Source organism: Cygnus atratus, chromosome 32 (assembly GCF_013377495.2).
Source record: "Cygnus atratus isolate AKBS03 ecotype Queensland, Australia chromosome 32, CAtr_DNAZoo_HiC_assembly, whole genome shotgun sequence".
Classification (NCBI taxonomy): Eukaryota; Metazoa; Chordata; class Aves; order Anseriformes; family Anatidae; genus Cygnus; species Cygnus atratus.
In genome coordinates this window covers 112,965-184,156 of record NC_066393.1, presented here as the reverse complement: position 1 = coordinate 184,156, position 71,192 = coordinate 112,965, and positions in this window count along the sequence as shown.

The window sequence follows — 71,192 nt, the reverse complement described above, 5'->3', positions numbered from 1 at the left end:
CACCGTGGTCAGTGTCTTCCTTCGTTGGTTTGGAAACCTGCTTCTGACTGGAAAGGAATAGTAATGGTTCTGGGGTCTGTGTGTGCTGAGGAGGGACACCATGAGAGAAGCTCTTGGCTGGTGCTTTCCTGCATGAATTATTGAGCTTGAGTCTAGCCCTCAAAAAGCCCCATCCTCCCTGCCTCCATCACAGGGAAAGCAGCCACACACAGAGAACGGTGCCCCTGGCCAAGGAGCATCCCAGGGCCCCTCAGTGCTCCCAACTCCCTCCTGCAAACCCCCCAGCCAGGAGCCCTTGGTGCTCACCTTGGGCATCTCCCTCTGCAGGCACCTGCAAGAAGAACAGTGGCTGAGGTGCGCAGGCCAAGTTGCTGCCCAGCCCTGGCTCCCATCTGGGAGCTGGGGTATGAAGGCTGAAGCTCCTCAGCTCCCTCAGCAGCCTCCCCAGCTGGGCTGCCCACAGCCATCAACCCCACACACCGTCGGCCCCAGCTGCGCACCACCAGGCCCCCCCACCCCCACTCCCTCACCTTTCCTGATGGCAAACCAGCTGCCTGCAGCCAGGAGGACAAGGCCAATGGCCGCCACTGCCAGTGCCGTGCGTGTGGGGAGGGCGTGCGGGAGCCGGGCCTGGGGAGCTGTGGGAGAGAGGGTGTGAGGGCAGCGGGGTGTGATGTGGAGAGGCAGGGAGCAGGATGTGCCAGTGCTGCCAGCACACCTCCTTCCTGGTGAAGCTCCTGCATGGCCCCGTGCCCTGGGGATGGCAGCCCAACAGCCCAGATCCCCATGGTGGGGACCCTGGGGTGCAGGAGGGAATCACTCACCTGGGGATGATGGCCCTGCTGGGGAGTTGGCCACACTGCCTGGCAGGAGAAAGGGACAGGCTGAGAGTCTGCAGCATGCCCAGTTCCTGCGCAGACTGAGCCCCACCTGTAGCACGCGTACTGCAACAGCCCTGAGCACGTCTGTATGGGGCTTGGGACACACAGCCCCATGGGCACATCCCCCCACCGACAGCCAGCCCCATCCCCAGTGGAGGCGTAAAAGTGCCTGCGTCTGCTCTGCCAGCATGGGCCCTCATGGATCCAGTGTCTAAATGCTCTCATGAGGGATTAAGAACGGCATGGCCGAGGTGTACCTGTGGGTTATATACAGCAACCACCACTCTCATGTTTCCAGGAGAACCTTTCCCTGCTCTCGTTTCACATCTCACCTGTGATTTCCAAGTCCTGGGGGACACTGAGGGCAGAGTTCTTCACTTGGTTGCTCTGATCCTTGAGCTGGTACCCACACGTGTACTTGCCCGCACTTCCCAGTGAGACATTCAGGATCATGTTGTAGGTCAGCTGCCCCTGAATGGCCTTCAGGCTGGACGTTTCCACCTCATCCTTGCAGAAGACGATGCGTGTAACAGGAGAACGCCCATCAATGGCACACTGAACAAAAACCTTTTGTCTCCCCTGGGCACTGAAGGTGTTCAACATGAGGGCAGGAGCCGGGAGGTCACCTGGAGAGATGGGGCAGGGAGTCTCCTCTTTTAATTGGTAATGGCAGTGGGGCTCCAAAATGCTTTGTGTTGCACACAGGGAAGAGATCACAGAATCACAGAATCACAGAATCGAAGGGGTTGGAAGGGACCTCGAAAGATCATCGGGTCCAACCCCCCTGCCAAAGCAGGCTCCTTTGAGCAGGCTGCCCAGGTAGGCATCCAGACGTGCCTTGAATATCTCCAGAGAGGGAGACTCCACAACCTCCCTAGGCAGCCTGTTCCAGTGCTCTGTCACCCTCACCGTGAAGAAGTTCTTTCGCATGCTGGTGCGGAACTTCCTGTGCTCTATCTTGTGGCCATTGCCCCTTGTCCTATCCCCACAAACCACTGAAAAGAGGTTGGCCAAACCCCTCTGTCTCCCAAACCTCTGGTATTTATACACATTGATAAGATCCCCTCTCAGTCTTCTCTTCTCCAGGCTGAACAGATCCAGGTCTCTCAGCCTTTCCTTATAGGGAAGATGCTTCAGGCCCCATATCATCTTTGTGGCCCTCTGCTGGACTCTTTCCAGGAGTTCCCTGTCTTTTTTGTACCAGAGAGCCCAGAACTGGACACAGTACTCCAGGTGAGGCCTGACCAGGGCGGACTAGAGGGGGAGGATCACCTCCCTTGACCTGCTGGCCACGCTCCTTTTAATGCACGCCAGGATCCCATTGGCCATCTTGGCCACCAGGGCACACTGCCGGCTCATGGTCAACTTGTCGTCCACCAGGACCCACAGGTCCTTCTCTGCAGAGCTCCTCTCCAGCAGGTCGTCCCCCAGCCTGTACTGATACATGCAGTTGTTCCTTCCCAGGCGCAGGACTCTACACTTGCTCTTATTAAACTTCATTTGGTTTATTCCTGCCCATCTCTCCAGCCAGTCCAGGTCTCAATGAATGGCGGCACAACCTTCTGGCATGTCAGCCACTCCTCCCAGCTTCGTGTCATCGGCGTACTTGCTGAGGGCAGACAATATTCCCTCATCAAGGTCGTCGATGAAGATGTTGAACAAGACCGGACCCAGCACCAACCCCTGGGGAACGCCACTAGTCACAGGTCTCCAGCCGGACTCTGCGCCACCGATCTCCACCCTCTGAGCTCGGCCAGTCAGCCAGTTCTCAACCCACCTAACTGTCCACTCCTCTATCCCACACTTTCTCAGCTCTTCTATCAGGATGTCATGGGAGACAGTATCGAAAGCCTTGCTAAAGTCAAGGTAGATGACATCCACTGATCTGCCCACATCTACCCAGCTGGTGATGTCATCATAGAAGGCAAAGAGGTTGGTCGAGCACGACTTCCCCTTGGTAAATCCATGCTGACTACTCCTCATAACATTCTTCTCTTCCAATTGCTTGGAGATGACATCCAGAACGAGCTGTTCCAACACCTTTCCAGGGACAGAGGTGAGACTGACTGGCCTGTAGTTCCCCGGATCCTCCTTCTTGCCCTTCTTGAAGACCGGAGTGACATTGGCTATCCTCCAATCTTCAGGCACCTCTTCTGTTCTCCAGGACCTTTCAAAGATGATAGAGAGCAGTTCGGCGATCACCTCTGCCAACTCCCTTAGCACACGTGGATGCATCCCATCGGGACCCATGGATTTGTGTGCGTTGAGCCCACTCAGGTGCTCCCCAACTACCCTCAGGTCAACCACGGGGGAGCCCTCCATTTCCTAGCCCCTTTCTCCCCCCACCAGGGTCAAGAAGTCCCGGGGGGGGGGGGGGGGGGGAAGTCCTTGAAGCAAAGACTGAAGCAAAGAAAGCATTCAGTATCTCCGCCTTCTCGGCATCTCCTGTTATCAGGACACCCCCCTTGTTCAGCAAGGGACCTACGTTATCCCTAGTCTTCCTTTTACTGTTTACATACTTAAAAAAAAACCTTCTTATTATCTTTTATCTCTTTTGCTAGCCTCACCTCTAGGTGGGCTTTAGCCTTCCTCGTCGTGTCCCTGCAGGCCCTGACAACACTTTTATACTCTTCCCAAGAGGACAGGCCCTTTTTCCACATTTCATAGACCTTCCTCTTCTTTTGGATCTTATCAAAGAGCTCCTTGCTCATCCACGCAGGTTTCCTGCCCCCCTTCCCCAATTCCCTACTCTTAGGGATGCACCAATCCTGAGCTTGGAAGAACTGCTGTTTAAATGTAGCCCAGCTCTCACAAGCACTCTTGCCTTCTAGCAACCTAGCCCAGGAGATACTTCCAAGCAGATCCCAGAAGAGGTGAAAGTTGGCTCTTCGAAAGTCCAGGGTAGCAATCCTGCTTTTAGCCTTACTTCTTCAACCAAGTTCCATCTTGAACTCCACCATTTCGTGGTCGCTGCATCCCAAGCTGCCCCCAACCTTCACATCCCTAACAAGCCCATCCCTGTTGGTAAGGACAAGGTCCAGAAGCACCCCCCCACTCCTGGGAAGATACCTTCCCAGGAGTTCACACCCAGAGAAGAAACCCCCTCTCTTTTCCCATGGCCACCCTACACATAACTCCCTTTGTAATGCATCCCCACGTTCATCCTCACCTGGGGATCTGCAGAGGTCCTGGGTGGTGACGCCAGCACCTGCAACTTGGGGCACAGAGGGTTTTGCTCAGAGGGGGCAAGACCTGACACAACCATGTATCCCCTCCCAAAACCCCACAGTTTGGACTTTCCGATACAAACACGTTATTTAATCACTTGGTCCCCCATCCTTCGATCCCATTCCAAAACCATTTAAGCTAGCTGTTTTTTGTGTTCAAGATGGAGTCCCCAGGATCTCTCTGAAATATTCAGCATGAGGTAATAAGCAAAACCCCAGTAAAGTACATAAATAAACAGACTCCTTTCTCAGATCTGCATCATAGCTGGAGGAAGCAATCACCATCCTGCCTTGCCCAAAACTACTCTGCCCCACAGTGCCGCACGCCTGCCCTGCACAGGCCGTCCCCATTCTCCTCTGTGCCCACCACAGGCCTGTCCTGCCCCCAGCAGCAGCCCTCCAGCCCTCAGCCCCCACACCCAGCAATGCCTCAACTCACAGAGCGCCAGCAGCAGGACGGCAGGGCCAGAAGGAGACAGCCTTGTCCATGGCGCCTGCCCCAGCATCTTTTGGGGCGCTGCTTTTGGGGAGCACCGTCTGCTTCAGGTGTCTGCTTTGCTCTGAGCTGGGGATGGTGGGACAGAGGCTTGCAGTGCAGCTGGGACCTGTCCTGTGGGCTTTCTGTGGCCGCCTGAGCCTGGCCCACAGCCAGAGGTTCCCATCAGCAGAGCACTGCCTCAGCCCCTGCTACATCCGCTGCTTTTGTTGAGCCCCCACTGTTATTTCTGTCCTCTCAGACTCCGCAGCTCACTCTCTTTTTACCTGTATCTCAGGGACAGCATCCTCCCTGCAAACCCTCCTGCTCTTTGCCCCAACACTGCTCACTGCTTTGTCTTCTTCTGAACATGTCACTCTGCTTTTCCTCAGTGTCCACACAAATGGCTGTGCCAGGGAAACCCTGCACTAAGGCCAAAGTGACTTCAGAGCTCTGGATCAGCCCTCAAAGGTGCTCGCAGTGTTCTCCTTCATCCTGTTGGTGAATCAGCTTATAAAGAACACTCATGGAGTCTCAACTGGGGCCATATTTCTGCCAGTACAGCACTGTAGGAGCAATCTGCACCCAACTTTGACCCTCATGTGACCACACAACAACCAGGAAAGGCAGTGGCTTATTCCTGATGGCACCTGAGCTCCCCCACGCTGCTCTCAAAATCCCCTTCCTCAAAGGAACAGGGGAGAAACTCTGGTGGAAAGAAGATTTATGCACTGAGATAAGGGCAGGAAGATCACTCACCAGTTACCAGCACAGGAAAAAGAGACTCAGCATAAGGGAGATTAATGCAGTTCATTGCCTACTATTAACGGGCACTGCAGGGACTTTCATCCTACAGGAGGTAGGGCCTTTCTTTGGGCAGCACCAGGCCGCTTTCAAGGTGTTCTGCTGTTAATCGGCCAAGTGGCTACTGAAAAATATCCAGCCCAGTGCTCCCGTGCCCCTGTTACCAATGGTCTCAATACAGGCTTTAACACTCCATGGTATGATACGGCTCAATATTTCCAGAGGATGATGAGTGACGTGGGATGCACGAGACCCAAGGAATGCTGAATATCTTAGCCCTACACCCCATGATTTTGCTTTGCGAATGATTCCCCATCACTCTTCTTCTTCCACTTGGAGCATCGTGGGCTTCTGATCCTTGATAGCCCCGCTCCAGAAATCCAGAGGACGACCTCAGCTTTCTCCTGGTCTTTCCTGCCAGAGGCTCCTGGACAGGCCTTGTTCCCCACCTGCAGTGTGAAGCACCACTGGCACAACTGGGCCTGTACACACGGGTCCAAGGGCTCCCACCTTTTGGACACCCACTTCATCTCTTCCAAGGGGTTTTGTTGCTCAGGACCCCACTTCAAAGTGCTCTTCTTTCAGGTTACTCGATAGGGAGGGCTCAGAAGCTCACTACAACCTGCAATATGCCTTCTCCAGAATCCCACAAGGCCTAGGAAAACTTGTGTTTCTTTCCTGTTAGCTGGTGGGGACACAGTCGCTACCTCATTGACCTCACCCATTGGGATGTGGCATCCTGCCTTTTTACACCCAAGAACCACATTTCCTGGGAAGGTCCCTTGACCTTACTCTGGTCAAGGGCAAAACCAGCCTTCAGGAGAATTTGGGTGGTTTTCTTCCCTTTCTCAAAGACTTCCTCTGCTTTGCTGCCCCATATGAGGGTGCCATCAATGCACTGCAGGTGCTCAGGAGCTTCCCCTTGTTCCACAGCTATCTGCATTACTCCATGGTAAATGGCAGGGCTGTGTTTCCACCCCTGGCACCGTCCATCCCAGGTGTATTGGACGCCCCTCCAAGGGAAAGCAAACTATTGCCTGCACTCTGCAGCTGTATTAATTTACGTGGCAAGGGTTTGGTAGCGGGGTCTGCAGAGGTAGCCTCGGTGAGAAGTCCAGAAGCTGCCCCCTATTTGAAAAGGGCCAGTGTCAGGCTGCTCCAAAGGGACCTACTGCAGGCCAAAGACGAGCCCATTAGCGATGTTGTTTGTACCTCTGTGAGAGCATATTTAACAAAGGGAAAAATCTGCTGCACAACAACAGGTGGCAGAGGGAGGAGTGAGAACCAGCCCTGCAGCCCTCAAGGTCAATGCAGCAGGAGGGCAGGAGGTGCTCCAGGCACACAGCACAAGTTCCCCTGCGGCCTGTGCAGGGAGAGGCCCCTGGTGGAGCAGGCTGTCCCCCTGCACCCACGGGTCCCACATGGAACAGATCTCCACGCTGCAGCCCGTGGAGGAGCCCCCGGTGGAGCAGGTGGCTGTGGCCTGGAGGAGGCTGTGGCCCATGGAGATCCCCCGCAGGAGCAGGCCCCGGGCCAGAGCTGCAGCCCGTGGAGAGGAGCCCATGCAGGAGCAGGGGTCTGGGGGGAGCTGCTGCCCGTGGGGGACCTGTGATGGAGCAGATCTTGAAGAGCTGCTGCCTGTGGGAAGCCCACGCAGGATCAGGTTGGAAGGACGGCATCCCGGAGGAGGGACCCCCCATTGGAGCAGGGGCACAGACTGAGTGTGGAGGAGCGGAGGAGACAAAGCATTATGGACTGACCACAGCCCCCATTCCTCATTGCCCTGCACCACTTGGAGGAAGGAGGTGGAAGAAGGTGGGTCTCGGGAAGATATTTTTTGGTTGGTTTGTTTGTTTGTTTCTCTGTTATCTAGCTTGTTAATAATAGCTAATAAATTTCATTAATCTCCCTACGCTGAGTCTGTTTTGCCTGTGACAATTAACCTTGAGTGATCTCCCTGTTCTTATCACAAGCCTTCAACCATTGTCATTATATTTTCTCCCACTTTCCCTTTCAGGAGGGGGAGTGAGAGAGCGGTTGTGATGGAGCTCTCTGTCCTGCTTAGTAAAACCACCACAACTGCTCAGAAGAGAGAAGAAACACAAGTACCAAATGCCTTCATTGGCTAGATCTATACTAACAAAACCAGCCTTCAGGAACACCATATTCCAGAAGGCAGGGACAGGGGCTGCAGCAAGGAAGGTGTCCCCTTGGTGAAGGAGGATCAGACGGGGCAATGCTTCAGCCAAATAAGCAAAGAGAAGGCCGTGGACCCTGCCAGGACGCACCCCCGAGTGCTGAAGGAGCTGGCAGATGTCATTGCGAGGCCACTCTCCATCATCCTTGATGGGTCAAGGTGAGTGGGGCAAGGGCCTGAAGACTGGAGGGAAGCAAACATCAGTGCTCTTCCAGAATGGCAAGAAGGAGGACCTGGGGAAGTAGAGGCCAGTCAGATCACCTCCATCCCTGGAAGGTGATGGAGTAGCTCATCCAGGAAAGTGTTTCCGGGCACTCGGAGAATAAACCAATCATCAGGATTAGTCAGCAGGAATTCAGCAAGAGGAGGCCATGCTTGGCCAACCCAACAACCTTCTATGATGAATGACTGTCCAGGTAGACAAGGGCAGAGCATTCATCTTGCCTGCCTGGACTTCAGGAATACCTTTGAAAGTGTCTCCGCTAAGACTCTCATAGAGAAACTGTTGATATCTGAGCTGAAAGAGCAGAGGGTAGAGTGGACTGAGAACTGATGGAAGGGCTAAGCCCCAAGGGGGGTGATTAGTGCTGCAAAGTCTAGTTGAAGGACGCTAATTAGTGCTGTAAAACAAGGATCCAAATGCGGGCCAATTGCATTCAACATCTGCATTACTCTCAGGATGCTGGGGCAGAGGTTACCTTCAGCAAGTTTGCAGCTGACACCACAATGGGGATTCACTCACCAGGGAGGGTTGGAGGCTATATGGGAATGAGGGAGCAACTCCTTGCATCCAACTCTGTATATTCTCTTCCAGGAATAGTATCCTGGAGGCTTGTGCTGTGAAACATGAATGTGTGGGCTTGAAAGAAGCTGTGAAGTAAGTGCCTTGATGAGGGTTTGAGACCTGAGGGAATTTGCTGAATCCCACCTCCCCTCCAGCTCTGCATCCAAGCAGCTCTTGCTGAGTTTTCACCCCATGTTCCTTTCCCCTATTCCCTCCATGCAGTCATGCAGCCTCATGCCTCCCATCTGAGCAGCTCCTCTCCTGCCTGCAACCATCTTGTCCTGGAGTCCCTCACTACACACCAAGGCCCAGGGAGCTGCACGGAGGGGACACCTTGGCTCCTTCCAGGTCCCTGCAGGTGTTGGTGTGGGATGGCTAAAACCCCATTGTGCAAGGCTGGGGATGGGCTGTGGGTGTGGGGGCCAGCCATGCTGAGACCCCATCCCCACCTGCCCCACAGCTGGATGCCCCCGTGCACAATGTCCCTGCTCAGGGCTGTCTCTTGGGAATGGTGCACTGACAGCCAGAAGCCCCAGCACAGGGATGGGTGGGTGTGGGGTGCAGAAGGCCAGGCGTGGCCACCCTCTGGACCTCTGCATGGCCTCAGCCATCCTCACATCGGCACTTTTCCAGGCCACATCTGCCAGGGCAATGCCAGCAGGTAGGGTAGCTCATGGATGGCAGGGCACAGAGAACAGGAGCTCCCTTGCAAGACATGTGGCCCCGCACAGCAGTCATAGAGGAGCTCTCCCAGCTCTGCTCGCTGGCTTCCCTCTCAAATACAGAGCAGCAACATCAGCTGGTGCATTCTGAACCAATCCTTTATAACTCGCCTCCCACAGGACCAGTATCCACCAAAGTGCCTCCACACGGGGCACCGTAACCACCTGGGAATGTGCCCATTGCGGCTGGCACCATCTTGGGCACAGGGAGGTGCTGGAGTGATGCAGGAGCTGCAGAGCATGGCTGCCTGGGCGTGCAGCCATTACTCCATCCCCTCATGTTCTCCCGGTATGCACAGCTGGATCCCGTGATGGAGATGTGATTCTGTGAGCAGGAGGGGCAGCCATGTGGGTGCTGGGGTTGAACGCAGTCGGGAGGGTGTGCGATCCGATGGCAATCCTTGATGTGAGCAGAGAGCGGGGGCTGAGCCAAGGGAAGCAGAGCAGTGGCAGCACATCCCTTGGGCATGCTGCCCCAGCTGCCTTGAGCCCAACGGCAGCGGGAGCCTGGCCACAGTGGGGGACATGCTCTGAGCATGGGGGAGCAGGCTGGGGCCAGCATGGAGCCCAGGAGGACATCAGAGCACCATGGGGCCAGGGACGTCTCCAGGCTGCCTGGCCTTGCTGGCACCATGGCTCCATCTCTCCAGGAGGAGGGTGATGATGGGGGCAGACAGCAGCAGGAGCAGGCTGAGGGCAGAGCGCAGGATCCAGACCTCCAGGGGCATGGCTGGCCCTGCAAGAGACGAGGGTCACAGTGTGGCCAAGGCAAGCCGTGGAGGACAGCCGTGCTAGGAATGGCTGATGAGCAATGTCTCACCTCTGGAAGGGAGCTCGGCCTTGTGTGAGGGGCTGCTGCCTGTGGGAGACATGAACACGCTGGCAACAGCAGCCAGGGAACAAACGCCCTCTGCCTTCCCATCTCCACCACACAGAAACCTTCCTTCTGCCACCCATCCCCACGTTCACCCTCACCTTAGGATCCCTGGATGTCCTGGGTTGTCTTGCCAGCACCTTCACCATGGGGCACAGAGGGTTTTCCTTAGAGGAGGCAAGACCTGGTACACCCACACACCTCTACTCATTTCCCGGGCTTTAGTTCTGTGCTGCACAGGCACCTTTCCTCACGTTTGTCTCAAATCAACACCACTGTGGTCTCTTCCCTGGGCCCATCCCAAGGACCATTTTCCTGGTTTACTTTCCCAGGTAGAGGTCCCTGGATTCTTGGAGCAGTAGTAGCACAGCCCAGGGTCCATCGACATCCCCAGACCATGTTTTTTGTGCTTGGGTCCTGCAAATTCCCATGTCTGCAGCAGAGGTATTCAGCCCTGTGTCTATCCCCAGCCATTTTTTGTTGGTTTGTTTTTCCACATAGACATCCCAGGAACCATAAGCACTCCAATATCTCACCTTTCGCAGTATGGCTCCAGCCACAATTTTAGAGCCAGAAATATTGGCCCCTTGCTCACACGCACATTATGGCTTGGCTCATGACAATTAATCTACTTTCCCTGCCATATGCTCATCAAGGTACAGGGCAGACCTCGGAGCATCTTTGTCACAGCCCAGGGACCATCGACATCCCCAGCCCTTGCTATCTGTACCTCGGCCCTGCAGAGCCACATGCCTCAGCAGAGGTAGTGCTGCAGAGAGAAGGGGACCCCTTGAGAACTGCGCGGTGTGATGGGGAGAGGCAGGGAGCAGGATGTGCCCGTGCAGCCAGCACACCTCCTGCCTGATGAAGATCCTGCATGGCCCCATGCCCTGGGGATGGCAGCCTAGCAGCCCTGAGCCCCATGGTGAGGTCCCTGGGGTTGCAGGAGGGAATCACTCACCTGGGGACAATGGCCATGCTCTGGAGGTGGCCACACTGCCTGGCAGGAGAAAGGGACAGGATGAGCATCTGCAGCACACCCAGCTCCTGTCCAGACTGAGCCCCACCTGTAGCACGCATCCTGCAACAGCCCTGAACACATCTGTGTGGGGCAGGGGACACAGCCCCATGGGCATATCCCCCCATCTACAGCCAGCAGCATCCACAGGGGAGGCGTAAACGTGGCCACGGCTGCTGTGCCAACATGGGCCCCATGGATCCAGTGTCTAAATTATTTTGTGAGCGATTAAGAATGGCATGGCAGAGGTGTGCCTGTTCATTTAATATGGCACCACCACTCTCATCTTTCTGTGATTCTGGGAGCTAGAGGATCACACAATCACAGAATGGCCAAGGTTGGAAGGGACCTCTGAAGGTCATCTAGTCCAACCTTCTGCTGAGCAGAATCACCTAGAGCACGTTGCACAGGATGGCATCCAGGTGGGCTTGGAATATCTCCAGAGAAGGAGACTCCACAACCTCTCTGGGCAGCCTGTTCCAGTGCTCTGTAACCCTCCTATAAAGAAGTGCCCCTCATATTCAGATGGAACTTTCTGTGCTTCAGTTTGAGCCCGTTGCCTCTCGCCCTTTCCCTGGGCACAACCAAAAAGAGACCAGCTCCATCCTCTCAACACCCTCCCCTCAGACATTTATATACATTAATGAGGTTTCCTCTCAGTCTCCTCTTTTCCAGGCTAAACAGGCCCAGTTTTCTCAGCTCCAGTCCTCTAATCATCTTTGTAGCCCTCCTCTCGACTCTCTCCAGTAGTTCTATGTCCCTCTGGTAATGGGGAGCCCAGAACTGGACAAAAAATTCTTTGTGTTCCACACAGGGAAGTGATTCCTTCCCAGGAGCTCACACCCAGAGAACAAATTCCCTCTCCCTTCCCATCTCCACCCCACACACACCTCCCTTCAGTCACCCATCCCCACACTCATCCTCACCTGGGGAGCTGCAGATGTCCTGGGTGGTCATGCCAGCACCTGCACCTTGGGGCACAGAGGGTTTTGCTTAGAGGGAGTGAGACCTGGGGCACCCACATGCTCGTGCCCATGTCCCTGCTGCTGGGTCCTTGCCATGTGCTCACTGCTGTGTCCTTGCTGGGCAGGCACCTTGCCACCCCTGCATCTCAATCCAGCACCCCTGTGGTCTTCTCCCTTGGTTCAATACCATGCCCCTTTCAGTTGGTTTGCTGTTCCAGGTAGAGGTCTCCGAATTTCTAAGAACTCCACTATCTCCCTGTTCTCACTCTAGAGCTCCAGACCCACTGTAAGAGCCATAAATGTAGACTTCTTCACACATAGGTAACTGCCCAGCTCATGACAATCTCCCCATTTCCCCTGCCACAGGTTCATCTATGCACAGGGCAGATCATGCAGCATGCCCCATGCTCCATGTCTGCAGCAGAGGTGGTGCTGCAGGGACAGGGGGACCCCTTGAGAACAGCTCTCTCTCTAGGGGCTCCCTTGGAGGAGAGGGAACACTCCCGTGGGGGAACCACCCCAGATCAATGCCCTGCCTGCTGCAGCACACAGCTCCAGCCTCAGCACAGCCATGTGGTGGCATGTGCCTGCATCCCTTCAGACCCCTTCAGCCAGGGGCTGTGTCTCACCGCGGACATCCAGGATGCGGCCAACACTGAGGGCAGAGTTCCTCATCTGTTTCATCTCATTCCTCTGCTGGTACCCACATGTATATCTTCCTGCACTTCTTGACGTGATGTTCAGAACCGCAGAGTAGCTCAGCTGCCCTTGCTGGGCTTTCTGGCTGTACACCTCCAGCCCATCCTTGCAGAAGATGATTCGTCTTACGGGTGACACCACACGGAGAAAACACTGGAGCACATCTGTGGTACCTGGCTGAGCAGAAGTTGAGTTCATTTGGAGAGCAGGAGCCAGGAGATCCCCTGGAGGAGACACAGCAGTGAAGGGCTGCCACAGGGCAGAGCTCACAGTGGTTGGGCTTTCAAGTGCCCTGGGTCTGGGAGGGAAGGACTCACGAGTACCTGGGGAGCTGCAGATGTCCTGGGAGGTCATGCGGGCATCTGTGCCAAGGGGCAGAGAGGGATTTTCTGAGAGGGGCAGTGTCCGGACTCATTCAGATGCCCCTGCCCACATCCTCACTGCTAAGCAGGCACCATCACACCTGCATGTTCTCATGCTGTCTCTCTTCAATATCCCCTCGAACAATGCCAATCCCAATGCCAATCCCAGTCCCAATCCCAATCCCAATCCCATTTTCTGTGGATTTCTTGTTCCAGGAAAGTCCCAAAGCTCCGTAAAGAATCCAGAGGTCCTAGAGTCTCAGAGCAACACTCCAGACAATTTATGGTGCTGGAGAAGTTAACCCCTTGCTAAGATCTGTATCATAGCTGGAGGAAGCAATCACCATCCTGCCTTCCCCAAAGCAACTCTGCCCCACACTGCAGCACGCCTGCCCCACACATGCTGTCCCCGTCCTCCCCTGTGCCCATCACGGGCATCTCCTGCCCCCAGCAGCAGACCTCCAGCCCTCAGACCCCACGCCCAGCAAGGCCCCAACTCACAGAGCGCCAGCAGCAGGACGGCAGGACCAGAAGGAGACAGCCTTGTCCATGGCGCCTGCCCCAGCATCTTTTGGGGCGCTGCTTTTGGGGAGCACCGTCTGCTTCAGGTGTCTGCTTGCTCTGAGCTGGGGGCGGTGGGACAGAGGCTTGCAGTGCAGCTGGGACCTGTGCTGTGGGCTTTCTGTGGCTGCTTGAGCCTGCCCAGAACCAGAGGCTCTCATCAGTGGGGGCCTTGGCTAAGAACCTGCTACATCCGCTGCTTTTGTTGAGTCCCCACTGTTATTTCTGTCCTCTCACACACCACAGTTTTAACAAGTATCTCAAGGGCAGCATCCTTCCTGCAAAGCCCTCCTGCCCCTTGCCCCCACTTGGATTTGCCCTCTTCTGAACATGTCACTCTGCTTTTCTTCAATGTCCACAAAAATGGTTGTGCCAGGGGAATCCTGCACTAAGGTCAAAGTGACTTCAGACCTCTGGATCAGTTGCCAAGGCTGTGGGCAGATTTCTCCTTCATCCTGTCAGTGAATCAGCTTATAAAGAACTCTCAGGGAGTCTCAGCTGGGGCCATACTGCTGCCAGTACAGCACTGTGGGAGCAATCTGCACCCACTGGTCTTCAACTCTCTTGGGCATGACTGCCCATCACTTCTGCTTTCACCTGAGCTTCTAATCCTCGATAGCCAGGCTCTAAAAGTCCAGAGGACAAGGCCCGGACAGGCCTTGTTCCCCACCTGCAGTGTGAAGCACCAGTGACACAGCTGAGACTGTATGCACAGGCCCAAGGGCTCCCACCACAGCATTTTGGACACACACTTCATCTCTTCCAAGGGGTTTTGTTGCTCAAAGTTGCTCAAAGTGCTCTTCTTTCAGGTTACTCGATAGGGAGGGCTCAGAATCTGCACATATGCCTTCTCCAGAATCCCACAAGGCCTAGGAAAACTTGTGTTTCTTTCCTGTTAGCTGGTGGGGACGCAGTTGCTACCTCATTGACCTCACCCATTGGGATGTGGCATCCTGCCTTTTTACACCCAAGAACCACATTTCCTGGGAAGGTCCCTTGACCTTATTCTGGCCAACGGCCTTCAGGAGAATTTGGATGATTTTCTTCCCTTTCTCAAAGACTTCCTCTGCTTTGCTGCCCCACATGAGGGTGCCATCAATGCACTGCAGGTGCTCAGGAGCTTCCCCTTGTTCCACAGCCATCTGCATTACTCCATGGCAAATGGCAGGGCTGTGTTTCCACCCTTGGCACCGTCCATCCCAGGTGTATTGGACGCCCCTCCAAGGGAAAGCAAACTGTGGCCTGCACTCTGCAGCTGCATTGGGTTTACGTGGCAAGGGTTTGGTAGCGGGGTCTGCAGAGGTGGCCTCGGTGAGAAGTCCAGAAGCTGCCCCCTATTTGAAAAGGGCCAGTTTCAGACTGCTCCAAAGGCACCTGCTGCAGGCCAAAGACGAGCCCATAAGCGATGTTGTTTGTACCTCTGTGAGAGCAGATTTAAGAAAGGGAAAAATCTGCTGCACAACAACAGGTGGCAGAGGGAGGAGTGAGAACCAGCCCTGCAGCTCTCAAGGTCAGTGCAGCAGGAGGGCAGGAGGTGCCCCAGGCACACAGCACAAGTTCCCCTGCGGCCTGTGCAGGGAGAGGCCCCTGGTGGAGCAGGCTGTCCCCCTGCACCCACGGGTCCCACATGGAACAGATCTCCACGCTGCAGCCCGTGGCGGAGCCCCTGGTGGAGCAGGTGGCTGTGGCCTGGAGGAGGCTGTGGCCCATGGAGAGCCCCCACAGGAGCAGGCCCCGGGCCGGAGCTGCAGCCTGTCGGGGGGAGCCCACGCAGGAGCAGGTTGGAAGGATGGCATTCCGGAGGAGGTACCCCCCATTGGAGCAGGGGCAGGAAGTGACTGTGGAGGAGCGGCAGAGACGAAGCGTTATGGACTGACCGCTGCCCCCATTCGTCATTGCCCTGAACCACTGGGAGGGGGAGGTGGAAGAGGTTTGTCCTGGTTCCAGCTCGGATAGAGTTAATTTTCCTCCTTGTAGCTGGTATGGTGCTGTGTTTTGGATTTAGGATGAGAAGAAAGTTGATAACACACTGATGTTTTAATTGTTGCAGAGCAGTGCTTGCACTAAGCCAAGGACTTTTCAGTCTCTTGCTCTGCCCTGCCAGCGGGCAGGCTGGGGGCACAGGAGGATCTGGGAGGGGACAGACCCAGGACAGCTGACCCAAACTGGCCAAAGGGGTATTCCATACCATTGGGCATCATACTGAACAATTAATATTTGGGGGTTGGCCGGGGTGGGGAGACTGGCTGCTCGGGGATAGGCTGGACATCGGTCAGTGGGTGGTGAGCAATTGCATTGTGCATCACATATTTGTACACATTGTTAGAAGTAGTACTATTATTATTATCATTTTTCTTTCTTTTCTGTCCTAATAAACTGTCTTTATCTCAACCCACAGGCTTGCTTTTCTTTCTAATTCTCTCCCCCTCCCAGAGAGGGTGGGGGAGGGTGAGCGAATGGCCCTGTAGTGCTAAGATGCCAGCTGGGTTTAACCACAACACCTGGGTTGATATAACTAGAATATATTATGGAAAAAAGGAAAGAAACTACCCTACAACGAAAGGCCAAAAGGAATGGATGAAAAATACAATTGCTTACCACTAGCAAACCCATGCCCATCAAGTCCCAGAGCTATGGTAGTGCCCACAGAACAGTACCCCTACTTTTGTTGTACAACACAAAGCAGGTTGTACAGCACAAAGGTGCACTCAGAAAGGGCAGAAAAGACACCGATTTGGATGAAGGAGCCATTGCCTGCTTGCCAGACACCCCCAAGTCCCAGGTTGTGAGTGAGTCCCCTTCTGCACAGGACACAGGGCTGCAACACCAGGTCTCCCCATGGAGCCTCTGGCAGGCAGAGGGGCTCAGGCTGTGTAGCAGTGTAAAAGGAACAACAATATGGGGGCTGACTTACAGTTTGCAAGCACATGCAAGAAGAACGAGCTAAAAGGCTTTGGGAAAGGCAGATGATGTTTTCTGGTGCCATGGGAGCTGTCAGTCAAGGGGGTAAAGCTGGCTGGAATCAAGGTCCAGTAGGGCTTTACAGGGAGGATGCTGCCCCTGAAATAAAGACAGAGAAAGCCTGTGCTGCAGTGTCTGAGTATCTGTAAATGAAAGTCGGGGCTATGCACATGAAAAAGACGCAGCAGGGGCTGAGGCAGGGCCCTGCTGCTGAGAGCCTCTTAGTGTGGGCAAGGCTCAGGCAGCCACAGAAAGCCCACAGCACAGGTCCCAGCTGCACTGCAAGCCTCTGTCCCACCGTCCCCAGCTCAGAGCAAAGCAGACACCTGAAGCACACGGTGTTCCGCAAAAGCAGCGCCCCAAAAGATGCTGGGGCAGGCGCCATGGGCAAGGCTGTCTCCTTCTGGCCCTGCTGTCCTGCTGCTGGCGCTCTGTGAGTTGTGGCATTGCTGGGCGTGGGTCTGAGGGCTGGAGGTCTGCTGCTGGGGGCAGGAGATGCCCGTGATGGGCACAGGGGAGGACGGGGACAGCGTGTGCGGGGCAGGTGTGCAGCAGTGTGGGGCAGAGATGTTTTGGGGAAGACAGAATGGGGATTGCTTCCTCCAGGTCTGATACAGATCTGAGCAAAGGGCACACTTCTCCTGTTTGTTTGGAGCCTTTGTGTGAGACTTTCAGGATGCCTTTCAGGATGCCTTAGAGAGCATGGGGAATCCAACTGGAACATAAAACCCATCCAGAACTGGCTTGGAATGGTGCCAAGTGTGCAGATGACATAGATTCTGGATGGAGAACAATGAGTGGGAAGTCCCCTGTTCAGGCAGGACCAAGCAGTAGGGATATGGGCAGTGAGGTGGGGGTCAGCCAGGTCACTGCCCCTCTAAGCAAAGCCCTCTCTGCCCACGCTGCAGGTGCTGTCTTGACCACACAGGACATCTGCAGCTCCCCAGGATTGCAGGAGCATGGAGGTGGGTCCCGAAAAACAAATGTGTCCTGGGGAAGTAGATGGGAAGAGAGAAGGGGATTATTCCCTCACAATTTCCCCTGTGAGCCCCAGGAGAGCAGACACTTCCAGCCCTGGCATGCAGTTCATTTTGCCACCCGGCAATCCCTAACGCTTGCCTGGGGAATCCCTGTGCCTTCTCTCCAGATAACGACGAGGCTCCAGTCCTGTTTCTCAATACTTCCAGTGCCCAGGAGGGGGAAATAGTTTTGGTTCAATGTACCATTGATGAGCAGTTTCCTGCTAAGCGAATTGTCTTCTGCAAGAATGGGCTGGAGGAGTTCAGCCTGAAAGCCCAGCATGGCAGGCTCATCTACCCTCTGGTCCTGACCATCACCTCGAGAAGTGCCGGGACGTACACATGTGGGTACCAGCAAAGGAACGAGAGCAACTGGGTGAGGAGCTCTGCTCTCAGTGCTCCCTGGACTCTGTCTGTACCAGGTGAGACACGGTCCCAGGGTGGTGAGGGCAGAGGGGACGGGGACACCACTGAGGCTAGAGCTGTCCTGCAGCAGGCAGGACATGGCTCTGGGGTGGTGCCCCCTCAGGAGGGTTCCCTCCCCTCCAAGGGAGCCCCTATAGAGAGAGAGCTGCTCTCAAGGGCTGCCCCTGTCCCTGCAGCAGCGCCTCGGCTGAGACATGGGGCTGTGCAGGGCCCATGCACAGAGAGCAAGAGCTGGCGATGTTGATGGACCCTGGGTTGAGCCAGGGATGCTCCAAGGTCTGCCCTGTAAATTGATGAGCCTAATGCAGGGGAAGTGGAGTGATTGTCATGAGATAGGCTATAGACTGTACGTCAGCGATAGTGTGGGATGGTTCCAGAAGGGAGACCACAGTGGTGCTGGTTTGAGACACAGGGGCAGACAGGCGCCTGCTCAGCAAGAACAAACAGTAAGAAAATGGGCTCGGGTATGGTGGTGCACAAGGTCTTGGCCCCACTAAGAAAAACCCACTTTGCTCCAAGGTTCAAGTGCTGGTGAGACCACCCAGGACATCCACAGCTCCCCAGGTGAGGACGAGAATGCGGGTGTGCCGGCTGCATGGGCACATCCTGCTCCCTGCCTCTCCCCATCACACCCCGCTGCCCTCATACCCTCTCTCCCACAGCTCCCCATGCCCGGCTTCCGCACGCCCTCTCCACAGGCACGGCGCTGGCAGTGGCAGCTGTCATCCTCGTCCTCCTGGCTGCAGGCAGCTGGTTTGCCATCAGGAAAGGTGAGGGAGTGGGGGAAGGTGGGGAGAAAGGCTGAGGCCGTAGGGGTCCTGCTGCAGGGCTGGTGCAGTGGGAAAGGCGGTGGGGGGGCCCTGGGGGTGCGCAGCTGGGGCAGATGGTGCGTGGGGGCGATGGCTGTGGGCAGCCCAGCTGGGGAGGCTGCTGAGGGAGCTGGGGAGCTTCAGCCTTCATCCCCCAGCCCCGAGATGGGAGCCAGGGCTGGGCAGCAACTTGGCCTGTGCACCTCAGCCACTGTTCTTCTTGCAGGTGCCTGCAGAGGGAGATGCCCAAGGTGAGCACCAAGGGCTCCTGGCTGGGGGGTTTGCAGGAGGGAGTCGGGGGTGCTGTAGAGCCCTGGGGTGCTCTTCTTCTCAGCAAACACACACCCCAGAACCCGGGGGGTTATGGAAGTGTTGCTGAGGACCTTCAGCACCTTTTCTCTCTACTCTCTCTATGACTTTCCATGGTGCTGGCAGTGCTGAGGACTCTTCTGCTGACTCCAGCCATTTCTGTAAGTGCCAGTCCCTTCTTCACCCTTCTCCTGTACGCACTGTGTGAAGTGGTGATACCTTTGCCATGGCAAGCTGTGGCCGTGGGAGCAACTCTGGTAAGGGGTGGGGAAGCCCTACCTGCTGCGTGTGGCTGGACACTAACTCAGGTTCTCCCTCCAGATGCCAACGTGGATGAGATGGGCAGAGTGAAGGTGAGTTCAGCCCAAGCCCAGCCTTGCAGGCTGAGCGTGCACATGATGGCTGCAAGAGGGCAGGCTGTTGGAGAGCAAATGCAAGCCAAAAGTGCATCCGATGGCAGGAACCTGGGAGCTTCCCATGGCTGTTTGCTGGCTGAATCCCCCTCCTTCCATGCTCCCAGCATTTCCCCATGGTGGGCAGCGGGAGAGCAAGGCTACTCCTTGTTCTGGCTTGTGTGTTGCAGCTCTCTCAAGCCATCTGCTCTCAACACCCACTGGATGCCAAAAGCTGAGCAACTGAGATGTGATGCCGCTGGTTCTTTGAGAGAGGCAGAGAACACTGGGGAAAGCCCGGCCAAGCTGCCAGCTGTCAATAAAGCCACCCCAAACAGGAAGGAGCTGGTGTAGTTCTTCTCGGCAAGGTCTGTCTGGAAGGCGTTTCACATTCCTTCAGGTCGACACCACCACCCTTTTGTGTCTCGGTGTCTACTCTGTCCAATTCCCTATGTGGCTGCATGAGACGGAGGTGCCATCAAGAACACAAAGTCAGAGATGTTTATTTATCATCTAACCAAACCAAATCTTCAGTGCACACACCTATTGGCACACACATGCGAGCACATCCCTGCAGTGCTATCTGTCCCTGTAGGTCCAAATGTGCATCTCCGTGGGTGAATAGAAGAGCACCCTTGTATCTTTATCGTGTAGTTGAAGTATACACGTCTTCCACTGAGCACAGGGAGATGTTTTCACTCGGTAAAGAAACACTGATACACTCACAGTATCATTTCATGTACCTGACATACATTAGAGGTCTTAATGTATTGCAAGGAGAGAAATGAGTCCTACCACCTCTTGGGTAGACACACACAGCCATTTCCTGTGAAAGCAAACCCCAAAGAAGCCCATGGTACACCCTCCCAGTCCCACCTTACAGCTGCACGAGCCCTCTGCAAGAGAGAAAAGGGAGCCGTGGGCAAGGCTCCTCTGCCCTTGCCCTGTGGCAGCGCTATCGGGTCTGGGTGCGGGTCACCGTGGCATACATCGTGGTGTCGCTCATCTGTTGCACGGGAGGAGGCTTTAGGGGGAAAAGAAAGCCCTGTTACTTCAGCTGCTGACTGTGAGCCCTGCACAATGAGCAGGCACCAGGCTGCAGGAGTGCGGAAAGGAGCTGTACACAGCTGTGCCACGACTCACCCTGTCCCGTCGAACGTGGGTGATGGTGGAGTCTGTGGGGGAAAAAATACACTCCATGAGCCCTTGCTGCCTGTTGGAGGGGGACTGAAACTCACACTGACCTTGGGCAGCAGCTGCCTGGGGCCAGCACTCAATGCCTGGCCGCATTTCCCCTCCTTTCATCCTGACCTGGGACGTGCAGCAAGCAGTGGTGGAGCAGAGATGCTGAGGTTTTGGTGCATTTCCACCATTCTGTGGCATCTCCTCTCTTTGCACAGCCAGCACACCTTGTGAGCTACTCTGTGCAGGCATGGGAAAACAAGGTTGTGCTGCAACTCGAGCGAGGTACACGTCAGGTGGGGATATATCTATAGCCTGTCGCCCAACCACAACATCCTCCCTTGGCTGCTGCCTGTGGTTTCAGAGCGAGCTATAAGATATTTTGCCCAGCAGTACAAGGAAACAGAGCCACATCTTGCATTGTTGTTCTGTGCTTTGTGCAGCTCTTGAAGTACAAATCCCACTGAAGGGAAACTGAAGAAAGGACAAAAACAGAGGCTGGAGTGGGGGAATTACACCCTGGGAACGGAGCAGGTGTGGAAGGACTACCCCCAAGGAAATGGTCTTTGTCCCTGTGAGCACTGGGATGCTGCCATGTCCCTTGTGCAGGCAACAGCTGCGCTCTGCATGCAAGGAAGAAGCAGGACGTGAAGTGCTGGAGAGAAACCTGGCCTTGATGAATGGGCAGGGATTTTCTATGTCCCTGTAGGAAATGAAGTGGTGGGATTTTATGGACAGGTGCATGGGATGCCCATGGTCAGAGGGGTGTAAGGCTTCCTCCGAGGGAGGAGGTAGTACTCACACTGTACTTCGCCATTGTTGTTGTCTTCCATCTTGGGGCTGTCAACATGCTGCTGCCTGCAGAGGAATGGGAATGGTTCTGGGGTGTGCATGTGCTGAGGAGGGTACATGAGGCTTATGCGCTTTGGTGTTGCTTTCCTACATCTGGCATTGAACTGGAGTGCAGCCCAAGACAAGCCCCATCCTTCGTGCCTTCAGCACAGGGAATGCCCCTGGCCAAGGAGCACCCCAGGGCCCCACCATGCCCACGACTCCCTCCTGCAAACCCCCCAGCCAGGAGCCCTTGGTGCTCACCTTGGGCATCTCCCTCTGCAGGCACCTGCAAGAAGAACAGTGGCTGAGGTGCACAGGCCATGTTGCTGCCCAGCCCTGGCTCCCATCTCGGGGCTGGGGGATGAAGGCTGAAGCTCCCCAGCTCCCTCAGCAGCCTCCCCAGCTGGGCTGCCCACAGCCAGCACCCCCACGCACCGTCTGCCCCAGCTGCGCACCCCCAGGGCCCCCCCACCGCCTTTCCCACTGCACCAGCCCCACAGCAGGACCCCCACGGCCTCAGCCTTTCCCCCCACCTTCCCCCACTCCCTCACCTTTCCTGATGGCAAACCAGCTGCCTGCAGCCAGGAGGACAAGGCCGATGGCTGCCACTGCCAGTGCTGTGCCTGTGGGGAGGGCGTGCGGGAGCCGGGCATGGGGAGCTGTGGGAGAGAGGGTGTGAGGGCAGCGGGGTGTGATGTGGAGAGGCAGGGAGCAGGACGTGCCCGTGCAGCCAGCACACCCGCATTTTCATCCTTACCTGAGGAGCTGTGGATGTTGGTGGTGCTCTCACCTGCACTTGAACCTTGGGGCAAAGTGGGTTTTTCTTAGTAGGGCCAAGACCTTGCACAACACCTCGCCCGTGCCCATGTCCACACTCTTGGACCTTGCTGGGTAGGCACTCTCCCACGACTCTGTCTCAAACCAGCACCACTGTTGTCTCCCCTCTGTTTACCAGACCGCACTTTTACTCACATATAGGCTATAGCTCATCTCATGACAATCACATGAATTCCCTGGCCACAGGCACATCAATGTAAAGGGCAGACCTTGGAGCAACCCTATCTCAACCCAGGTTCGGTCGACATCCCCAGCCCTTGCTCTCTGTGCCTCTGCAGAGCACAGCCCCATGTCTGCAGCAGAGGTGGATAGCTTGAGAGCAGCTCTGTCTCTAGGGGCTCCCTTGGAGGAGAGAGAGCACTCCCGACGGGGAACCACTCCAGAGCCATGCCCTGCCTGCTGCAGCATAAAGATAAAGCCTCAGCACTGTCCACGTCCCTTCTGCCTTCACCACCCTGGGGCCGTGTCTCACCTGGCACAGACAGAGTCCAGGGAGCACTGAGAGCAGAGCTCCTCACCCAGTTGCTCTCGTTCCTCTGCTGGTACCCACACGTGTACGTCCCAGCACTTCTCAAGGTGATGTTCAGGACCAGAGCATAGATGACCCTCCCATGCTGGGCTTTCAGGCTGAACTCCTCCAGCCCATTCTTGCAGAAGACAACTCGCGTAGCAGGAAACTGAGCATCAATGGTACATTGAAAGAAAACAATTTCCCCCTCCTGGGCACTGGAAGCGCTGACGAACAGGACTGGAGCCTGGTAGTTACCTGGAGGGAAGGCACAGGGATTCCCCAGGCAAGCATTAATGATTGCCAGGTGGCATAACCAACTGCATGCCAAGGCTTCAAGAGTCTGATCTCCTGCAGTTTACTGCGGGAATTCTTAGGGAATAATCGCATTCTCTCTTCCCATCTCCTTCCCCAGGACACATTCATTTACGGGACCCACCTCCATGCTCCTGCAATCCTGGGGAGCTGCAGATGTCCTGGGTGGTCACGCCAGCACCTGCAGCATGGGGCAGAGAGGGCTTTGCTTAGAGGGGCAGTGATCTCCTGCCTTCCCCAAAACAACTCTGCCCCACTGTGCTACACAGCTGCCCCGCACACGCTGTCCCCATCATCCCCTGTGCCCAACACGGGCCTGTCCTGCCCCCAGCAGCAGCCCTCCAGCCCTCAGCCCACACACCCAGCAAGGCCCCAACTCACAGAGCACCAGCAGCAGGACGGCAGGGCCAGAAGGAGACAGCCTTGCCCATGGTGCCTGCCCCAGCATCTTTTGGGGCGCTGCTTTTGGGGAGCACCGTCTGCTTCAGGTGTCTGCTTTGCTCTGAGCTGGGGATGGTGGGACAGAGGCTTGCAGTGCAGCTGGGACCTGTGCTGTGGGCTTTCTGTGGCCGCCTGAGCCTGGCCCACACTAAGTGTCTCTCTCATCAGCAGAGCCTTGCCTCAGCCCCTGCTGTATCCGCTGTATTTTGAGAGCCCCCACTGTTATTTCTGTCCTCTCACACACCGCAACTCATGCTGTTTTTACGTGTATCTCAAGGGCACTATTCTTCCTACAGAGGCCTCCTGCCCCTTGTCCTCTTGCCAGATTTGACTCATAGTTTTGCAGCTCTCCATCAGCCTAGCAAACATCTGCAGCATCTCCAAATTCCTTTTCCATCCCTTCCACACCCATGTGGGCACAGCACTGCTGCATCCCCTGCCGATGCTCAGCCCCTGTACTCTTGTTGCTTGTGCAAGGCTGTGCATCCTGAGCCCCTCTGCCTGCCAGCGGCTCCATGGGGAGACCTGGTGCTGCAGCCTGTGTCCTGCTAAGACGGAGAGTCACTTAAACTCCATGTCTTGGGGGTGTCTGGCAAGCAGGCACTGACTCCTTTCCCCAAGTCTCTGCCTTTCCTACCCTTTCTGAGTGCACCTGGAAACACGCTCCTTGCTGTTTTAAAAAGAGCACTTTGTGCCACTGGATGGTCATGAGCCAGCTAGTGGTGAGCAATTACATTTTGCCTCTCCCCGTTTTGGCCTATTGTTGGTTTTTTTCCTCTTTTCCTTACCTGATGGTGGTTTTATTTTGCTGGGCTGCTGAACTCCACCACAACCACTCTCCAACTTCCTTCGTCAGAAAATGAAGATAAGGAAGTGTGTTGGAAAGAACAAAACAGGCTCACGGGTCGAGAGAAGGATAATTTAATTAAAGGGAAAATTAAGAGGGGAAAAACAAGCAAAGGCCATGCAGAAGAACGGAGAGAGAAAAAGAAATCATCCTCTACTTCCCATCAACGAGCAATGTTGGACCATGTGTGGGGAAGCAAGGCCTCGATATGCGTAGCAGTTGTTTGGGAGGACAGACTTATTCATAATGAGTGACCCCCCTCTCCTTCCCCTTTCCCACCTATTATTGCTGAGTGTGTGTGGTGGTTTTACTCGGATGGGCAGCCGAGCTCCACCACAACAGCTCTCTCACTCCCCCTCCTCAAAGAGGAACGGGGAGAAAATACAATGAAAAGGGCTCAAGGGTTGAGATAAGGACAAGGAGATCGCACAGTAATTATTGTGACGGGCAAAACAGACTCAGCGTAGGGAGATAGTAAGATTTATTGCCTATTACTAACAAGCTAGAGAAGTGAGAAACAAAGGAAAGAAACCAAAAGCACCTTCCCCCCCCATCCACCCTCTTCCACCTCCTCCCCCCGAGCGGCGCAGGGGAATGGGGGAATGGGGGTTATGGTCAGTCTATAGCGCTTCTTCTCTGCCGCTCCTTCTCGGTCACGCTCATCCCCTGTGCTGTGGGGTCCCTCCCAGGGGATGCAGTCCTTGCTGAACTGATCCAGCGTGAGCTGCCCACAGGAAGCAGCTTTTCACGAACTGCTCCAGATATGGGTCCGTACCATGGGGTCCATCCCTCAGGAGCGAACTGCTCCAACCTGGATCCCCCACGGGCAGCAGCTCCTGCCAGGTCACCTGCTCCTGCGTGGTCCACGGACTGCAGGTCCAACCCAGAATCTGCTCCTGCAGTGGTCTTCCACAGGCCACAGCCTCTGTCAGTGCAGGTCCACCTGCTCCACCGTGGTCTCCTCTATGGGCTGCAGCATGGAACCCCGCTCCACCGTGGTACTTCATGGGCTGCAGGGGGACAGCCTGCTTCACCGTGGTCCTCACCACAGACCGCAGGGGACTTCTGCTCCGGCACCTGGAGCACCTCTCTCCCTCCTTCTTCACTGACCTTGGCGCCTGCAAGGCTGTTCTTCACTCCTCTCACTCTCCCAGCTGCTGTGTGGCACAGCGTTTTTTTCCCCCATCTTAAATATGCTCTCACAGAGGCGCAAAACAACATCACTTATTGGCTCAGCTCTGCTCAGCAGCGGGGCCCTTACCAAACATGGGGCAGCTTCTAGATCCTTCTCACAGAAGCCACCCCTATGGCCCCCCGCTACCAAAACCTTGCCACGTAAACCCACTACAGTGTGACATCCCATGCTATGGAAAACCCCTTTGGTCGGTTTAGGGCAGCTGCCCTGGTGATGTTCCCTCCCCACCTCTTGCCCACCCTCAGACCTACTGGCTCTGGTGGTGGGGTTGGGGATAGTCTTGATGCTGTGCCATGGCTGTTCAGCGATAGACAAATCCTTGGTGTGGTACCAGTGCTGTTCTAGCTACAAGTGTAGAGCACAGCACTGCATGGGCCGCTGCAGGGAAAGTTACCTCCATCCCAGCCAGGCCCAGCACTCCTTAATATACTCTACTTATACCTACCCATGAATTTCCTAACTTTTACCCTCTTGATTCTCTTGCCCTGATCCCATTGGGGTTTGACTGGGCAAGCAGCTTTGTTCTGCTTGCCTGCCCACTGGATTTAAACCTCAATTGCTCTTTCTGGCACACTACTTGGGGCTGCAGACCACAGATTTGGCCAGTAAATTTACAGAAGACTCCTCTTTGTTCTGTTTAACAAGTACTTTTTGGGATGTTGATGTATTTGCACTAGATGATCTTTCAGGGTCCCATCCAATCCCTAACATTCTGTGATTCTGTGATTCTGTGCGTTCAGAACACTGTCAGAGAAGCCCGCCTCCCTTCCCTCGGTAGCCTCTTTCCAGGGTTCCACAGTGCCTCGGGGCCACCAACCAGACAGCTTTCCCCACTCATTTGCCAGTTGGGCTTATTTCGGCCTGCAGTGCAGACAACAGTTGGGATCCCCCTGTCCCTCCAGAAATACAGAGGTGTTCTGCCACCGATAACCTGATGGCAGTAGGGTCCTCTGTGTGCCAGTGTCTACCAGAGCCTCGCACTCCCATGGGTCTCATGTGCAAGGCCTTTGCATCGACACTGTCCAGTCAATGCCATTGACCATTTTCTCCACATGGCTGGTGGCAAGGCCCTTCCAGTCCTGCTCAGAGTGGCCATTACTTCATCCTAGCAAATGCAAACAGGAGAGCGGCCTAGCAATGTCTCCCTCCAGCTCCCTCAGCATCCTTGAGTGCATTCCGTTATGGGAGCATTGCCATGGCGGTCGACAAGCCCCATGGTTGGTGATAACATCAGACTCTTAATGATTAGGCCATGAGAAAGGTGAAGAAGCTACAAAAAACAAAGAAGGGAGATTCAGGAAACTCCTTGCTGTCTCAAACTACTTGTTCTCCAACCATTAAGACATGTAAGTTGCTAAGTGTTTGCCATTGCCGAGCAAAGATGTTAACCAATGAATAGTTAGTGGAAAAGTACTGCTGTAGAGCTAAAGGTATAAGAAGGGAGCCTGTCCTCAGTAAAGAAGTTGAAGTTATGTCCTCAATAAAGACATGAAGCTATGAACCTTAAAGAACCCTGGCCTCTGTGTGGTCATTACGTCACATTTCCTAGTTGCCTCCCTTCATCCTCTGACAACAGTCTTATATTCCTCCCAAGTGGCCGGACCTTGATCTGTAGACTCTCCTCTTCCACTTGAGTTTGCCCACCAGTTCCCTCTTTAACTGGTCTCCTGGCTCTCTTTCCTGACTTCCAACCTGTTGGAATGCTCGGATCTTGAGCTGGGAAGAAGCAGTCCTTGAACACTAACCAACTGTCTTGGGACCCTTTTCCTTCAGGTACCTTGTCCCATAGGATTTCCCCTAGCAATTGCATGAAAAGGCCAAAGTTGTCCCTACTGAAGTCCAGGGTTGCGATTCTGCTCGGTATTCTGTTCCTGCCCCATGAGATCCTGAACTGCACCATCTCCTGGTCGCTGCAACCAAGGCTGCCCTCAACTTTCAGCCTTGAGAAGAGAAGACTGAGAGGAGATCTTATCAATGTATATAAATACCTTAATTGTGGGAGAGAGTGGGATTTGGCCAACCTCTTTTCATTTGTTTGTGGGGATAGGACAAGGGGCAATGGTCAAAAAACGGAGCACAGAAAGTTCCACACCAACATGCGAAAGAACTTCACAGTGAGGGTGACAGAGCACTGGAACAGGCTGCCCAGGGAGGTTGTGGAGTCTCCTTCTCTGGACATATTCAAATCCCGTCTGGACACGTACCTGGGCAACCTGCTCTAGGGAAACTGTTTTGGCAGGGGGGTTGAACTCGATGATCTCTTGAGGTCCCTTTCAACCCCTACAATTCTGTGATTCTGTGATTCACCACTTCAACCAGCCCCTCCTTGTTAGTGAGGACAAGATTCAGCAGCGCACCTCTCCTAGTTGGCACGTCCACCATTTGCATCAGGAAGTTATCATCAGTGCACTGGAGGAACCTCCTGGACTGCAGATGGCTGGCTGAGAAGGCCTTCCAGCAAATGTCAGGGTAGTTGAAATCCCCCACAATAACCAGGGCGTGTGATCATGAGGCTGCTCTCAGCTGCCTGTAGAAGGTCTCATCAGCTTCCTCATTCTGGTCTGGTGGCCTGTAACAGACACCCACAACAGCATCCCCCATGTCAGCCTGCCCCTTAATTCTCACCCACAGACTCTCAACTCGCTCCTCATCTGCCCCTGGACAGTACTCAATACAATGGAGTTGCTCTCTCACGTGAAGAGTAACTGCGCCACCTCGCCTTGCTGACCTGTCTTCCTGAGCAGGACATAGCCATTCATGACCACATTCCAGCCATGTGAGCTGTCCCACCATGTCTCTGTAATTGCCACCAGATCACAGTCTCCTGACCAAACACGGATTTCTAAGTCCTCCTGCTTATTCCCCATGCTATGTGCATTGGTGTCCAGGCACTTCAGGGAGCGAGCTGAGCATGCCGATTTCACCCCATGGGGGTGGGAGGCCTCCCGGTGTTCATCGCTGCGAGGCCACTGCCCCACTTGTGCAAGCCTGGCTACAACCCCATCTCCCTTCAGATCTAGTTTAAAGCTCCCCAAATGAGCCCTGCTAATTGCTGTCCCAGAACCCTTTTGCCCCTGTGACATAAACTGTTCCCGCGTAGTACTCTCAGGCCTGGTGTCTTATAAACCCAGCCATTGGCAAAGAAGCCAAAGCCGGGCCTGTAGCACCAGTCACGGAGCCAAGCATTTATGGACCGGATCCTTCTATTCCATCCCACGTCACCACCCCAGAATGGAAGGAGGGAAGAGAAAGGGACTTGTTCTCCAGACTCTTTCACCAACCGTCCCAAGGCCTTGAAGCCTTCATTCCCCTCAGACTACAGGAAGCTACATCATCCACACCTGTCCTACAGAGCATCAGCAGGCAGTAGTCTGTGGAACGCACCAGGCTGGGGAGTGTCCTGGTGATATCCCTGATTCAGACTCCAGGTAGACTGCAGACTTCCCTTCAATGAGGGTCAGCTCTGCATATCAGGCCCTCTGATCCTCTCAGAAGGGAATCTCCTTCTACTATTTCCCTTCCTTCTTTCTTGTCGGAGGCAGTCTTGAGGCATGGTGTCGACTACTGATGTGACCTCATGGGCGAGCCTTCCCCCACATCCCTACCTACCTCCCCTTAAAGATCCAGGGCCTCAAACCTACCATGGAGGGGCACCTGGGGAAGCAGGGTAGGTAGGGAGGGGGGTTACCTGTGACGCCCAACTGGGACTTGCTTCCACCCCTCCTCGTCTTTTTGGAGCCCTCCCTCTGCCCGACAGCGACAGGGCAGGGGCTCCACCACCGTCTGGGGGGCATTCCCCAGGCGTCCTTCTCTCTGGGATACCAGGGAGTTACTCCACCAGGCAATCTCCTGCTCACATGCCCTGGTGCTCCTTAGTCTGCTCCTCAACCTGCTCGCGCTGCTCTCCTGGGCCACAAGAGGCGAAGCAAAGACCCGATGTCCCCCTGTAACTGGTGGTCAGGGCACTGCGGCTGCACAGGAGGGATTTGCAGGGACAATGCTGCCCCTGAGATACAGGTAAAAACAGAGCATGCTGCTGTGTGTGAGAGGACAGAAATAACAGTGGGGGCTCAACAAAAGCAGCGGATGTAACAGGGGCTGAGGCAGGGCCCTCACTTAGAGAGACGCTTAGTGTGGGCCAGGCTTAGGCAGCCACAGAAAGCCCACAGGACAGGTCCCAGCTGCACTGCAAGCCTCTGTCCAACCGTTCCCAGCTCAGAGCAAAGCAGACACCTGAAGCAGACGGTGCTCCCCAAAAGCAGCACCCCAAAGCACCCTGCAAAAGCAGCACCCTGGTGCTCTGTGAGTTGGGGCATTGCTGGGCGTTGCTGGGCGTTGGGGCATTGCTGGGAGTGGGGTCTGAGGGCTGGAGGGCTGCTGCTGGGGGCAGGAGATGCCCGTGGTGGGCACAGGAGAGGATGGGGACAGCGTGTGCGGGGCAGGCGTGCAGCAGTGTGAGGCAGAGTTGTTTCGGGGAAGGCATGATGAGGATTAGTATGCCCATATTGCAAGTCTTTTCAGATGTTGCTTGTTTTAGGGAGATCTTGGGGACTCCATCTTGAACAGAAAAAACAAGCAGCTGAAATGGTTTTGGAATGGTATGAAAGGAAGTGAAAACAAGTGATAGAAGGATGTAGTTGTGCAAGTTTGAACATCCAAGATGCAGGGTTTGGGGCAGGGATACGTGTTTCTGTCAGGTCTTGTCCCTTCTAAGCAAAATCCTCTGTGCCCCATGCTGCAGGTGCTGGCATCACCACCCAGGACCTCTGCAGATCTCCAGGTGAGGATGAGAGTGGGAATGGGTGACAGAAGGGAGGTCTGGTTGGGGGGGGGTGGGTGGAGATGGGAAGAGATGGGTTTTGTTCTCTGGGTGTGACATCCTGGGAAGGAATCTCTTCCCTGTGTGCAACACAAAGCATTTTGGAGCCCCACTGACTCTCCCGCTTCAAAGAGGGGAATCCCTGCCCTTTCTCTCCAGGTGACCTCCCAGCTCCCGCCCTCCTGTTGAACACCTTCAGTGCCCAGGAGGGACAAAGGGTTTTTGTTCAGTGTGCCATTGATGGGCGTTCTCCTGTTACGCGAATCGTCTTCTGCAAGGATGGGGTGGAAACGTCCAGCCTGAAGGCCATTCAGGGGCAGCTGACCTACAACATGATCCTGAATGTCTCACTGGGAAGTGCGGGCAAGTACACATGTGGGTACCAGCTCAAGGATCAGAGCAACCAAGTGAAGAACTCTGCCCTCAGTGTCCCCCAGGACTTGGCAGTCACAGGTGAGCCCTGAAACCAGAGCAGGGGAACATCCTCCATATCCACCTAACCGTGGTGGAGGAAGGGGAATGCTTAGTGTCCTCACAGACAGTCCCCAGCCAGCTCGGGTGCTCTGCTCTCAGTGCTTCTTGGACCTTGTCTGTGCCAGGTGAGACACGGTCCCAGGGCTGTGTGGGCAGAAGGGACAGTGACACTGCTGAGGCTGGAGCTGTATGCTGCAGCAGGCAGGGCATGGCTCTGATGTGATTCCTCCACAGGAGTGTTCCCTCTCCTCCAAGGGGGGCCCTAGGGAGAGAGAGCTGGTCTCAAGGGTCACCCTGCTGTGCAGCAGCACCTCTGCAGCAGACATGGGACTATGCACTAAATATATATTGTAAAGCAGATCAGGGCACCTGCCCTGAAATGGTTAGAATGTTCTGGAATACTGTGGTTTCAGCTTCAGATTGTGCAATTGATAAAATCTCCCTACCGTTGATCAGAACCTCGTGCTCACTAACAGTCAGTGGTACTGAAATAAGTGTTTGGGAGTGCCAGTTCAAATCTAGAGCCACATCTCAGCCATGCTATTCTTAATACATCACGAGACACTGGATCCATGCGGGCCCATGTTGGCTGAACAGCTGCAGACACTTGCACGCCTCCCCTGGGGATGGTGCTGGCTATCAGTGGAGGGATGTGCCCATGGGGCTGTGTGCCCCCTGCCCCACACAGACGTGTTCAGGGCTGTTGTAGAACATGAGATCAATATGCGGCTCAGTCTGGGCAGTACCAGGCATGCTGCAGACACTCAGCCTGCCCCTTTCTCCTGCCAGGCAGTGTGGCCAGCTCCCCGGCATGGCCATCACCCCCAGGTGAGTGATTCCCTCCTACACCTCCAGGGACCACAGCACTGGGAGTGGGAATGCCGGGTTGCTCTCCCCAGGACACAGGGCCATGCAGGAGCTTCATCAGGCAGGAGGTGTGCCGGCTGCAGGGGCACATCCTGCTCCCTGCCTCTCCCCATCACACCCCGCTGCCCTCACACCCTCTCTCCCACAGCTCCCCAGGCCCAGCTCCCGCACGCCCTCCCCACAGGCACAGCACTGGCAGTGGCAGCTGGCAGCCTCGTCCTCCTGACTGCAGGCAGCTGGTTTGCCATCAGGAAAGGTGAGGGAGTGGGGGAAGGCAGGGGGAAAGGCTGAGGCCGTGGGGGTCCTGCTGCGGGGCTGGTGCAGTGGGAAAGGCGGTGGGGGGGGGCCCTGGGGGAGCGTAGCTGGGGCAGATGGTGCGTGGGGGTGCTGGCTGTGGGCAGCCCAGCTGGGGAGGCTGCTGAGGGAGCTGGGGAGCTTCAGCCTTCGTCCCCCAGCCCCGAGATGGGAGCCAGGGCTGGGCAGCAACATGGCCTGCGCACCTCAGCCACTGTTCTTCTTGCAGGTGCCTGCAGAGGGAGATGCCCAAGGTGAGCACCAAGGGCTCCTGGCTGGGGGGTTTGCAGGAGGGAGTCGTGGGCATGGCGGGGCCCTGGGGTGCTCCTTGGCCAGGGGCAGTGTTGTCTTTGTGTATGGCTGTATTCCCTATGCTGGAGGCAGGGAAGACGGGTCTTCTCATGAGCTCAACTCCAGCTCAACAACTCATGTAGGAAAGCACCATGCAAAAGCATCTCTAACCCTTCTCCAGAAGCGCACACCCCAGAAGCATTCCTATTCCTCTGCAGGCAGCAGCACGTTGACAGCCCCAAGATGGAAGACAACAACAACGGCGAAGTGCAGTGTGAGTACTACCTCCTCCCTCAGGGGAACCATACACCCCTCTGACCATGGGCATCCCATGCACCTGTCCATAAAATCCCATCACTTCATTTCCCACTGGGACATAGAAAATCCCTGCCCGTTCATCAAGGCCAGGTTTCTCTCCAGTCACTTCACAGTCCAGCTTCTTCCTTGCATGCAGAGCGTGGCTGCTGACTGCACAAGGGACATGGCAGCATCCCAGTGCTCCCAGGGACAAAGCCTATTTCCTTGGGGGTAGTCCTTTCCCAGCCTCTCTGGCCTCAAATTGCAATTCCCCTGCTCCGTACTCTGCTTTTCTCTCTTCTTATATTTTCTGTCACAGTGATATCTTCTTAAAAGACCACTCCAAAGCAAAGCACAGCAATGAAGGCTGTGGCTGTGTACTTGCACTGCTGGGCAAAATATCTTATAGCTCGCTCTGAAACCACAGGCAGCAGCCAAGGGAGGATGTTGTGGCTGGGCGACAGGCTATAGATCTATCCCCACCTGACGTGTACCTCGCTCGAGTTGCAGCACGACCTTCGCTTCCCACGCCTGCACAGAGCAGCTCACAAGGTGTGCTGGCTGTGCAAAGAGAGGAGATGCCACAGAATGGTGGAAATACACCAAAACTCAGCATCTCTTCTCCACCGCTGCTTGCTGAGCATCCCAGATCAGGGTGATGGGAGGGGAAATGTGGCTGGGCATTGAGTGCTGACCCTAGGCAGCTTATGACCAAGGTCAGTCTGGGTCTCGGTCCCCCTCCAAAAGGCAGCAATGGCTCATGGTGTATTCCCCCCCCCCCCCCCCAGACTCCACCATTGCCCACGTTTGACAGGACAGGGCGAGAAGTTGCACAGCTGTGCACAGCTCCTTTCTGCACTCCTGCAGCCTGGTGCCTGCTCGTTGTGCAGGGCTCACAGTCAGCAGCTGAAGTAACAGGGCTTTCTTTTCCCCCTAAAGCCTCCTCCCGTGCAGCAGATGAGCGACGCCACGACATATGCCACTGTGACCAACACCCAGACCCGATAGCGCTGCCACAGGGCAAGGGCACAGGAGCCTTGCCCACAGCTGCCTTTGCTCTCTTGCAGAGGGCTCCTACAGCTGTAAGCTGGGGCTGGGAGGTGCACTTTGGTCTTCTTTGGGGTTTGCTGTCACAGGGAAATGCTGTGTGTGTCTAGTCAAGAGGACCGATATCTCTCTTTGCAATACATTAAGACCTCTAATATATATCAGGTATATGAAATTAGAATGTGAGTGAAAACTTCTTCCTGTGCTCAGTGGAAGATGTGTATACATAAACTGCATGATAAAGTCACGGGGATGCTCTTCTATGCACCCACACAGATGCACATTCAGACCTACAGGGACAGATAGCACTGCAGAGATGTGCTCGCATGTGTGTGCCAATAGCTGTGTGCACTGAAGATTTGGTTTGGTTACATGATAAATAAACATCTCTGACTTTGTGTTCCTGATGGCACCTCCGTCTCATGCAGACACATCAGGAATGGGACGGAGCAGACAGACAGACACCGAGACACAAAGGGGTGGTGGTGTCGATCTGAAGGGATGTGAAACACCTTCCAGACAGACCTTGCCGAGAAGAACTACACCATCTCGTTTCTGTTTGGGGTGGCTTTATTGACAGCTGGCAGCTTGGCCAGGCTTTCCCCAGTGTTCTCTGCCTCTCTCAGAGAATCAGCTGCATCGCCTCTCAGTTGCTCAGCTTTTGGCATCCAGTGGGTGTTGAGAGCAGACCTGCAAAACAAGCCAGAACAAGGAGTAGCCTTGCTCTCCCGCTGCCCACCATGGGGAAATGCTGGGAGCATGGAAGGAGGGGGATTCATCCAGAGCACAGCCACAAGAAGCTCCCAGGTTCCTGCCATCGGATGCACTTTTGGCTTGCATTTGCTCTCCAACAGCCTGCCCTCTTGCAGCCATCATGTGCACACTCAGCCTGCAAGGCTGGGCTTGGGCTGAACTCACCTTCACTCTGCCCATCTCACCCACGTTGGCATCTGGAGGGAGAACCTGAGTTAGTGTCCAGCCACACGCAGCAGGTAGGGCTTCCCCATCCCCCAGCACAACTGCCTCACAGCCTTGGCTTGCCATGGCAAAGGCATTCACCACTTCTCCTAGAGGAGAAGGGTGAAGAAGGGACTGGCACTTACAGTAATGGTTGGGGTCAGCAGAAGGGTCCTCAGCCCTGCCAGCACCATGGAGAGGCATAGAGAGAGTAGAGAGAAAAGGTCGCTGAAGTTCCTTAGCAGCCACTTCCACAAACCCCCTACTTCCGGGGCTGTGTGTGTGCTGAGAAGAAGAGCACCCCAGGGCTCTGCTGTGCCCCATGACTCCCTCCTGCAAAACCCCCCAGCCAGGAGCCCTTGGTGCTCACCTTGGGCATCTCCCTCTGCAGGCACCTGCAAGAAGAACAGTGGCTGAGGTGCACAGGCCAAGTTGCTGCCCAGCCCTGGCTCCCATCTCGGGGCTGGGGGACGAAGGCTGAAGCTCCCCAGCTCCCTCAGCAGCCTCCCCAGCTGGGCTGCCCACAGCCAGCACCCCCACGCACCATCTGCCCCAGCTACGCTCCCCCAGGCCCCCCCCACCACCTTTCCCACTGCACCAGCCCCGCAGCAGGACCCCCATGGCCTCAGCCTTTCCCCCTGCCTTCCCCCACTCCCTCACCTTTCCTGATGGCAAACCAGCTGCCTGCAGCCAGGAGGACGAGGCCGACAGGCCGCCACTGCCAGTGCTGTGCCTGTGGGGAGGGCGTGCAGGAGCCGGGCCTGGGGAGCTGTGGGAGAGAGGGTGTGAGGGCAGCGGGGTGTGATGGGGAGAGGCAGAGAGCAGGATGTGCCCCTGCAGCCGGCACACCTCCTGCCTGATGAAGCTCCTGCATAGCCCTGTGTCCTGGGGAGAGCAGCCCGGCATTCCCACTCCCAAGTGCTGTGGTCCCTGGAGGTGTAGGAGGGAATCACTCACCTGGGGGTGATGGCCATGCCTGGGGAGCTAGCCACACTGCCTGGCAGGAGAAAGGGACAGGCTGAGTGTCTGCAGCATGCCTGGTACTGCCCAGACTGAGCCGCATATTGATCTCATGTTCTGCAACAGCCCTGAACACGTCTGTGTGGGGCAGGGGACACACAGCCCCATGGGCACATCCCCCCACCGATAGCCAGCACCATCCAACTGCCCTATGCTGCTGTACCAACATGGGCCCCCATGGATGCAGCGTGTAAATGCAAGTGCCTCTGTCTCTTCTGTTCCCACCACCATGGGGCTGTGTCTTACCGGGGACATCCAGGAGGCGGGCAGCACTGAGGGCAGAGCTCCTCACTCGGTTCCTGCCATCGTTGACCTGGTACCCACACGTGTATGTCCCCTCGCTCCTCCAGGTGACATCTAAAATAATGGTGTAGCTCAGCTGCCATGGTTGCCATTTCAGGCTGCGCACCTCCATCCTGTCCTTGCAGAATACAATTTGGGAAGGCACAGGAAGGGCCATCAATGGTGCAGCGAAGTGAAACCAGTTCTCCCTCCTGAGCTCTGGAGGTGTTCAGGAAGAGGGCTGGAGCTGGGAGGTCACCTGGAAGAGACGGCGTAGGGATTCCCTGGGCAGCGTTAGTGACAGCAGAGATGCAAAGTGACCTGTATCCCTAATGGTGCAAAGTCTCCCGTCAAGGGATTAACACGTGGAGAACAAACCCCCTCTGCCTTCCCATATCAATCACCACATCCACACACACCTCCCCTCTGCCACCCATCCCCACGCTCCCCCTCACCTGGGGAGCTGCACATGTCCTGGGTGGTCAAGACAGCGCCTACAGCATGGGGCACAGAGAATTTTGCCTTAGAGGAGCAGTGACCTGGCTCACCCACGTTTCCCTACCCACAGCCCCAGTGCTTCAGCTTTGACACCTGGAAGACTACTTCCTCCGTATTCTTGGTCTCCCTTCCTTCATAAAATACTAAGAACATTTCAGCTCAGTGCTTTTCATACTCAAAGTAGTGTTCTCAGGCTCCCTACACCATCTGGCATTGGGCAGGACTCTCTATAGGGTCCCAGTCACATTGAAGAACTTTGATAAACACATTCTATGCTCAGATTTGCATAATAGCTGGAGGAAGCAATCCCAATCCTGCCTTGCCCAAAACAACTCTGCCCCACACTACTGCACGCCTGCCCTGCGCACGCTGTTCCCATCCTCCCCTGTGCCCAACACGAGCCTGTCCTGCCCCCAGCAGCAGCCCTCCAGCCCTCAGACCCCACGCACAGAAATGCCCCAACTCACAGAGTGCCAGCAGCAGGACGGCAGGGCCAGAAGGAGACAGCCTTGCCCATGGTGCCTGCCCCAGCATCTTTTGGGGCGCTGCTTTTGGGGAGCACCGTCTGCTTCAGGTGTCTGCTTTAGCTCTGAGCTGGGGATGGTGGGACAGAGGCTTGCAGTGCAGCTGGGACCTGTGCTGTGGGCTTTCTGTGGCCGCCTGAGCCTGGCCCACAGACAGACACTCTGACCAGCCAGGCCATGCCTCATCACATGCTGCGATCTTTTTCATGTGCAGAGCACCCACTTTAAGTTACAGATACTAAGACACTTCACCACACATTATTTTTACTTGTATCTTAGGGGCAGCATTCCTCCCTGCAAAGCCCTACTGGACTTTGACTCCAGCCAGCTTTAGCCCCTTGACTGACAGCTCCCATGGCACCAGAAAACATCATCAGCCTTTCTGAAAACTTTTTAGCTCATTCTCCTTGCACGAGCTTGCTAATTGTAAATCAGCCTCTGTACTGTTGTTCCTTTTACACAGCTACACAGCCTGAGCCCCTCTGCCTGCCAGCGGCTCCATTGGGGAGACCTGGTGCTGCAGCCCTGTGTCCTGTGCAGAAGAGGATCAGTCACAATGCCAGGACTTGGGGGTGTCTGGCAAGGAGGCAATGGCTCCTTCATCCAAATCAATGCCTTTTCTGCCCTTTCTGAGTGCACCTGGAAACTGCCTTTATGCTGTACAACAGAAGTACGGGTGCAGTTCTGTGGGGGCTGCAATAACTGTGGGACTTGATGGGCATGGGTCAGGTAGGGGTGAGCAATTTTGTTTTCATCACCTTTTTTTTTTTTTTCCATTTTGCTTAATATACCGTATTTATGTCAATCCATGAATTTCCTAAATTTTGCCACCTTGATTCAATTGCTGTGATCCCACCTGGGGTTTGGAGACACTGGCTCCTTTCCTCACTTTATGCCTTTTATGACCTTTCCTAGTGCATCTGCAACGACACTTCGTGCTATACAAAAAAGAGGGCCTGGGGCAGGAAGGACAGTTCTGCTGGGGTTGCCATTGCTCTGGGACTGGATGGGCATGGTTCAGATATTGGTGACCAGCTTGCGTTTTCATCACCCTCCCCCCCCCTTTTTTTTTTTTTCCCCTTTTGCTTGCTATACTGTAGTTATTTCAATCCGTGAATTTCCTAACTTTTGCCCTCTTGATTCTTTTGCCATGATCCCACTGGGGTTTGGCTGAGTAAGTGGCTCTGTGCTGCTCCCCTGCCCACTGGATTTAAAGCACAACTGCCCTATTTGGCATCCCACATGGGGCGGCGAGGGTTGAGATAACAGCAGATTGGTCCAGTAAATTTATTTAAGACTACTCTGTTCTATTTCTATAGCAGGTACTTTTGGGGATGATGGTGCATTTGCTTTCGATGTAGTTTTATGTGATCTGTCCCATGCTCCTTCTTTTTCTCTAGATCAGATACAAGAGCTTGTGAAAGGCTGACTGGCTCTCTGGGTTTGTTGTGCTGTGCAGCACTTGGTTTCCTTCTAAGGTTAAATCTAAATTTCCCCTCTTTAAATTTAAACCCATTCCCTTTTCCCTGTCATTGTCTGCCAAGCAAAAACTTGATCTCCATCTTTTTTCTAAGCCCGTGTTAGGCAACTGAAAAGCTGTAATGAGGTCAGTTTATTGGCCTTATGTTTTAGGGTAATTTGTTTCCTTTTTTCCTTAATATACTCTAGTTATATCAACCGAAAAATTTCCTAACTTTTGCCATCTTCATTCTCTTGCCCATATCCCACAGGGGTTTGGTTGAGTGCTGCTGGGGGCTGCTTGCCTGCTGACTGGATTTAATCAACTGCCCTTTTTGGAACCCTACTTGTGGCTTCAAGGGTTGAGATCATGACAGGTCTGACTTGAAGGCTGTAGAGAAGTCTCATCTTTATTCAGCTTGTTTCCCATCCTGCTCAGGATGGTGATACATTTCCTTTTGGCGTTTTTTTATGTGATGTGTCCCATGCTCCTTCTTTTGCGGTAGATCAGTTGCAAGAGCGTGTGAAAGGCTGTTTGGCTTTCTGAGTTTGCTGTGCTATGCAGCCCTTGGTGATATCTTGCCTTAGACAATCTTGATAAAAGCAGTGGCCGTGAGTCTACTCTGGCAGATGGGCTCTGTGTTCCTCTCCTTCTTGCTTTTTGGGAACTTTCTGTTAGAGACAGTTAACATCTACAAATATACCTTGTCTCCTCCAAGGGGCAAGTGGAGGAGGAAACAAGGAGTGGCACCTTCCCCTTCTTCTCCTGCAGACCTGTTCCAATAGCTCTTGACTAGTCTGAACCTCCTTGGGGAACTAATGTACTCCTGGTACTATGTCTCCAGCACGTGTTCTGGGCTTTTCCAAAGGCTAAATGTCTATTTCTGAGTCTAAGTAAGGGACATGTGCCCAGGCGGTGTGGTTATGGATAGCAAGGTGAGTGGGAGAACAATGCTCACTTGCAGTGCTTTGGGACTTCACCCCTGAACAAGAGTGTGATACTGATGATCCGAGTGAATGTTGGAAAAAAGGATGTCGTTACCGTGGCAATCAAAAAGTGACCCATAATCACAGAATCACAGAATGTTAGGGATTGGATGGGACCTTGAAGGATCATCTAGTCCAATCCCCCTGCAGGAGCAGGAACACCTAGATAGGTCACACAGGAATGCGTCCAGGTGGGTTTTGAATGTCTCCAGAGAAGGAGACTCCACAACCCCCCTGGGCATCCTGTTCCAGTGTTCTGTCACCCTCACCATGAAAAAGTTTCTTCTCATATTTAGGTAGAACATCCTATGTTCCAGCTTGCACCCGTTGCCTCTTGTCCTATAATTACATGTCACCGAGAAGAGCCTGGCTCCATTCTCCTGACACTCACCCTTTACATATTTCTAAACATTGATAAGGTCACCCCTCAGTGTGCTCTTCTCCAAGCTAAAGAGACCCAGCTCCCTCAGTCTTTCCTCATAAGGGAGATGCTCCACTCCCTTCATCACCTTCGTGGCTCAGCGCTGGACTCTCTCAAGCAGTTCCCTGTCCTTTTGAACTGTGGGGCCCAGAACTGGATGCAATATTCCAGATGCGGTCCCACCAGGGCAGAGTAGAGCGGGAGGAGAACCTCTCTCGACCTACTAGCCACATCCCTTCTGATACACCCCAGGAGGCCATTGGCCTTCTTGGCCACAAAGGCACGGTTCTGGCTCATGGTCATCCCGCTGTCCACCAGGAACCCCAGGTCCCCTTCCCCTGTGCTGCTCTCCAACTGCTCAGTCCCCAACTTGTACCGGTGTCTGGGGTTGTTCTTGCCCAGATGCAGGACTTTACACTTGCCCTTGTTTCATTTCATTACGTTTCTCCCCACCCAATTCTTCATCCTGTCTAGGTCTCGCTGGATGGCAGCACAGCCTTCTGGCATGTCAGCCACTCCTCCCAGTTTAGTGTCATCAGCAAACTTGCTGACAGCGCGCTCCATTCCCTCATCCAAGTCATTGATGAATATATTGACTAGTACTGGTCCCAGTACCGACCCTTGAGGGACTCCACCAGATACAGGCCTCCAACTCGAGTCCATCCCACTGACCACAACTCTCTGGCTTCTTCCCTTCAGCCAGATGACAGTCCACCTCCCTACCCGATCGTCCAGACCACACTTCTTCAGTTTAGCTGCGACGATGCTGTGGGAGACAGTGTCAAAGGCTTTACTGAAATCAAGATAGACCACATCCAGTGCTTTACCATCATCTATCCACCTGGCTATATCCTCATAAAAGTCTCTCAGTTTGGTCAGGCACGACTTCCCCTTGGTGAAGCTGTGTTGACTGCCCCTAATGACCCTTTTGTCCTTGATATGACTAGAGACAACACCAAGGATAAGTTGTTCCATCACCTTTGCAGGGATGGAGGTGAAGCTGAACGGTCTATAGTTACATGGGTCATCCTTCTTTCCCTTTTTTGAAGACTGGAGTGACATTTGCTTTCCTCCAGTCCTCAGGCACCAGGTCCTGATGCCCATGACTTCCCAAAGATGATGGAGAGTGGCCTAGCAATGACTTCCGCCAGCTCCCACAGCACCCACGGGAGCATCCTATCATGACCCACGGATTTATGTATGTCTGGAGTTATTTTTCTTCTAAACAAAACCACATCTGCAGTGCACACACCTATTGGCACACACATGCAAGCACATCCCTGCAGTGCTAGCTGTCCCTATATGTCCGAAATGTGCATCTGTGTGGGTGCATGGAAGAGAAGCCCTGTGACTTTATCATGCAGTTTAGGTATACATATTTTCCACTGAGCACAGGGAGACAGTTTCACATGAGGAAAAACCACTGACACACTCACAATATTACTTCGTATACCTGATATTTTTTAGAGGTATTAATTTATTGCAAACAGAGATATGAGTCCTTCACCCTCTTGGCTAGACACACACAGCATTTCCCTGTGACAGCAAACCCCAAAGAAGACCAAAGTGCACCCCCCAGCCCCAGCTTACAACTGCAAGAGCCCTCTGCAAGAGAGCAAAGGCAGCTGTGGGCAAGGCTCCTGTGCCCTTGCCCTGTGGCAGCGCTATCGGGTCTGGGTGCTTGGTCACAGTGGCATACGTCGTGGTGTCGCTCATCTGCTGCACGGGAGGAGGCTTTAGGGGGAAAAGAAAGCCCTGTTACTTCAGCTGCTGACTGTGAGCCCTGCACAACGAGCAGGCACCAGGCTGCAGGAGTGCAGAAAGGAGCTGTGCACAGCTGTGCCACGACTCACCCTGTCCCGTCGAACGTGGGCGATGGTGGAGTCTGTGGGGGCAAAAATACACCATGAGCCCTTGCTGCCTTTTGGAGCGGGGTGAACCCCCATGAGCTTTGGGCATCAGCTGCCTGGGGTCAGCACTCAATGCCCGACCACATTTCCCCTCCCATCACCCTGATCTGGGATGCTCAGCAAGCAGCGGTGGAGAAGAGATGCTGAGTTTTGGTGCATTTCCACCATTCTGTGGCATCTCCTCTCTTTGCACAGCCAGCACACCTTGTGAGCTGCTCTGTGCAGGTGTGGGAAAAGAAGGTCGTGCTGCAACTCGAGCAAAGTGCACGTCAGGTGGGGATAGATCTATAGCTGGTCGCCCAACCACAACATCCTCCCTTGGCTGCTGCCTGTGGTTTCAGAGCGAGCTATAAGGATATTTTGCCCAGCAGTGCAAGTACACAGCCACAGCCTTCATTGCTGTGCTTTGCTTTGGAGTGGTCTTTTAAGAAGATATCACTGTGACAGAAAATATAAGAAGAGAGAAAAGCAGAGTACGGAGCAGGGGAATTGCAATTTGAGGCCAGAGAGGCTGGGAAAGGACTACCCCCAAGAATGGGCTTTGTCCCTGGGAGCACTGGGATGCTGCTATGTACCTTGTGCAGTCGCACGCACTCTGCATGCAAGGAAGAAGTGGGACGTGAAGTGCTGGAGAGAAATGTGGCCTTGATGAATGGGCAGGGATTTTATATGTCCCTGTAGGAAATGAAGTGGTGGGATTCCAAATGAGATTGTACGGGCAGGGATGCCCATGGTCAGAGTGGTGTATGGCTTCCCCTGAGGGAGGAGGTAGTACTCACATGTGACTTCGCCCTGGTCTGTGTTTTCCATCTGTGGGTGGTCAACGTGCTGCTGCCTGCAGAGGAATGGAATGGTTCTGGGGTGTGCTTTTGTGGTGAGGGGGCCACATGAGAAACGCACTTGGGTGGTGCTTTCCTACATCATGTGGTGAGCTGGAGTGCAGCAAATAGCAAGCCCCATCATCCCTGCTTCCAGCACAGGGAATGCAACCACACACACAGAGACAACACTGCCCCTGGCCAAGGAGCACCCCCCAGGGCCCCACCATGCCCATGACTCCCTCCTGCAAACCCCCCAGCCAGGAGCCCTTGGTGCTCACCTTGGGCATCTCCCTCTGCAGGCACCTGCAAGAAGAACAGTGGCTGAGGTGCGCAGGCCAAGTTGCTGCCCAGCCCTGGCTCCCATCTCGGGGCTGGGGGACGAAGGCTGAAGCTCCCCAGCTCCCTCAGCAGCCTCCCCAGCTGGGCTGCCCACAGCCAGCACCCCTAAGCACCATCTGCCCCAGCTACGCTCCCCCAGGGCCCCCACCACCAGCCTTTCCCACTGCACCAGCCCTGCAGCAGGACCCCCACGGCCTCAGCCTTTCCCCCCTGCCTTCCCCCACTCCCTCACCTTTCCTGATGGCAAACCAGCTGCCTGCAGCCAGGAGGACGAGGCCGACAGCCGCCACTGCCAGTGCTGTGCCTGTGGGGAGGGCGTGCAGGGAGCCGGGCCTGGGGAGCTGTGGGAGAGAGGGTGTGAGGGCAGCGGGGTGTGATGGGGAGAGGCAGGGAGCAGGACGTGCCCGTGCAGCTGGCACACCTCCTGCCTGTCCCCATGCCCTGGGGATGGCAGGTTGGCAGGCCCACTCCCCGTGCTAGGGTTCTAGGATAGCAGGAGGGACTCACTCACCTGGGGGCGATGGGCTTGCTGGGGAGCTGGCCACATTGCCTGGAAGGACAAAAGGACAGGATTAGTGTTTACAGTGCACCCAGCTCCTTCCCAGACTGGGCCTCAGCCCCATGGGCACATCCCCCCACCGACATCCCCAGGGGAGGCGTAATAGTGGCCACGGCTGCTTTGCCAACATGGACCACCATGGATCTGGTGTCTAAATTCTTTCGTGAGTGGTTAAGTATAGCTTGGCCAAGGTGTGCCTGTCAATTAAATTTGGCACCACCACTCTCATCTTTCTGTGGTTCTGGGAGCTAGAGGATCACACAATCACAGAATGGCCAAGGTTGGAAGGGACCTCTGAAGGTCATCTAGTCCAACCTTCTGCTGAGCAGAATCACCTAGAGCACGTTGCACAGGATGGCATCCAGGTGGGTTTGGAATATCTCCAGAGAAGGAGACTCCACAAAGTCTCTGGGCAGCCTGTTCCAGTATTCTGTCACCCTCCTGTAAAGAAGTGCCCCTCATATTCAGATGGAACTTTCTGTGCTTCAGTTTGAGCCTGTTGCCTCTCGCCCTTTCCCTGGGCACAACCAAAAAGAGACCAGCTCCATCCTCTCAACACCCTTCCTCAGATATTTATATACATTAATGAGGTTTCCTCTCAGTCTCCTCTTCTCCAGGCTAAACAGGCTCAGTTCTCTCAGCTCCAGTCCTCTGGATCATCTTCTAGCCCTCCTCTGGACTCACTCCAGTAGTTCTATGTCCCTCTGGTAATGGGGAGCCCAGAACTGGACAAAAAATTCTTTGTGTTCCACACAGGGAAGTGATTCCTTCCCAGGAGCTCACACCCAGAGAACAAATTCCCTCTCCCTTCCCATCTCCACCCCACACACACCTCCCTTCAGTCACCCATCCCCACACTCATCCTCACCTGAGGAGCTATCCTGGGTGGTCATGCCAGCACCCGCACCTTGGGGCACAGAGGGTTTTGCTTAGAGGGAGTGAGACCTGGGGCACCCACATGCTCGTGCCCATGTCCCTGCTGCTGGGTCCTTGCCATGTGCTCACTGCTGGGTCCTTGCTGGGCAGGCACCTTGCCACCCCTGCATCTCAATCCAGCACCCCTGTGGTCTTCTCCCTTGGTTCAATACCATGCCCCTTTCAGTTGGTTTGCTGTTCCAGGTAGAGGTCTCCGAATTCCTAAGAACTCCACTATCTCCCTGTTCTCACTCTAGAGCTCCAGACCCACTGTAAGAGCCATAAATGTAGACTTCTTCACACATAGGTAACTGCCCAGCTCATGACAATCTCCCCATTTCCCCTGCCACAGGCTCATCTATGCACAGGGCAGATCATGCAGCATGCCCCATGCTCCATGTCTGCAGCAGAGGTGGTGCTGCAGGGACAGGGGGACCCCTTGAGAACAGCTCTCTCTCTAGGGGCTCCCTTGGAGGAGAGGGAACACTCCCGTGGGGGAACCACCCCAGATCAATGCCCTGCCTGCTGCAGCACACAGCTCCAGCCTCAGCACAGCCATGTGGTGGCATGTGCCTGCATCCCTTCAGACCCCTTCAGCCAGGGGCTGTGTCTCACCGCGGACATCCAGGATGCGGCCAACACTGAGGGCAGAGTTCCTCATCTGTTTCATCTCATTCCTCTGCTGGTACCCACATGTATATCTTCCTGCACTTCTTGATGTGATGTTCAGAACCGCAGAGTAGCTCAGCTGCCCTTGCTGGGCTTTCTGGCTGTACACCTCCAACCCATCCTTGCAGAAGATGATTCGTCTTACGGGTGACACCACACGGAGAAAACACTGGAGCACAACTGTGGTACCTGGCTGAGCAGAAGTTGTGTTCATTTGGAGAGCAGGAGCCAGGAGATCCCCTGGAGGAGACACAGCAGTGAAGGGCTGCCACAGGGCAGAGCTCACAGTGGTTGGGCTTCAAAGTGCCCTGGTCTGGGAGGGAAGGACTCACGAGTACCTGGGGAGCTGCAGATATCCTGGGAGGTCATGCGGGCATCTGCGCCAAGGGGCAGAGAGGGATTTTCTGAGAGGGGCGGTGTCCGGACTCATTCAGATGCCCTTGCCCACATCCTCACTGCTAAGCAGGCATCATCACACCTGCACGTTCTCATGCTGTCTCTCTTCAATATCCCCTCGAACAATGCCAATCCCAATCCCAATCCCAGTCCCAATCCCAATCCCAATCCCATTTTCTGTGGATTTCTTGTTCCAGGAAAGTCCCAAAGCTCCGTAAAGAATCCAGAGGTCCTAGAGTCTCAGAGCAACACTCCAGACAATTTATGGTGCTGGAGAAGTTAGCATCTTGCTAAGATCTGTATCATAGCTGGAGGAAGCAATCACCATCCTGCATTCCCCAAAGCAACTCTGCCCCACACAGCGGCATGCCTGCCCTGCACACTCTGTCCCCATCATCCCCTGTGCCCAACACGGGCCTGTCCTGCCCCCAGCAGCAGCCCGCCAGCCCTCAGACCCCACACCCAGCAAGGCCCCAACTCACAGAGCACCAGCAGCAGGACGGCAGGGCCAGGAGACAGCCTTGCCCATGGCGCCTGCCCCAGCATCTTTTGGGGCGCTGCTTTTGGGGAGCACCGTCTGCTTCAGGTGTCTGCTTTGCTCTGAGCTGGGGACGGTGGGACAGAGGCTTGCAGTGCAGCTGGGACCTGTGCTGTGGGCTTTCTGTGGCCGCCTGAGCCTGGCTCACAGCCAGAGGCTCTCATCAGTGGGGGCCTTGCCTAAGAACCTGCTACATCCGCTGCTTTTGTTGAGCCCCCACTGTTATTTCTGTCCTCTCACACACCACAGAACACGCTGTTTTTACGTGTATGTCAAGGGCAGCATCGTCCCTGCAAAGCCCTCCTACTCTATGTAGTAAAGGTTGGACCCTTCGGAGCCGGTGCAGCCGCAGCACGCTATCACCAGTTACAGGGGGACTTCGGGCCCTTGCTTCACCACGGGTGGCCCAGGAGAGCAGCATGAGCAGGCAGCTCCCACCAGCTCTAACATGAGAAACTAAGGAGGAGTGGGCCTAGAAAATAACTCTGCCTACAAAAAGGTGGAAGGTCTGCTTGCCATGGTGACTAAGCTCAAAGAGGAGGTGGAAGGACTAAGGAACACGAGGGCATGTGAGCAGGAGATTGCCTGGTGGAGTAACTCCCTGGTGTGCCAGAGAGAAGGGTGCCTGGGGAATGCCCCCCAGACGGTGGTGGAGCCCCTGCCCTGTTGTTGTTGGGCAGAGGGAGGGCTCCAAAAAGACGAGGAGGGGTGGAATGAGTCCCAGTTGGGCGCAATGGGCAACCCCCCTCCCTACCTATCCCACTTCCCCACGTGCCCCTCCATGGTAAGTTTGAGGCCCTGGATCTTTAAGGGGAGATGGATAGGGATGTGGGGGAAGGCTCGCCCATGAGGTCACATCAGCAGTCGACACCATGCCTCAAGACTGCCTCCGACAAGAAAGAAGGAAGGGCAATAGTAGAAGGAGATAGGAAAGTAGGAGTAGAAGGAAGGAAGGAAGGAAGGAAGGAAGGAAGGAAGGAAGGAAGGAAGGAGGAACGAACGAACGGGGGGTAATTGGAGTAGGAGATTCCCTTCTGAGAGGATCAGAGGGCCTGATATGCAGAGCTGACCCTCACTGAAGGGAAGTCTGCAGTCTACCTGGAGTCTGAATCAGGGATATCACCAGGACACTCCCCAGCCTGGTGCGCTCCACAGACTACTGCCTGCTGATGATCTGTAGGACAGGTGTGGATGATGTAGCTTCCTGTAGTCTGAGGGGAATGAAGGCTTCAAGGCCTTGGGACGGTTGGTGAAAGAGTCTGGAGAACAAGTCCCTTTCTCTTCCCTCCTTCCATTCTGGGGTGGTGACGTGGGATGGAATAGAAGGATCCGGTCCATAAATGCTTGGCTCCGTGACTGGTGCTACAGGCCCGGCTTTGGCTTCTTTGCCAATGGCTGGGTTTATAAGACACCAGGCCTGAGAGTACTACACGGGAACAGTTTATCTCACAGGGGCAAAAGGGTTCCGGGACAGCAATTAGCAGGGCTCATTTGGAGAGCTTTAAACTAGATCTGAAGGGGGATGGGGTTGTAGCCGCGCTTGCACAAGTGGGGCGGTGGCCCTCGCAGCGATGAAGACCGGGAGGCCTCCCACCCCCATGGGGTCAAATCAGCGTGCTCAGCTCGCTCCCTGAAGTGCCTGGACACCAATGCACGTAGCATGAGGAATAAGCAGAAGGACTTAGAAATCCATGTTCAGTCAGGAACATGGAGCAGATCTCCATGGGTCAGGGTCCCACATGGAGCAGATCTCCACGCTGCAGCCCCCCCGTGGAGGAGCCCCCAGTGGAGCAGGTGGCTGTGGCCTGGAGGAGGCTGCGGCCCATGGAGAGCCCCCACAGGAGCAGGCCCTGTGCCAGAGCTGCAGCCTGTGGAGAGGAGCCCACGCAGGAGCAGGGGGTCTGCGGGGAGCTGCCGCCTGTGCGAGACCCGTGTTGGAGCAGTTCTTGAAGAGCTGCTGCCTGTGGGAAGCCCACCCAGGGTCAGGTTGGAAGGACGGCATCCTGGGGGAGGTACCCCCCATTGGAGCAGGGGCAGAGAGTGACTGTGTACGAGTGGAGGAGACGAAGCATTACGGACTGACTGCAGCCCCCATTCCTCATTCCCCTGCACCACTTGGAGGGAGGAGGTGGAAGAAGGTGGATGTCGGGAAGGTATTTTTTATTTGCTTTTTTTTCTTTTCTTTGTTTCTCACTGCTCTAGCTTGCTAATAATAAGAGGTAATGAATGTTATTAATCTCCCTATGGTGAGTTTGTTTTGCCTGGTACAATAAACCTGGAGTGATCTCCCTGTTCTTATCTGGACCCTTGAGCCCTTTTCATTGTATTTCCACCCCCTGTCCATTTCAGGAGGGGGAGTGAGAGACCAGTTATAGTGGAGCTTCCTGTCCAGGTGAGTGAAACCAGAAGGCAGGGACGGGGGCTGCAGCAAGGAAGGTGTCCCCTTGATGAAGGAGGGTCAGGAGGGGCAATGCTTCAGCCAAATAAGTAAAGAGAAGGCCATGGGCCCTGCTAGGAGGCACCCCCGAGTGCTGAAGGAGCTGGCAGATGTCATTGCGAGGCCACTCTCCATCATCCTTGAGGGGTCAAGGCGAGTGGGAGAAGGGCCTGAAGACTGGAGGGAAGCAAACATCACTGCTTCTTCCAGAATGGCAAGGAGGACCTGGGGAAGTAGAGGCCAGTCAGATCACCTCCATCCCTGGGAGGTGAGGGAACAGTTCATCCGGTAAAACATTTCCAGGCACTTGGAGGACAGGCAAATCATCAGGAGTAGCCAGCAGGAATTCAGCAAGAGGAGGCTATGCTTGGCCAACCCAACAACCTTCTATGATGAAATGACTGTCCTGGTAGATGAGGGGAGAGCATGGATTTTGGAATGGAAGGCCTCTGACACTGTCTACCCTAACATCCTCATAGAAAAGTTACTGATATCTGGCCTGAATGAGCAGACACTGGGGTGGACTGAAAACTGACGGAATGGCAGAACCTGAAGCAAGGTGATCAGTGCTGCAAAGACTGGTTGAAGGCTGCTAACTAGTGGTGTACTCCAGGGATCCAAATTACGTCCAATTCCATTCCACATCTGCATTACTCTCAGGATGCTGGGGCAGAGGTTACCTTCGGCAAATTTGCAGCTGACACCAAAATGGGGATTCACTCACCAAGGAGGGTTGGTGGGTGTATTGGAATGAGAGAGTAGGTTCTTGCACCCAGCTCTGTATATTCCCTTCCAGGAAATGTATTGTGGAAGCTTGTGCTGTGAAACATGCATGCATGGGCCTGAAGGAAGCTGAGGGACAAGTGCTTTGATGAGGGCATGGAAGGTGAGGGACTGTCCTTGTGGGAAGGAGCCTGAAACCCACCTCCCCTCCAGCTCTGCATCCAAGCAGCTCTTGCTGAGTTTTCACCCCATGTTCTTTTCCCCTATTCCCTCCATGCAGTCATGCAGCCTCATGCCTCCCAGCTGAGCAGCTCCTCTTCTGTCTGCACCCATCTTGCCCTGGAGTCCCCCACTGCACTCCAAGGCCCCAGATGTCAGCACTGGGAGCTGCGTAGTGGGGACACCTTGGCTCCTCTCAGGTCCCTGCAGGTATTGGTGTGGGATGGCTAAAACCCCATTGTGCAAGGCTGGGGATGGGCTGTGGGTGTGGGGGCCAGCCATGCTGAGACCCCATCCCCACCTGCCCCACAGATGGATGCCTCCGTGCACAATGTCCCTGCTCAGGGCTGTCTCCTGGGGATGGCGCATTGACAACCAGAAGCCCCAGCACAGGGATGGGTGGGTGTGGGGTGCAGAGGGCCAAGCGTTGCTGCCCTCTGGACCTCTGCATGGCCTCAGCCATCCTCACATCGGCACTTTTCCAGGCCACATCTGCCAGGGCAATGCCAGCAGGTAGGGGAACTCTTGGGTGGCAGGGCACAGGGAACAGCAGCTCCCTTGCAAGACATGTGGCCCCACACAGCAGTCATACAGGAGCTCTCCCAGCTCTGCTCGCTGGCTTCCCTCTCAAATACAGAGCAGCAACATCAGCTGGTGCATTCTGAACCAATCCTTTATAACTCGCCTCCCACAGGACCAGTACCCACCAAGGTGCTTCCACACAGGGCACTGTAACCACCTGGGGATGTGCTCATTGTGGCCAGCACCACCTTGGGCATAGGGAGGTGCTGGAGTGATGCAGGAGCTGCAGAGCATGGCTGCCTGGGGGTGCAGCTGTGACTCCATCCCCTCGTGTTCTCCCAGTATGCAGAGGTGGATCCCGCGATGGAGATATGATTCTGTGAGCAGGGGGTGAAGCCACGTGGGTGCTGGGGTTGAACGCAGTCGGGAGGGTGTGCGATCCGATGGCAATCCTTGGTGTGAGCAGAGAGCAGGGGCTGAGCCAAGGGAAGCAGAGCAGTAGCAGCACATCCCTTGGGCATGCTGCCCCAGCTGCCTTGAGCCCAACGGCAGCGGGAGCCTGGCCACAGTGGGGGTCATGCTCTGAGCATGGGGGAGCAGGCTGGGGCCAGCATGGAGCCCAGGAGGACATCAGAGCACCATGGGGCCAGGGACATCTCCAGGCTGCCTGGCCTTGCTGGCACCGTGGCTCCGTCTCTCCAGGAGGAGGGTGATGATGGGGGCAGACAGCAGCAGGAGCAGGCTGAGAGCAGAGCGCAGGATCCAGACCTCCAGGGGCATGGCTGGCCCTGCAAGAGACGAGGGTCACAGTGTGGCCAAGGCAAGCCGTGGAGGACGGCCGTGCTGTGAAGGGCTGATAAGCAACGCCTCACCTCTGGAAGGGAGCTCAGCCTTGTGAGAGGGGCTGCTGCCTGTGGGAGACATGAACACGCTGGGAACAGCAGCCAGGGAACAAACGCCCTCTGCCTTCCCATCTCCACCACACAGAAACCTTGCTTCTGCCACCCATCCCCATGTTCACCCTTACCTCGGTAGCTGCGGATGTCCTGGGTTGTCTTGCCAGCACCTTCACCATGGGGCACAGAGGGTTTTCCTTAGAGGAGGCAAAACCTGGTGCACCCACCCACCTCTGCCCATGTCCCCACTGCTAGGTCCATGCTGGGCAGGCACCTTCCCTCCCCTGTGTCTCAAATCAGCACCACTGTGGTCTCTTCCCTGGGGCCATCCCAAGCACCATTTTCCTGGTTTACTTTCCCAGGTAGAGGCCCCTGGATTCCTAAGCACTCCAACATCTTCCTGTTCTCATCCTATGTTTCCAGCCCCCATTTTTGAGCCATAAATACGGGCTCCTTCTTCACACATATGTAACTGCCCAGCTCATGACAAGCCTTTCCTGTGGCAAAGTCTCATTAACACACAGGGCAGGCCTTGGAGCAGTATTTGCACAGGCCAGGGTCCATTGACATTCCCAGCCCTTGCTCTCTGTGCATGGGCCCTGAATAGCCCCATGTCTGCAGCAGAGATGATGCTGCATGGACAGGGGGACTCCTTGAGAGCAGCTGTCTCTCTAGAGGCTCCCTTGGAGGGGAGGGAACACTCCCGTGGGGGAACCACTCCAGAGCCATGCCCTGCCTGCTGCAGCATAAAGATAAGGCCTCAGCACTGTCCACGTCCCTTCTCCCCGCACCACCCTGGGGCCGTGTCTCACCTAGCACAGACAGGGTCCAGGGAGCACTGAGAGCGGAGTTCCTCACCCAGTTGCTCTCATTTCTCTGCTGGTACCCACACGTGTATGTCCCGGCACTTCTCGAGGTGATGTTCAGGAGCAGAGCGTAGATGACCCTGCCATGCTGGGCTTTCAGGCTGAACTCCTCCAACCCATTCTTGCAGAAGACAACTCGTGTAGCAGGAAACTGAGCATCAATTGCACACTGAACCAAAACTATTTCCCCCTCCTGGGCACTGGAAGCATTGAGGAACAGGACTGGAGCCTGGTAGTTACCTGGAGGGAAGGCACAGGGATTCCCCAGGCAAGCATTAATGATTGCCGGGTGGCAAAGCCAACTGCATGCCAAGGCTAGAAATGCCTGTTCTCCTGGGGTTTACAGGGGAAATTGTGAGGGAATAATCCCCTTCTCTCTTTCCATCTCCTTCCCCAGGACATGTTCATTTTCCGGACTCACCTCCATGCTCCTGCAATCCTGGGGACTTGCAGATGTCCTGGGTGGTCACGCCAGCACCTGCAGCATGGGGCAGAGAGGGCTTTGCTTAGAGGGGCAGTGACCCGGCTCACCCCCACCTCCCTGCCCACATCCCCACTGCTCGGTCCTTCCTGAACAGGGGACTTCCCACCCGCACATGTCCCGTTGGGATTTGCTTCATCTGCAAACTTGGCACCATCCCAAGCCTGGTCTGGATGTGTTTTATATTCCAGTTGGAGTCCCCAGGATCTCTAAGGAATCCAGCATCCTGAAAGTCTCACACTAAGGTTCCAAACAAACTTTTAGTATTGGAGAATTGTGGGCCTTCCTCAGATATGTGTGTTACAGAATCACAGAATCACATAATCAAAGCAGTTGGAAGGGACCTCAAAAGACCATCGGGTCCAACCCTCCTGCCAAAGCAGGTTCCTTACAGCAGGCTGCCTAGGTAGGCATCCATACAGGCCTTGAATATCTCCAGAGAAGGAGTATCGTGGCTGGAGGAAGCAGTCACCATCCTGCATTCCCCAAAGCAACTCTGCCCCACACTGCTGCACGCCTGCCCCGCACACCCTAACCCCATCCTCCCCTGTGCCCACCTCGGGCCTGTCCTGCCCCCAGCAGCAGCCCTCCAGCCCTCAGCCCACACACCCAGCAATGCCCCAACTCACAGAGCGCCAGCAGCAGGACGGCAGGGCCAGAAGGAGACAGCCTTGCCCATGGTGCCTGCCCCAGCATCTTTTGGGGCGCTGCTTTTGGGGAGCACCGTCTGCTTCAGGTGTCTGCTTTGCTCTGAGCTGGGGATGGTGGGACAGGGGCTTGCAGTGCAGCTGGGACCTGTGCTGTGGGCTTTCTGTGGCCGCCTGAGCCTGGCCCACAGCCAGAGACTCTTATGAGTGGGGCCCTGCCTCAGCCCCTGCTACATCCGCTGCTTTTGTTGAGCCCCCACTGTTATTTCTGTCCGCGCACACACAGCACAGCATGTGCTGGTTTTACGTATATCTCAGGTGCAGCATCACCCCTGCAAAGCCCTCCTGCTCTATGTAGTAGATGTTGGACCCTTCGGAGCCGGCGCAGCCACAGCACCCGATCACAGTTACAGGGGGACCTCGGGCCCTTGCTTCGCCTCTCATGGCCCAGGAGGACAGCGCGAGCAGGTCGAGGAGCAGACTAAGGAGCACCAGGGCATGTGAGCAGGAGATTGCCTGGTGGAGTAACTCCCTGGTATCCCAGAGAGACGGGTGCCTGGGGGATGCCCCCCAGACGGTGGTGGAGCCCCTGCCCTGTCACTGTCGGGCAGAGGGAGGGCTCCAAAAAGACGAGGAGGGGTGGAAGCGAGTCCCAGTTGGGCGTCACGGGTAACCCCCCTCCCTACCTACCCTGCTTCCCCAGGTGCCCCTCCATGGTAGGTTTGAGGCCCTGGATCTTTAAGGGGAGGTAGGTAGGGATGTGGGGGAAGGCTCGCCCATGAGGTCACATCAGCAGTCGACACCATGCCTCAAGACTGCCTCCGACAAGAAAGAAGGAAGGGCAATAGTAGAAGGAGATTCCCTTCTGAGAGGATCAGAGGGCCCGATATGCAGAGCTGACCCTCACTGAAGGGAAGTCTGCAGTCTACCTGGAGTCTGAATCAGGGATATCACCAGGACAATGCCCAGCCTGGTGCGCTCCACAGACTACTGCCTGCTGATGCTCTGTAGGACAGGTGTGGATGATGTAGCTTCCTGTAGTCTGAGGGGAATGAAGGCTTCAAGGCCTTGGGACGGTTGGTGAAAGAGTCTGGAGAACAAGTCCCTTTCTCTTCCCTCCTTCCATTCTGGGGTGGTGACGTGGGATGGAATAGAAGGATCCGGTCCATAAATGCTTGGCTTCATGACTGGTGCTACAGGCCCGGCTTTGGCTTCTTTGCCAATGGCTGGGTTTATAAAACACCAGGCTTGAGAGTACTACACGGGAACAGTTTATCTCACAGGGGCAAAAGGGTTCCGGGACAGCAATTAGCAGGGCTCATTTGGAGAGCTTTAAACTAGATCTGAAGGGGGATGGGGTTGTAGCCAGGCTTGCACAAGTGGGGCAGTGGTCTCGCAGGGATGAAGACCGGGAGGCCTCCCACCCCCATGGGGTGAAATCGGCATGCTCAGCTCGCTCCCTGAAGTGCCTGGACACCAATGCATGTAACATGGGGAATAAGCAGGAGGACTTAGAAATCCGTGTTTGGTCAGGAGACTGTGATCTGGTGGCAATTACAGAGACATTTTGGGACAGCTCACATGGCTGGAATGTGGTCATGGATGGCTATGTCCTGCTCAGGAAGACAGGCCAGCAAGGCGAGGTGGCGCAGTTGCTCTTCACGTGAGAGAGCAACTCCATTGTATTGAGTACTGTCCAGGGGCGGATGAGGAGCGAGTTGAGAGTCTGTGGGTGAGAATTAAGGGGCAGGCTGGCATGGGGGATGCTGTTGTGGGTGTCTGTTGCAGGCCACCAGACCAGGATGAGGAAGCTGACGAGGCCTTCTACAGGCAGCTGAGAGCAGCCTCATGATTATAGGCCCTAGTTGTCATGGGGGATTTCAACTACTCTGACATTTGCTGGAAGGCCTACTCAGCCAGCCATCTGCAGTCCAGGAGGTTCCTCCAGTGCACTGATGATAACTTCCTGATGCAAATGGTGGACGTGCCAACTAGGAGAGGTGCGCTGCTGAATCTTGTCCTCACTAACAAGGAGGGCTGGTTTAAATGGTGAAGGTTGAGAGCAGCCTTGGTTGCAGCAACCATGAGATGGTGCAGTTCAGGATCTCAAGTGACAGGAACAACATACTGAGCAGAATCACAACCCTGGACTTCAGTAGGGCTGACTTTGGCCTTTTCAAACAATTGCTAGGGGAAATCCCATGGGACAAGGTTCTTGAAGGAAAAAGGGCCCAACACCGCTGGTGTTCAAGTTCTACTTCTCCGGGCTCAAGATCAGAGCATCCCAACACGATGGAAGTCAGGAAAGAGAGCCAGGAGACCTGCATGGTTAAAGAGGGAACTGCTGTGCAAACTCAAGTGGAAGAGGAGAGTCTACAGATCATGGAAGGAGGGTCCGGCCACTTGGGAGGAATGTAAGACTGTTGTCAGAGGATGTACGGAAGCAAATGGGAAAGCTAAGGCCTCCCTAGAATTAAACCTTGCAAGAGGGGTCAGGGACAACTGAAAGGGGTTCTTCAAATACACTGCAGATAAAAGTAACACAAGAGGCAATGGAGGTACACTGATGAATGGGTGCCCTGGTGACAGAAGATAAAGAGAAGACGGAGTTACTGAATGCCTTCTTTGTCTCTGTCTATAATACTGGGGCTGTCCTTAGGAGTCCCATACCCCTGAGGCCCCAGAGGAAGGCAATCTCCTGCTCACATGTCCTGATGCTCCTTAGTCTCTCCCCCTCCTCCTTGAGCTCAGCCACCATGGCGAGCAGACATTCCCCCTGAGAACAGGAGGTCTCCCCACTGCCCTCCCCCGGCAGCAGCAGGCTCTGGCACTCCCTGCAGCCAAAGGTCTGAACAGCCAAGTCTCTGGGCAGGCCCTGCATCTGCGTCACCACAGTCTTTTTGGAGTGAGCTCTCTGCCGAGTGGACACCATGGTAGGTGTGTGATCTCACAGACTGCCAAGAGTTGGTGCAGAGCTCCCACATCCTGCCACACCAGCTGCACACTGGTGCGCACGTCCTGATGGACCCTCTCTGCTCGTGGTGGGCAGAGACGCGTCCTGGAGCCTTCTGCAGGCTTTCTCTAGGCAGAGGGCATGGGCGCAGTCACAGGTGCCCTGGCAAATCCCACACCCCATCAGCCTCTCTTGTGAGATCTGGTGGGTGCTGCCTGCTCGCACTGCTCTCCTGGGCCACCCGTGGTGAAGCAAGGGCCCGAAGTCCCCCTGTAACTTGTGATAGGGCGCTGCGGCTGCACCAGCTCTGAAGGGGATGACTTGACTACATAGAGCAGGAGGGCTTTGCAGGGACGATGCTGCCCCTCAGATACATGTAAAACCAGCACATGCTGCGGTGTGTGAGAGGACAGAAATAACAGAGGGGGCTCTCAAAATACAACGGATGCAGCAGGGGCTGAGGCAGGGCCCCGCTCATGAGAGCCTCTGGCTGTGGGCCAGGCTCCGGCAGCCACAGAAAGCCCACAGCACAGGTCCCAGCTGCACTGCAAGCCTCTGTCCCACCATCCCCAGCTCAGAGCAAAGCAGACACCTGAAGCAGACAGTGTTCCCCAAAAGCAGCGCCCCAAAAGATGCTGGGGCAGGCACTATGGGCAAGGCTGTCTCCTTCTGGCCCTGCCGTCCTGCTGCTGGTGCTCTGTGAGTTGGGGCATTGCTGGGCGTGGGGTCTGAGGGCTGGAGGGCTGCTGCTGGGGGCAGGACAGGCCTGTAGTGGGCACTGGGGACGATGGGGCCAGCGTGTGCGGTGCAGGCATGCAGCACTGTGGGGCAGAGTTGCCTTTGGGGAATGCAGGAAGGGGATTGCTTCCTCCAGGTATAATGGAGATCTGAGAAAGGAGTCTGTTTATTTATGTTCTTTACTGGGGTTTTCCTAATATTGCCTCATGCTGAATATTTCAGGGAGATCCTGGGGACTCTGTCTTGAACACAAAAAACGGGTAGCGTAAATGGTTTTGGAATGGGATCAAAGGATGGGGGACCAAGTGACTGAATAACTTATTTATGCAGGTTGGAAAGTCCAAACCGCGGGGTTTTGGGAGGGGATACATGGTTGTGTCAGGTCTTGCCCCCTCTGAGCAAAACCCTCTGTGCCCCAAGTTGCAGGTGCTGGCGTCACCACCCAGGACCTCTGCAGATCCCCAGGTGAGGATGAACATGGGGATGCATTACAAAGGGAGCTGTGTGGGGGGTGGACATGGGAAGAGAGAGGGGGTTTCTTCTCTGGGTGTGAACTCCTGGGAAGGAATCTCTTTCCTGTGTGCAACACAAAGCATTTTGCAGCCCCACTGCCATTACCAATTAAAAGAGGAGACTCCCTGCCCCATCTCTCCAGGTGACCTCCCAGCTCCCGCCCTCCTGTTGAACACCTTCAGTGCCCAGGAAGGACAAAGGGTTTTTGTTCAGTGTGCCATTGATGGGCGTTCTCCTGTTACGCGAATCGTCTTCTGCAAGGATGAGGTGGAAACGTCCAGCCTGAAGGCCATTCAGGGGCAGCTGACCTACAACATGATCCTGAATGTCTCACTGGGAAGCACGGGCAAGTACACATGTGGGTACCATCTCAAGGATCAGAGCAACCAAGTGAAGAACTCTGCCCTCAGTGTCCCCCAGGACTTGGCAGTCACAGGTGAGCTCTGAAACCAAAGCAGGGGAACATGCTCCATTTCCACCTAACAGTGGTGGAGGAAGGGGAATGCTCAGTATCCTCATGGTCTATCCCTAGCCAGTGAGGATGCTTGGGACTTCTACAAGATCAGATGTAATCATTCTCAGTCAGAAAGTCTCATGATCCCTGGACATGATTCTGGTGCTCTCAAGTCCCCAGAATCACAGAAAGATGAGAGTGGCGGTGCCATAATAAATGAAGAGCAACACCTCTGCCATGCTATTCTTAATCCCTCATAAGAGCATTTGGACACAGGATGCATGGGGGCCCATGCTGACACAGCAGCTGCGGGCACTTTTAAACCTCCCCCCGGGAATGGTGCTGGCTGTCGCTGGGGGGATGTGCCCATGGGGCTGTGTGTCCCCTGCCCCACACAGAAGTGCTCAGGGCAGTTGCAGGACATGAGATCAGTATGTGCCTAGTCTGGGCAGGAGCTGGGTGTGCTGTAGATGCTCATCCTGTCCCTTTCTCCTGCCAGGCAGTGTGGCCAGCTCCCCTGCATAGTAATACCCCCAAGGGAGTGAGTCCCTCCTGCATCCCCAGAGACAATAACATCGGGCTCAGGTCTGCAAGGCTACCGTCCCCAGGGCATGGGGCCATGCAGGAGCTTCATCAGGAAGGAGGTGTGCCGGCTGCAGGGGCACGTCCTGATCCATGCCTCTCCCCATCACACCCTGCTGCCCTCACACCCTCTCTCCCACAGTTCCCCAGGCCCGGCTCCCGCACGCCCTCCCCACAGGCACAGCACTGGCAGTGGCAGCCATCGGCCTCGTTCTCCTGGCTGCAGGCAGCTGGTTTGCCATCAGGAAAGGTGAGGGAGTGGGGGAAGGCAGGGGGAAAGGCTGAGGCCGTGGGGGTCCTGCTGCGGGGCTGGTGAAGTGGGAAAGGCGGTGGGGGGGGCCTGGGGGTGCGTAGCTGGGGCAGACGGTGCATGGGGGCGATGGCTGTGGGCAGCCCAGCTGGGGAGGCTGCTGAGGGAGCTGGGGAGCTTCAGCCTTCATCCCCCAGCCCCGAGATGGGAGCCAGGGCTGGGCAGCAACTTGGCCTGCGCACCTCAGCCACTGTTCTTCTTGCAGGTGCCTGCAGAGGGAGATGCCCAAGGTGAGCACCAAGGGCTCCTGGCTGGGGGGTTTGCAGGAGGGAGTCGGGGGTGCTGTAGAGCCCTGGGGTGCTCCTTGGCTAGGGGCAGTGTTATCTGTGTGCGTGGCTGCATTCCCTGTGCTAAAGGCAATGAAGAAGCGGCTTGCTGTGGGCTTGGCTCCAGCTCGAGGCCGGATGGATTATAGCTTCATCCATGGAAATGGCCCACATAACCCCGTGCTACTTTGTGGCAGTGGTGCTGCAGACTCTCAGAGCCTTTTCTCTTTGCTCCCTCTAGGCCTCTCCATGGTGCTGGCAGTGCTGAGGACTCTTCTGTTGACCCCAGCCATTTCTGTAAGTGCCAGCCCATTCTTCACTCTTCTCTTCTTGGCACTGTGTGAAGTGGTGATGCCTTTGCCATGGCAAGCCGTAGGCGTGGGATCAACTGTGGTGAGGGGTGGGGAAGCCCTACCTGCTGCATGTGGCTGGAAACTAACTCGGGTTCTCCCTCCAGATGCCAACGTGGATGAGATGGGCAGAGTGAAGGTGAGTTCAGCCCAAGCCCAGCCTTGCAGGCTGAGCGTGCACATGATGGCTGCAAGAGGGCAGGCTGTTGGAGAGCAAATGCAAGCCAAAAGTGCATCCGATGGCAGGAGCCTGGGAGCTTCCCATGGCTGTGCTCTGGATGAATCCCCCTCCTTCCATGCTCCCAGCATTTCCCCATGGTTGGGCAGCGGGAGAGCAAGGCTACTCCTTGTTCTGGCTTGTGTTTTGCAGCTCTCTCAAGCCATCTGCTCTCAACATTGACTGGATACCAAAAGCTGAAGATGTGAGAAGTGTGATTCTGCTCATTCTCTGAGAGAGGCAGAGAACACTGGGAAAAGCCCGGCCGAGCTGCCAGCTGTCAATAAAGCCACCCCAAACAGAAACGAGATGGTGTAGTTCTTCTCGGCATGGTCTGTCTGCAACGCACTTCACATCCCTTCAGATCGACACCACCACCCCTTTGTGTCTCGGTGTCTGTCTGTCTGCTCTGTCCCATTCCCTATGTGGCTGCATGAGACGGAGGTGCCATCAGGAACACAAAGTCGGAGATGTTTGTTTGTCATTTGAGCAAAACAACATCTACAATGCACACACTGATTGGTAAGAACATCCCTGACCACAGTAAGTTGGTATACCTGATTTATATTAGAGGTATTAATATATTCTAAATAGATGTGTGAGCCCTATAGCCTCTTGGCTAGACACACACATGGACCTTCCCTGTGACAGCAAACCACAAAGAACCCCAAAGTATACCCCCAGCCCCACCTTACAGCTGCAAGAGCCCTCTGCAAGAGAGCAAAGGCAGCTGTGGGCAAGGCTCCTGTGCCCTTGCACTGTGGCAGCACTAACAGGTCTGGGTGCGGGTCACCGTTGCATACGTCGTGGTGTTGCTCATCTGCTGCACGGGAGGAGGCTTTAGGGGGAAAAGAAAGCCCTGTTACTTCAGCTGCTGACTGTGAGCCCTGCACAACGAGCAGGCACCAGGCTGCAGGAGTGCAGAAAGGAGCTGTGCACAGCTGTGCCACGACTCACCCTGTCCTGTCGAACGTGGGCAATGGTGGAGTCTGTAGGGGAAAAAATACACACCATGAGCCCTTGCTGCCTGTTGGAGGGGGACTGAGACCCATGCTGTCTTTTGGCATCAGCTGCCTGGGGTCAGCACACAGTGCCCGGCCACATTTCCCCTCCCATCACCCTGATCTGGGACATGCATTAAGCAGTGGTGGAGCAGAGATGCTTTTTGGTGTATTTCCACCATTCTGTGGCATCTCCTCTCTTTGCACAGCCAGCACACCTTGTGAGCTGCTCTGTGCAGGTGTGGGAAAACAAGGTCATGCTGCAACTCGAGCGAGGTGCACGTCGGGTGGGGATATATCTATAGCCGGTCGCCCAACCACAATATCCTCCCTTGGCTGCTGCCTGTGGTTTCAGAGTGAGCTATATTTTCCCCACCAGCGCAAGTACACAGTCACAGCCTTCACTGCTACACTGTGCTTTGTGCAGCTCTTGAAGTAGAAATCCCTCTGTAGGGAAACTGAAGAAAGGACAAAAGCAGAGACTGGAGTGGGGGAATTGCACTCTGGGACTGGAGCTGGTGTTGAAAGGACCCCCCAAGCAAAGAGGCTTTGTCCCTGGGAGCACTGGGATTCTGCCATGTCCCCTGTGCAGGCAGCAGCCGCGCTCTGCATGCAAGGAAGAAGCAGGATGTGAGGAACTGGAGAGAAACCTGCCCTTGATGAATGGGCAGGGATTTTCTATGTCCCAGTGGGAAATGAAGTGGTGGAATTGCACAGGGGATTACAGGGGATGCCCATGAGGAGAGGGTCATGTGTCTTCCCCCAGCAGAGGAGGTAGTACTCACACTGGATGTCACCGTTGTTGGTGTCTTCCATCTGTGGGCTGTCAACGTGCTGCGGCCTGCAGAGGAATGGGAATGGTTCTGGGGTGTGCATGTGCTGAGGAGGGGTCATGAGGCTTATGCGCTTTGGTGTTGCTTTCCTGCATCTGACACTGAACTGGAGTGCAGCCCAAGCCAAGCCCCACCCTTCGTGCCTTCAGCACAGGGAATGCCCCTGACCAAGGAGCACCCCAGGGCCCCACCATGCCCACGACTCCCTCCTGCAAACCCCCCAGCCAGGAGCCCTTGGTGCTCACCTTGGGCATCTCCCTCTGCAGGCACCTGCAAGAAGAACAGTGGCTGAGGTGCGCAGGCCAAGTTGCTGCCCAGCCCTGGCTCCCATCTCGGGGCTGGGGAACGAAGGCTGAAGCTCCCCAGCTCCCTCAGCAGCCTCCCCAGCTGGGCTGCCCACAGCCAGCACCCCCACGCACCATCTGCCCCAGCTGCGCACCCCCAGGGACCCCCCACCGCCTTTCCCACTGCACCAGCCCTGCAGCAGGATCCCCATGGCCTCAGCCTTTCCCCCCACCTTCCTCCACTCCCTCACCTTTCCTGATGGCAAACCAGCTGCCTGCAGCCAGGAGGACGAGGCCGACGGCCGCCACTGCCACTGCTGTGCCTGTGGGGAGGGCGTGCGGGAGCCGGGCCTGGGGAGCTGGGGGAGAGAGGGTGTGAGGGCAGCAGGGTGTGATGGGGAGAGGCAGGGAGCAAGACGTGCCCGTGCAGCCAGCACATCCGCATTTTCATCCTCACCTGAGGAGCTGTGGATGTTGGTGGTGCTCTCACCTGCACTTGAACCTTAGGGCAAAGTGGGTTTTTCTTAGTAGAGCCAAGACCTTGCACAACACCTCGCCCGTGCCCATGTCCACACTCTTGGACCTTGCTGGGTAGGCACTCTCCCACCCCTCTGTCTCAAACCAGCACCACTGTTGTCTCCCCTCTGTTTACCAGACCACACTTTTACTCACATATAGTCTATAGCTCATCTCATGACAATCACATGAATTCCCTGGCCACAGGCACATCAATGTAAAGGGCAGACCTTGGAGCAACCCTATCTCAACCCAGGTTCGGTCGACATCCCCAGCCCTTGCTCTCTGTGCCTCTGCAGAGCACAGCCCCATGTCTGCAGCAGAGGTGGATAGCTTGAGAGCAGCTCTGTCTCTAGGGGCTCCCTTGGAGGAGAGAGAGCACTCCCGACGGGGAACCACTCCAGAGCCATGCCCTGCCTGCTGCAGCATAAAGATAAGGCCTCAGCACTGTCCACGTCCCTTCTGCCTTCACCACCCTGGGGCCGTGTCTCACCTGGCACAGACAGAGTCCAGGGAGCACTGAGAGCAGAGCTCCTCACCCAGTTGCTCTCATTCCTCTGCTGGTACCCACACGTGTACGTCCCAGCACTTCTCAAGGTGATGTTCAGGACCAGAGCATAGATGACCCTCCCATGCTGGGCTTTCAGGCTGTGCTCCTCCAGCCCATTCTTGCAGAAGACAACTCGCGTAGCAGGAAATTGAGCATCAATGGTACATTGAAAGAAAACTATTTCCCCCTCCTGGGCACTGGAAGCGTTGACGAACAGGACTGGAGCCTGGTAGTTACCTGGAGGGAAGGTACAGGGATTCCCCAGGCAAGCATTAATGATTGCCGGGTGGCATAACCAACTGCATGCCAAGGCTTCAAGAGTCTGATCTCCTGCAGTTTACTGCGGGAATTCTTAGGGAATAATCGCATTCTCTCTTCCCATCTCCTTCCCCAGGACACATTCATTTACGGGACCCACCTCCATCCTCCTGCAATCCTGGGGAGCTGCAGATGTCCTGGGTGGTCACGCCAGCACCTGCAGCATGGGGCAGAGAGGGCTTTGCTTAGAGGGGCAGTGACATCCTGCCTTCCCCAAAACAACGATGCCCCACTGTGCTACACAGCTGCCCAGCACACGCTGTCCCCATCCTCCCCTGTGCCCACCACAGGCCTGTCCTGCCCCCAGCAGCAGCCCTCCAGCCCTCAGACCCCACACCCAGCAAGGCCCCAACTCACAGAGCACCAGCAGCAGGACGGCAGGGCCAGAAGGAGACAGCCTTGCCCATGGCGCCTGCCCCAGCATCTTTTGGGGCGCTGCTTTTGGGGAGCACCGTCTGCTTCAGGTGTCTGCTTTGCTCTGAGCTGGGGACGGTGGGACAGAGGCTTGCAGTGCAGCTGGGACCTGTCCTGTGGGCTTTCTTTGGCCGCCTGAGCCTGGCCCACACTAAGCGTCTCTCTCATCAGCAGAGCCCTGCCTCAGCCCCTGCTACATCCGCTGCTTTTGTTGAGCCCCCACTGTTATTTCTGTCCTCTCACACACCGCAACTCATGCTGTTTTTATGTGTATCTCAAGGGCACTATTCTTCCTACAGAGGCCTCCTGCCCCTTGTCCTCTTGCCAGATTTGACTCATAGTTTTGCAGCTCTCCATCAGGCTAGCAAACATCTGCAGTGTCTCCAAATTCCTTTTCCATCCCTTCCACACCCATGTTGGCACAGCACTGCTGCATCCCCTGCCGATGCTCAGCCCCTGTACTCTTGTTGCTTGTGCAAGGCTGTGCATCCTGAGCCCCTCTGCCTGCCAGCGGCTCCATGGGGAGACCTGGTGCTGCAGCCTGCGTCCTGCTAAGACGGAGAGTCACTTAAACACCATGTCTTGGTGGTGTCTAGCAAGGAGGCACTGGCTCCTTTCCCCAAGTCTCTGCCTTTCCTACCCTTTCTGAGTGCACCTGGAAACACGCTCCTTGCTGTTGAAAAAAGAGCACTTTGTGCCACTGGATGGTCATGAGCCAGCTAGTGGTGAGCAATTACATTTTGCCTCTCCCCGTTTTGGCCTATTGTTAGTTTTTTTCCTCTTTTCCTTACCTGATGGTGGTTTTATTTTGCTGGGCTGCTGAACTCCACCACAACCACTCTCCAACTTCCTTCGTCAGAAAATGAAGATAAGGAAGTGTGTTGGAAAGAACAAAACAGGCTCACGGGTCGAGAGAAGGATAATTTAATTAAAGGGAGAATTAAGAGGGGAAAAACAAGCAAAGGCCATGCAGAAGAACGGAGAGAGAAAAAGAAATCATCCTCTACTTCCCATCAACGAGCAATGTTGGACCATGTGTGGGGAAGCAAGGCCTCGATATGCGTAGCAGTTGTTTGGGAGGACAGACTTATTCATAATGAGTGACCCCCCTCTCCTTCCCCTTTCCCACCTACTATTGCTGAGTGTGACATCCTGTACTTTGGAAAACCCCTTTGGTCAGTTTAGGGCAGCTGCCCTGGTGATGTCCCCTTCCCACCTCCTGCCCACCCCCAGACCTACTGGCTCTGGTGGTGGGGTTGGAGATAGTCTTGATGCTGTGCCATGGCTGTTCAGCAATAGACAAATCCTTGGTGTGGTACCAGTGCTGTTCTAGCTACAAGTGCAACGCACAGCACTGCATGGGCCGCTGCAGGGAAAGTTACCTCCATCCCAGCCAGACCCAGCACCCCTTAATATACCCTAGTTATATCAACCCATCTATTTCCTAACGTTTGTCCTCTTGATTCTCTTGCCCTGATCCCATTGGGGTTTGACTGGGCAAGCAGCTTTGTTCTGCTTGCCTGCCCACTGGATTTAAACCTCAATTGCTCTTTCTGGCACACTACTTGGGGCTGCAAGTGTGGAGATAATCACAGATTTGGCCAGTAAATTTACAGAAGACTCCTCTTTGTTCTATTTGTTTAACAAGTTCTTTTTGGGATGCTGATGTATTTGCACTAGATGATCTTTCAAGGTCCCATCCAATCCCTAACATTCCGTGATTCTGTGATTCTGTGCTACCAAAGCATTTCCAGAGAAGCCCTCCTCCCCTCCCCTCAGTAGTCTCTTTCCAGGCAGCTTTCCCCACTTATTGCCAGTTGGGCTCATTTCAGCCTGCAGTGCAGACAACAGTTGACATCCCCCTGTCCCTCCAGAAATACAGAGGGGTTCTGCCACCGATAACCTGATGGCAGTAGGGTCCTCTGTGTGCCAGTGTCTACCAGAGCCTCGCACTCCCATGGGTCTCATGTGCAAGGCCTTTGCATCGACACTGTCCAGTCGATGCCATTGACCATTTTCTCCACATGGCTGGTGGCAAGGCCCTTCCAGTCCTGCTCAGAGTGGCCATTATTTCGTTCCAACAAATGCAAACAGGAGACTGGCCTGGCAATGACTTCTGCCAGCTCCCTCAGCATCCTTGAGAGCATTCCATTGTGGGAGTATTGCCATGGGGGTCGACAAGCCCCATGGTTGGTGATAACATCGGACTCTTAACAATGAGGCCATGAGGAAGGTGAAGAAGTTAGAAGAAACAAAGAAGGGTTATTCAGGAGACTCAATGCTGTCTCAAACTACTTGTTCTCCAACCATTAGGACATGGAAGTTGCTAAGTGTTTGCCATTGCCAAGCAAAGATGTTAACCAATGAATAGTTAGTGGAAAAGTACTGCTGTAGAGCTAAAGGTATAAGAAGGGAGACTGTCCTCAGTAAAGAAGTTGAAGTTATGTCCTCAATAAAGAGATGAAGTTATGATCCTTAAAGAACCCTGGCCTCTGTGTGGTCAGTACGCCACATCCCATCAGGACTCGTGAATTTATGGATGTCCAGCTTGCTTAATCGGTCCTTAACCCAGCCCTCATCAACCAAGGAAAACTCCTCCTTTCTCCCAACTTCCTCTGGGGCCTCAGGGGTATGGGACTCCTTCAGAGAGCCTCCAGTACCATAGACAGAGACAAAGAAGGCATTCAGTAACTCCGCCTTCTCTTTATCTTCTGTCACCAGGGCACCCACCTCATTCATCAGTGTACCTCCATTGCCTCTAGTGTTACTTTTATCTGCAATGTATTTGTAGAAGCCCTTTCTGTTGTCCCTGACCCCTCTTGCAAGGTTTAATTCTAAGGAGGCCTTAGTTTTCCTAGTCGCCTCCCTACATCCTCTGACAACAGTCTTATATTCCTCCCAAGTGGCCGGACCCTCCTTCCTTGATCTGTAGACTCTCCTCTTCCACTTGAGTTTGCCCAGCAGTTCCCTCTTTAACCATGCAGGTCTCCCGGCTCTCTTTCCTGACATCTTACCTGTTGGGATGCTCGGATCTTGAGCTGGGAAGAAGCAGTCCTTGAACACTGACCAACTGTCTTGGGACCCTTTTCCTTCAGGTACCTTGTCCCATGGGATTTCCCCTAGCAATTGCATGAAAAGGCCAAAGTTGTCCCTACTGAAGTCCAGGGTTGCGATTCTGCTCGGTATTCTGTTCCTGCCCCATGAGATCCTGAACTGCACCATCTCCTGGTCGCTGCAACCAAGGCTGCCCTCAACTTTCAGCCTTGAGAAGAGAAGACTGAGAGGAGATCTTATCAATGTATATAAATACCTTAATTGTGGGAGAGAGTGGGATTTGGCCAACCTCTTTTCATTTGTTTGTGGGGATAGGACAAGGGGCAATGGTCAAAAAATGGAGCACAGAAAGTTCCACACCAACATGCGAAAGAACTTCACAGTGAGGGTGACAGAGCACTGGAACAGGCTGCCCAGGGAGGTTGTGGAGTCTCCTTCTCTGGACATATTCAAGTCCCGTCTGGACACGTACCTGGGCAACCTGCTCTAGGGAAACTGTTTTGGCAGGGGGGTTGAACTCGATGATCTCTTGAGGTCCCTTTCAACCCCTACAATTCTGTGATTCTGTGATTCACCACTTCAACCAGCCCCTCCTTGTTAGTGAGGACAAGATTCAGCAGCGCACCTCTCCTAGTTGGCACGTCCATCATTTGCATCAGGAAGTTATCATCAGTGCTGGATGAACCACTACTGGAGGAACCTCCTGGACTGTGGATGGCTGGCTGAGAAGGCCTTCCAACAAATGTCAGGGTAGTTGAAATCCCCCATGACAACCAGGGCCTATAATCATGAGGCTGCTCTCAGCTGCCTGTAGAAGGCCTCATCAGCTTCATCATCCTGGTCTGGTGGCCTGTAACAGACACCCACAACAGCATCCCCCATGCCAGCCTGCCCCTTAATTCTCACCCACAGACTCTCAACTCGCTCCTCATCCGCCCCTGGACAGTACTCAATACAATGGAGTTGCTCTCTCACGTGAAGAGCAACTGCGCCACCTCGCCTTGCTGGCCTGTTATTCCTGAGCAGGACATAGCCATCCATGACCATATTCCAGCCATGTGAGCTGTCCCACCATGTCTCTGTAATTGCCACCAGATCACAGTCTCCTGACCAAACACGGATTTCTAAGTCCTCCTGCTTATTCCCCATGCTACGTGCATTGGTGTCCAGGCACTTCAGGGAGCGAGCTGAGCATGCCGATTTCACCCCATGGGGGTGGGAGGCCTCCCGGTCTTCATCGCTGCAAGGCCACTGCCCCACTTGTGCAAGCCCAGCTGCAACCCCATCTCCCTTCAGATCTAGTTTAAAGCTCTCCAAATGAGCCCTGCCAATTGCTGTCTCAGAACTCTTTTGCTTCTGTGAGATAAACCTTTCCCAAGTATTACTGTCAGGCCTGGTGTCTTATAAACCCAGCCATTACCAAACAACCCAAAGCCAAGGCTGTAGCACCAGTCACGAAGCCAAGCATTTATGGACCGGATCCTTCTATTCCATCCCACGTCACCACCCCAGAATGGAAGGAGGGAAGAGAAAGGGACTTGTTCTCCAGACTCTTTCACCAACTGTCCCAAGGCCTTGAAGTCTTTCTTCACTCCCCTCAGACTACAGGAAGCTGCCTCATAAACACCTGTCCTAAAGATCACCAGCGGGCAGTAGTCTGTGGAACGCACCAGGCTGGGGAGTGTCCTGGTGATATGCCTGATTCAGACTCCAGGTAGACTGCAGACTTCCCTTCAGTGAGGGTCAGCTCTGCATATCGGGCCCTCTGATCCTCTCAGAAGGGAATCTCCTTCTACTATTGCCCTTCCTTCTTTCTTGTCGGAGGCAGTCTTGAGGCATGGTGTCAACTGCTGATGTGACCTCATGGGCGAGCCTTCCCCCACATCCCTACCTACCTCCCCTTAAAGATCCAGGGCCTCAAACTTACCATGGAGGGGCACCTGGGGAAGCAGGGTAGGTACGGAGGGGGGTTACCCGTGACGCCCAACTGGGACTCGCTTCCACCCCTCCTCGTCTTTTTGGAGCCCTCCCTCTGCCCGACAGCGACAGGGCAGGGGCTCCACCACCGTCTGGGGGGCATCCCCCAGGCGTCCTTCTCTCTGGCACACCAGGGAGTTACTCCACCAGGCAATCTCCTGCTCACATGCCCTGGTGCTCCTTAGTCTGCTCCTCGACCTGCTCGCGCTGCCCTCCTGGGCCACAAGAGGTGAAGCAAGGGCCCGAGGTGCCCCTGTAACTGTGATCGGGTGCTGTGGCTGCGCCGGCTCCGAAGGGTCCAACATCTACTACATAGAGCAGGAGGGCTTTGCAGGGGTGATGCTGCACCTGAGATATACGTAAAACCAGCGCATGCTGTGCTGTGTGTGAGAGGACAGAAATAACAGTGGGGGCTCAACAAAAGCAGCGGATGTAGCAGGGGCTGAGGCAGGGCCCCACTCATAAGAGTCTCTGGCTGTGGGCCAGGCTCAGGCGGCCACAGAAAGCCCACAGCACAGGTCCCAGCTGCACTGCAAGCCTCTGTCCCACCGTCCCCAGCTCAGAGCAAAGCAGACACCTGAAGCAGACGGTGCTCCCCAAAAGCAGCGCCCCAAAAGATGCTGGGGCAGGCGCCATGGGCAAGGCTGTCTCCTTCTGGCCCTGCCGTCCTGCTGCTTGCACTCTGTGAGTTGGGGCATTGCTGGGAGTGGGGGCTGAGGGCTGGAGGGCTGCTGCTGGGGGCAGGACAGGCCCGAGGTGGGCACAGGGGAGGATGGGGTTAGGGTGTGCGGGGCAGGCGTGCAGCAGTGTGGGGCAGAGTTGCTTTGGGGAATGCAGGATGGTGACTGCTTCCTCCAGCCACGATACTCCTTCTCTGGAGATATTCAAGGCCTGTATGGATGCCTACCTAGGCAGCCTGCTGTAAGGAACCTGCTTTGGCAGGAGGGTTGGACCCGATGGTCTTTTGAGGTCCCTTCCAACTGCTTTGATTATGTGATTCTGTGATTCTGTAACACACATATCTGAGGAAGGCCCACAATTCTCCAATACTAAAAGTTTGTTTGGAACCTTAGTGTGAGACTTTCAGGATGCTGGATTCCTTAGAGATCCTGGGGACTCCAACTGGAATATAAAACACATCCAGACCAGGCTTGGGATGGTGCCAAGTTTGCAGATGAAGCAAATCCCAGCGGGACATGTGCGGGTGGGAAGTCCCCTGTTCAGGAAGGACCGAGCAGTGGGGATGTGGGCAGGGAGGTGGGGGTGAGCCAGGTCACTGCCCCTCTAAGCAAAGCCCTCTCTGCCCCATGCTGCAGGTGCTGGCGTGACCACCCAGGACATCTGCAAGTCCCCAGGATTGCAGGAGCATGGAGGTGAGTCCAGAAAATGAACATGTCCTGGGGAAGGAGATGGGAAGAGAGAAGGGGATTATTCCCTCACAATTTCCCCTGTAAACCCCAGGAGAACAGGCATTTCTAGCCTTGGCATGCAGTTGGCTTTGCCACCCGGCAATCATTAATGCTTGCCTGGGGAATCCCTGTGCCTTCCCTCCAGGTAACTACCAGGCTCCAGTCCTGTACCTCAATGCTTCCAGTGCCCAGGAGGGGGAAATTGTTTTGGTTCAGTGTACCATTGATGCTCAGTTTCCTGCTACACGAGTTGTCTTCTGCAAGAATGGGTTGGAGGAGTTCAGCCTGAAAGCCCAGCATGGGAGGGTCATCTATGCTCTGGTCCTGAACATAACCTTGAGAAGTGCCGGGACATACACGTGTGGGTACCAGCAGAGAAATGAGAGCAACTGGGTGAGGAACTCCGCTCTCAGTGCTCCCTGGACCCTGTCTGTGCTAGGTGAGACACGGCCCCAGGGTGGTGCGGGGAGAAGGGACGTGGACAGTGCTGAGGCCTTATCTTTATGCTGCAGCAGGCAGGGCATGGCTCTGGAGTGGTTCCCCCACGGGAGTGTTCCCTCCCCTCCAAGGGAGCCTCTAGAGAGACAGCTGCTGTCAAGGAGTCCCGCTGTCCATGCAGCATCATCTCTGCTGCAGACATGGGGCTATTCAGGGCCCAAGCACAGAGAGCAAGGACTGGGGATGTCAATGGACCCTGGCCTGTGCAAATACTGCTCCAAGGCCTGCCCTGTGTATTGATGAGACTTTGCCACAGGAAAGGCTTGTCATGAGCTGGGCAGTTACATATGTGTGAAGAAGGAGCCCGTATTTATGGCTCAAAAATGGGGGCTGGAAACATAGTATGAGAACAGGAAGATGTTGGAGTGCTTAGGAATCCAGGGGCCTCTACCTGGGAAAGCAAACCAGGAAAATGGTGCTTGGGATGGCCCCAGGGAAGAGACCACAGTGGTGCTGATTTGAGACACAGGGGAGGGAAGGTGCCTGCCCAGCACAGAACTAAAGCCCGGGAAATGAGTAGAGGTGTGTGGGTGTACCAGGTCTTGCCTCCTCTAAGGAAAACCCTCTGTGCCCCATGGTGAAGGTGCTGGCAAGACAACCCAGGATATCCGCAGCTACCGAGGTAAGGGTGAGCATGGGGATGGGTGGCAGAAGCAAGGTTTCTGTGTGGTGGAGATGGGAAGGCAGAGGGCGTTTGTTCCCTGGCTGCTGTTCCCAGCGTGTTCATGTCTCCCACAGGCAGCAGCCCCTCTCACAAGGCCGAGCTCCCTTCCAGAGGTGAGACGTTGCTTATCAGCCCTTCACAGCACGGCCGTCCTCCACGGCTTGCCTTGGCCACACTGTGACCCTCGTCTCTTGCAGGGCCAGCCATGCCCCTGGAGGTCTGGATCCTGCGCTCTGCTCTCAGCCTGCTCCTGCTGCTGTCTGCCCCCATCATCACCCTCCTCCTGGAGAGACGGAGCCACGGTGCCAGCAAGGCCAGGCAGCCTGGAGATGTCCCTGGCCCCATGGTGCTCTGATGTCCTCCTGGGCTCCATGCTGGCCCCAGCCTGCTCCCCCATGCTCAGAGCATGACCCCCACTGTGGCCAGGCTCCCGCTGCCGTTGGGCTCAAGGCAGCTGGGGCAGCATGCCCAAG